The following is a 72,089-nucleotide window of genomic DNA, read 5'->3' as shown; positions in this document are numbered from 1 at the left end:
AAGATATTGGGCCACTGGGATGTGAGTAGATCAAGAGGGTTCTGACCTCATGAATGGGATTAGGGCCTCATAAAAGAGGTCCTGAAAACACTTGTTTTTTCCATCCACTAAGTGTGGACACAGTAAAAGATGTCATGTATGAGGAAGAGGGCTTCTCCAGACACTGAAACTGCCAGCACCTTGACTGTGGTCCTTCCCACCTTCAGAAGAGTGAGTAATCCATCTCTGTTACTTATAAGCTACCCAATCTAAGGCATTTTGTTACAGCAACCTAAACTAAAACACAGCTGATAGCAGATGACAGGAAAGGCATAGATATGTAACCTTCCCAAAGAACTTTAGCTCCTCAAGTTTGAGTTATTTCTGTATAAATTACTGCAAATATGTGTGGAGATCACACACACACACACATACACACTTTACTAAACATAACATAGATGTTGAAATTAAATGGAAGTACTGACAAATATTTCTATGTCAAGCCCATGAATAGAGGCTTAGAATAGAATATGGGTATCCCAATTACCAAAACCTAAACAACCCAAGAAAAGTATTTACGACAGAATAAGGTAACAAATGGAATCTCAAAAACCAAGGCCCTGACCCTCAGGAAGGCAAAGGAGGCATGGGGAGCTTTGGAGTGTGCTGCGTGAGGGCTCCTATGAGATGGAAACTGACCTGAGCTTGGCACACAGGAGAGAGAGAGCATCCCAGGCACACCAGCTTCTGCTTCTTCCATTCCTCTGTAAGCTTTCAGACTCTCTTACAAGTAGTTATTTTCCCCCAAATTTTTTGAAATGTTGCTAGCTTTTACCATCTCTATACTTGTTAGTCAACTTTCATGGCTGTGACCAAAATATCTGACAAAAAAAACTTAGACAAGAAAAGACTGATTTGAGCTCATGGTTTTAGAGGTTTGAGTCCATTTCTTTGGGCCGGAGAGAAGAACATCAGGACGTGGTAGAGGAGAGCCACTCAGCTCATGGCAGCTGGAAAGCAGAGAGAGAGGGAGAGAGAGAGACAGAGAGAGAGAGAGAGAGAGAGAGAGAGAGAGAGAGAGAGAGAGGGAGAGAGAGGACAACAGAGTAGCCAGGGATGCGATAGAGTCTCTGTGGTAGGGGAGAGCCACTCAGCTCATGGCAGCTGGAAAGCAGAGAGAGAGGGAGAGAGAGAGACAGAGAGAGACAGAGAGGACAACAGAGTAGCCAGGGATGCGATAGAGTCTCCAAGGGCATGTCCCCAGTGATCTACTCCCTCCGGGCATGGCCCACGTGCTTACAGTTGCCGTCTAGTAGTTCATTGAAATGTTTAAGTGGAGCAACCCACTGATGATGCTACAGCACCCAAGAGCCAGTCGTTTTGTAAAAGCCCCATCTCTGTCCATTCCTGCAGTGCCCATAACACTTGAGCTTTTCCACATCCACATTAAAATACCGCCTTCCCCAGACCCATGCTCCGGATATCATCAGTTCGATGCTTCAAAACCAGAAAGGCTTCCCTCTGGCTGACTTTGAATACCCTAACATCTGCTGGGAGAGTTCTTAATCACATGCCATCTTGTCATCCGTACCCCCTCTTTCTGTTCTCTTTAGATACACATTTACTATTAATGTGTTCCCATAGTTTGATGCTGAATATATTATAAATGGCAGTGATTTTCAAATCATTAAACAAGAAAAGGCTAAAAGGGCAGAAGAAAGTCAACTCTTTCAAAACGTGACACTCTTTTTTTGATTAAATTAAAAGAACTGCCGCCTGTTTAGAGCTCACTGGGAACCACTGGCTTAAATATTTTGCACACTTTATCTCAATTGATCTTTACCAACATATCCTATAAAGCAACTATCACCCTTGTGCTTATTTCCTGGTTGAGAAATTGAGGCTCACAGAGGTGGATAAACTCACCCAGGACCATGAACGTAGGAAATGGTAGAGCTCCAGCTTGAATAACCATGTTCTTTATGTCACTACCTACCGTGAAAACATGCCCCTCTCTGAATCCTATGAATCATAGTGAATCTATATACATGCTCTTGAAGCTGCAGACAGCCGAGATTGATTTTCTAGATCTCAGCGGCTCTGAATCACAGGGCATCCCAGGTGAAGAAGGTGACTGAAGGTTTAGTTGAGGAAGTCAATGGAGAAGCCAGTTTGTCTTTTCAATACGAGCTTCAAAGCATCGCTCAATCACTCACCACCAAGATAAAGCACATTGGCCTTGCTCATAAATTTTCTAATGTATTCTGAAACCAGTTGGAAGATAACACCCAGAATTAAAATTACAAATAAAACCGGAGGAAGAACATTTTTTGTTCTGCGTCTGAAATCATGCTTTCAAAGGAACTGCTGTTCTAGCATTAGTCTTATTGTTATAGTAAAAGAAAAAAATAAAAAAGAATTCTAGTTATGATGGGCCCCGAAACTTTTGGATCTTGGGTCTGGCAGGCAATTTCGCTTTCTTAAGCATTTTGAAAAGTTAACATTGCTCTTCTGCCAAAAGTTCTCTGCTGAGAACACCCAGTTATTAGTACAAATCTAAAGAGCTATCACCCTGTCCTCTTTTCAATTGAGCTTGACCTTGAAGAAATATTAAACAGGACTTGTTTAGAGGGGAAGAGAAGAGAATTACTTCATATTCCTGCCTCTGTCAGCCCTTCTTAATCAGAGGAATTTCACACTGAGAGGAACCTGTGACATAATGAATTACTAAAGTGTGAAATCCTCCAGAGGTGTGCTGCTGCTCCGTGGTAAAGGGGCTGGAAATGTACCACTGTAAATAGATTTTCATAAGACATCCCCTGTCAATTTGCCTAGAGAGATGAGGTAATTTCCTCATCACTGAATCTTTAGATTGGACCTGTGCAAAAGTGAAAAAATGTTTGGATCTATTTTAAGAAAAACTTGCCATATATTTCACCTTCAACCTGATCTACAAATTACATAAAAATCCGTATTGCTTACATTTCACAATTACAAAAACAATTCACAAAAAGGTGGCAATTTTACTGGCTACAGATACATTTAAATTTTAAAAAAATATTTTCATTTAGAATCCTTCAAAGGCCATCAAAGTTTCCTTTGTGAACTAGGCGTGAAGGTACACACCAGTAATCCCCGTATTTGAGAGGCTGAGACAGGTGGATCACAGGTTTGAGCCTATTGCAGGGAAACTAGGAGAGATTCTACTTCAAAATCAAATAATAAAAAGGGCTGAGGGTGTGGCTCAGTGGCAGAACACCTCTAGATTCTATCCCCAGGAAAGAAAGTTACTTTCCTCTGTCGAAGGCTAAATGTTTCTGGTTATATTTTGGGATCCTCCACCATTTCATGTATATCAGCCTCACCCAAACTCTGTTTGGGCTTTGTAGGCAAGGGCAATGTATTCCATTCACTAACTCTGTTTTCTCCTTTATCTGGCACTCTATTGCTCAATTCTCTGATTCCTCGTGTTATTTTAGACATGGCTCATATTGTCTCAGTCCATTTGTGTTTCGATAGCAGAACACCACAGACTGGGCAATTTGTAAAGAACAGAAACTGGCTGTCTCATAGTTCTGGGGGCTAGAAAGCCCAAGATGGAGGCAGCAGCAGGTTCAATGATCTGGTAAGAGCTGCTGTCTGCTTCCAGAATGGAGCCTGGCTGTCTCCAGAGGGTCAGAGTGCCCTGCTCTCACCTGGCAAAAAGCAGAAGGGCTTCCAGGCCAACAGCTGGGAGAACGTTGCTTTATCAGCCCCTTTGTGGGAGGAGTCCTCAGAGCCTAATCATTTCTTAAGGGCCTCACCTGCTGAGACTATCATACTGGCCACCAAGTTGCAATACCTGAATGTTAGCACATCCCTATCTTTTCACTCCCATGTCTAACATCACCACTGGATGGGCGCTGCTCAATGCAATGACCTTTAGAATAGAAAAATCTGACCTTCCCAGCCTGTGTGGTTTTCCAAAAAAACCAGTGTTTTTTTTTTTTTTTCAGGGAAAACTTTTCAATGCCTGAAACCCACTTAGAAAGTGTATGGTCTGCTTTCATAACTCTGGGCATCTCCTGCGATGTTGAAATTGAGTTGGAGAGTTGTGAAAGAGGTAAACACCAGCCAGGTTATGAAAAATCCCTGCTTTAATCAAACCCCGGCGCCTTCGGGTGAGGTCTGCCGCCTGTGGGGGAAGGGACCGATGACTGAGCAGCAGAGCCACGTGGTGAAGCAGGGTCACGGACAGTCAGCAGAGTCACGTGTCGGAGAGGAAGTCAAGGTATTATATAGCCGGGTCTTGGGGTGGGTCTAAATGCTCACAACATCTGTAGTCTCACAACCTCGGGAGTCTGCCTAGTGACACCGGGAGTCTTGAGACACCTGGATTCTCGTGATATCTCCACTTCTGGCTTCCGGGGTTCTGCTTCCTGTCCTCGCTGCACGGTCCCATGGGGAAAAGGAGAGACCCAACCTATCATCTCCCAAATTCTGTCCCCATCTTCAATAATTCTGAGCTGCTAAATGATTTTAGTTACCCTTATACGAGTGGTCAATCATGTTCTCTCCCACAGATACAATCTCACTTTACCATGCCTCTTCATCCCGTGCCAGACTTCCTCAATTGTTACATCCTACAGATCTGGGATCAAGGCTGATCCTGGAGCTTCTGTGATGTATTTGTAGTAAGACACCCATGCCATCTGCAAGTTAGAAGATTTGCTTGTTTGTCCCAGTAAGGGAAAATAAACAAGGTCTCTTAATGATGTTTTTAGAGATAAAAGGAGAGGTTTATTAGGGAAAAGTATAGATACACGTTCAAGGGAGAGCATGGGCCAGCTCGAGAGTGTTAAGAGACTACAAGGGTCTATGCTTTTATCCTTATAGCCTTGCTCAGTGACAGATTTGCAGGTTAGATAGATAGATATTAAATTTATTTTTCAACATTTTCCTAAAATGCTATCACTTGTCAGTTTTCTCTCCATCTCTCTGTATGTGAGATAGCATAATAATGGCCCTCATAAACCAGCTCCAGAATTTATGAATTCTCTTGTCCTGGTTTGGATTTTGAGAAGCCCATTAAGGTCCAGGCATTGAAGTGTTTGTCCCTAATGCAGTGGTGTTTAGAGGTGAGGCTCTTGGGAAATGATTGGACCATGAGGATTCTGACCTCATCTGTGAATTAATCTACTGATAGAGTAACCATGAGATATCTTTATTTGAAAGTGGTAGACACTATAGGGTAAGGCCTAGTTGAGGAAGTAGGTCACTGGGAGGATATATCTTGTTCCCAATCTCTTTCTCCCTCTCTCTCTTTCTCTGCTTCTTGGCTGCCATAAAGTAGCAGCTTTCGTCTATGATGCCCTTTTACCATGATGTTTCTGCCTTCGAGCCCGATGACCAGAGCCTGGAACCTCTGAAACCACAGGACAAAATGAACCTTTTCTCCTTGATGTTGTTTTTCTCAGGTATTTGTTCACAGCAAAAACAAACTGATTATCATAGTACTGTAATATGGCAAAAGGGGAATTAACATGACAAAAGGAAGTAAGGTTGATTATCAGTTGTCCTTAAGATAAAAAGATTATTGGATCATCGAGATGGGCCCAATATAAACACAAGAGGGTTGAATGAGGAAGAGGAAGACAGGTTAGAACTAGAGAGAACTAATCCGGAAGAAACCTCAACCTGTCACTTCTAGCTTTTAAAATAGGTGAAGGGGACCATAATATCAGGACTGCAAAGAAGCTAGAAAAGGCAAGGAAATGAATCATCTCCTAAAATTTTTAGAAAAGAATGTGGTTCTGATGACACCTTGGACTTTAACCCAGTGAGGCCCATTTCAGACTAGTGACCTCAAGAGCCATAAGGTAATTAAGTGTGTGTTGTTTATCAGCTCTAAGGTTTGTATTAATTTGTTACAATACCAGTTGGAACCTAATTCAGCTTTCCAACAGATTTTTCATTTTGGCTTGAGTTCTTATGTGGAAATGTTTAGTAACTTTTCCAGTCTGAGGCAATGCTTCTAAATTTAGGAGTAGTATGGGGTGTGTGTGTGTGTGTGTGTGTGTGTGTGTGTGTGTGTGTGTGTACATGAAGGTAAAGGGATATCAAATGCACCCTAGAAGTTCTTTCAAAATCCACCATACTTAACCCAGACCATGTTAGAACAATGTATCAGTAAATACTGGACTTTTTCCTTTTTTTTAATTTGTTTATTGGTGCACTGTAGTTGTACATCTCAATGGAGTAGATGATAGAGGCATATATGCACACAAGGACTTTATTCAAAATACACAAATTCTGACCCTATATATACAGTAGAGGACTTTGCTATAGAATCTATGACTATTGTCCATCTAGTTCTAGAATTGAGAAGAATCCGTCCTCAGTGAAAAATGTGTCCTATAGTTTTCTGTCTTTTGAGGATACTTAAAAATGAAGCCCCTTGCCGGGCGTGGTGGCACACGCTTGTAATCCCCGCACTTGGGAGGCCGAGACAGGAGGATCGCGCAGGTTCGAAGCCAGCCGCGCTGGCTTAAGAGGCCCTGTTTCCAAAAAATAAATAAATAAATAAAATAGGTCTGGGAGTGTAGCCCGGAGGTAGAAGGGCTTCCAGGAACCCCAGTACTACCAAAAAAGAAAAAAAAAAATGAAGCCCCAAATCAGGTTGAAAAGGGAAACTGCCCTGTGTCCTGGATTAAGCGGTGGGTGAAGATCAGGAGTGGTCCTGACTGGCACACATCTCTTTGGAAAACAGTATGATTGGAAAATAATATACTTTATCTTTTGGGGTTTTCGTGTGTGTGCGTGTGTGTGTTGCTGAGGATTGGACCCAGGCATGTTCTACTTCTCAGCTACACCCCCAGCCTTATTTCATTTTTTTTTAACAGTTTTGCTAAGGTGCTGTGGCTGGTCTGCAGCAATCCTTTTGCCTCAGCCTTCTGAGTAGTGGGATTACAGGCATGAGCTACCATGCGCAGCCTCTTTTTGTTTTAATGAGTCTTGTATAACTGCTTACACGCTTAAAATCAGCTGTCAGGCTGGGTGTGGTGGTGCATGTGCTGACTGTACTCTCAGTACTATCATCTCAGTACTCAGTACTCGTGCAACTGAGACAGAAGGATCACAGGTTTGAGGCCAGCCTCAGCAACTTAGCAAGACCCTGTTTCAATAAAATGAGGCTAGGCGTGTGGCTCAGAGGTAGAACTCACTTGGGTTCAATCTCTGTTACCATACAAATACACAAAAAATAAAAAATTAAATCAGATGTCAGCATTGAAATGATTTGAGCCCTCAATCACCTGTTTTGTAGATGAGAAAATCAAGTTTGAGGGAAGAGACTTGTGCTAGTCACACGTGTTTATGACAATGATAATTTTAATTCCAGTTTTAATACCTCTGTCTCTGTTCCGCATGTATGTATATATATATGTATGTATTTTTGCAACCCTGGGAAATGAACCTGGGTGCATTTGACCTCTAAGCTACACCCTAGCCCTTTTTATTTTGAAATAGGGCATCACTAGGTTTCTGTAGCTGGACTCAAACCTGCAATCCTCGTCTCAGCCTCCCTAGTGCTGGGATCACAGGCATGCGCCACCAGGCCCTGCCCCTCACTCTCTTTACAATCAGGAGTGTGGAGCAACTCGTGCAGAACTCACCTTCAGAAGTATGTGATTTTGATCATTAAAATAGGCTCCAAACATGAAACTGGCACCTCAGGTAGTGGGCAGCCTTCAGGAAGTACACGCCTCCCAGTGCCTGCTTTAGACATGGTAGCGAATGAGAAAGCACTAATGAGGGCTTCCTCGGGGCAAAACCAGGGACTATAGAAACCAAACAATAAGGGATTCAGTCCAGGGGGAAGCACCAGAAATACCAGATGGAGCTAATTAAGAAATTAACTCCACTGCCGGGGCAGGAAAGCGTCAACATGCCTGCCAAGATGACAAATGCTGTCGCTCTGTGATGTAGTATTTTCCACGCGGCACTTTTATGAATGAAACTTTCATGGTGCTTACCCAGTTTCTACCTCCACCACTGTCTGTTGTGTGCAGTTGGGAATGAGGGGTGGTACCGGACCACAGAGCCTAGTCCCAAACCTGACGGAGATGGTTTACATCACCCATCTTCTCTGGGCTCTTATAACGCATTAGGCAGATTGCACTGGGGGTAAAGGCGGGGCCAGGTGATGGAGCGTGCTCTAAGGATGAGAAAAAGGACGCCAACAAGTATCCGGTTGGCAGAGACATGAGCAACAGCATACACTGTTCTTTGTCTCCATCCTCTCCATATCTCTTTTAATAATTAAGCCCATGTTTTAGCAATGGGAGAATATGCCTCCCCGAAAAGAAAAATAAGACTACTTCTTAATCTTTGTTGTGGTTAGATATGACCATGTGACTGTATTCTGTCAAGGGAATTCTAGGAACAAATGCTATATGGGATATCCAAATTGTATCCTTAGAAAAAAATAGGAATGACGTCTTCTCCTTCTACCCTCCTGTCTAGAATGTGGAAGTGATGGGAGGGCTGGACCGGCCATCTTGTACATTTAGACGGATGGTACACATTTGAGAATAACTGCGTGGCAATGCGGAAGGAGCCCGAGTCCCATCTGAGAGCATATAAATTTATCCTAATAGCAATAGCGCACGTAGCAGAGATACAAGCTCCCGACTTTGTCACTCTTTATCATCTCTATTTTATGTTAAGAGGGGAAGGTTGTGGAGTCAAGAGATGGCTACACCTTCAGTGCTGTGGTCTTGACATCACTCAGATTAAGCAAAATGGCAAAGCTATAGTGCGATTAAATATCCAAAATGCCATCTAAACTAGCTTTATGGACTTGATTTGGAGCTATGACTTCCTGAAACAATGTTACTATGTCTAGAAATACGAATTATTACTTAAATAGGTAGGCTAAGTTACTGAAGAAGAAAGCAGGCCAAACCCCGGAACAATGGCAAAACTAGAATGATAACTTTTCTTATTTTATCTTACTAGTCACCACTTCGTTTCTTTTAGCTTTGGTTTCAGTCTGAGGTGGCCAAGATGGCGTCATTTGTCTCAAGCTTTACCACAATCACAGCTGCACACTACCAACATTAATGCCAAATTCAATAATTAAATGCAAAAATATTAATTTAAATGTTAACTTTAAACCAGGCGTGGTGGTGGACACTTGTAATCCCATCACTTGGGAGGCTGAGTCAGGAGGATCGCGGTTTGAGGACAGTCTCAGCTACTTAGTGAGGCCCTTTGCAACTCAGTGAGACCCTGTTTCAAAATAAAGAATAAAAAAAATTAGGACAAGGAGGTTAGCTTGGAGATGGAATGCCCTGGGTTCCATCCCCAGACCCGCAAAAAAAAAAAAAAAAAAAAAAAAAAGTTAACTTTAATTTCTTATGGTATCACTGTTAAGAATATGTCCTATGAATCTCTCCTACAAATTATGTTCTTCTCATATGGGAAATTAAAGTAATGATTATAAACAACTTAAGTGTCCATCAGTTGTGAAATGGTTAAATAAACTGTATTCCTACAACTAGTAAAAATGATCAAATCAAATGAAAGATGAAGCTGAAGGTATAACCATAGACTGGTCACGACAGCAAAATATTGTTTTAGAAATGTAATATATTTCTTGAGGTACATAAAAAGTCTATAAATGAATAACAATATCCAGTTTTAAAAATTAATCCAGTAACGTTGATGGCCTTTGTATTGGGAAAATAGGCAGAAAGAAATTGAAATGGCTGAGAGACGTTTTACTCTAGATCCTATGACCTCTTTTGAAATTTAAACCATGTGAGTATATTAAATATTAAAAATAAATCACATTTAAATTATAAGGCTATTTAACCCACTTTATAGCTGCTAGTTCATTTGATTTGAAATGCCAAGGGAATAGGAGTGAATATTTTTGTCCCTTTTTTTGCAGATCATAAGGATTAGGTACAGAGGGTAAAATACCTTATTCTGAATCAAGACAGAGTTAACCCCCAAAAAATACATATTAGAAAAAAAATGTTTGTTTGATGGATGCATCGGTCTACTTTTGTTGCTGTGGCCAAAACACCCAACAAGAACAGCCTAGAGAAGGAGAGGTTTATTTGGACTCTGGGTTTCCGAGATTCAGTCCATGGTCAACAGGCAGTAGGGTGTAAGAAGAAACGTCTCTCAGTCTATGCCTGCAGCAAAGCCGAAAGAGAGGCAGGGAGGGACTAGGGACACAAATTGCCCCCAACGTTATATTCAGTGACCAACCTCCTTCATCCAAAGCCTATCTGCGCAAAGTTAGCGCCCAATGAATCATTCAAATTGTTAATGCGCCAATGGGTTCATTCACTGGCGAGGTTAGAGCCTTCCTAAGTCGGTGATCCCACCTCTGAAGATGGCTGTGTTGCCTAACACCTGAGGGTCACACACGATTTGGGGGAACATTCCAGAAACCATGGCCATGAAACGGTATGTCTCAGTGACTGACATCTCAGCTTCTGGAAGTAGATGGCTAGACCCAAACCTAGCTCGGTCACTTAGCGAACAAATTCTTAATTAACTCTCATTTTCTCATCTAGAAAATGAGTGATAAAAATAGGCATCTATTTCATACACGTACGATTATCAAGAATGGGCTTAAGTAAGCATTATAAATGTTCCAACACGTACCAGTAACTTAATACTGGCTAGCATTGTTTCTTGCCCACTATATCTAGCATATACTTAAGAAGGCTTCAACTATTATTCAGAGTCGATAATCTTCGCTGATTTCCAATGACAACAACAATAAGAACACAAACCACTTGTGACGTGTTTTCAACAAAACCATTCCGTTTTCTTCTTGGAAGACTCACATCTCCGTACCTGGCTGCAGAAGGCTGGGGCCGAACACCTCTGCGCTGCCTGTGACGGTAGGTAGAGTGATATGCGGAATGTCCTGAGGAGCATAACATACCTTCAAGCCTCCCTGGCTGCATCTCCCTTCTCATTGCCCCCTTTTGCAGCAACCTGGAAGCCCGCGCGCATGCTCAAGACTGAGATGTCTCAGAACAGAAGAAGCTTACCCTGAAAGGCTGCCCGGAGCCGAGTCCCTCTGCCCACTGACACTGGACCATCACACAAGCAAGCCATCAGCTTTTACTGTGTTAACATCAAAGTTTTTGCTTGCTTGTCTATTTGTTTGATGTTATTTGCAGCAGAGTATACTCAGTTTTTACATACCTTTATGAAAGAGTACTAATTGTCAATAGCAATATTTAAATTTCTTTAAATATGACCATCACTTCATGAGAACTTCTGTGCACCTGTGTTAATCATTTGCTCTTTTCCCCACTCATGCACACACACATACACACATTCTCTCTTTCTTCTTTCCCCCAACACTCTCTCCCATGCTTTTTGTTTCTATCTTCAATCATCATAATATAAGATTGAGATGTTTGTTGTGGTGTTGGGATTACTCTATATAATGTATGTTATTTTACCTTTCTGAAGCCTTTGTTTCAAGAGATACAGTGACCACTCTAAAAACTTACTGTCAATTGGAGAACCAGCTGTACTAACTAGAAAACGTTGCCTGGTAAGAAGGAATAGAGAGAAGATTGCAAGAGAATATTTATCGGCTGCCATCATTTTTAAAGTGTGACCTTGGGAGATTTCCTATTGCTTAGACAAGAAAATCAGTGGCATAATTCATACAGTCTGAGCTCCCTAGATAACTCCCAGTGTTGCCAAATGTTTAGAAATATTTCCCAACCAGTGAGCATTTTTACCTAAGCCTTGTGGTTTTAGAAAAATCCACACAAATCACCATTATGGGCAAATGGAGAATTACTGAATGGTGCAATTTGGCTGGTTCCTTTAGTGTAAGGTACCCTTATTTTTATTCTGTCAAAGCCTCAAATTTATTACCATTGTGCTGCTGAATCTTTAGATGTAAAATAAACAATGCCAACAAAATCAAAATGACTCAGAATGTCAGTGCAGTATATTTTCTTTATTGAAAAAGAACAGATTTGAATAACACAGCTGTGGCTTTAAAAGAAAACAGAGAGAAGTTATTTTAAATGTGTGGATAAAGAGGAACCAACAGAGATGAAAAGAACTAATCCATTTTCCCCCAGTGCAGTAGTCAAATGTGTTCCTCAATTCGACACGCAACTGGGCGAGAACTAATGAGTCAAATGCTAAAACATCTTCTGAATTTTCTCATAGAGAGTACTTACAGATGCTGTGTACATGTGGACTTGACAGATTATGCTTCTAGAAGCTTCCCAGATAATATTCAAAATTCTAACCATCTATGGGGAAAGGGACATTTTTACAATAATAGACGCATCAACTGCTCACACAATGAAGGAAGAGCTTAAGCTACACACTATGCACCTGCTGATTGCTTAGGGTGTCCTTTCCATCTCAGATCACGAGTTTTTAATCATCTACAAATACTGAAGGGTGAGCGCTTAACACACATTATACACTCATAGTTAAACTTCAATAATAGCACTGCATTTGGCATTGACCATGTAATTTTCTCAAGCTTAAAAAGTAAATACAAATAACACACACTTTTTTTTTTTTTAGCATTTCAAAACATACGTTGGAGCTTGCCATTTATTTCTGAAAGCCCTGGTGAACAGGCACGGGGTTTCTCGGCCTCGGAACATGAACATAGGTGAATGATTTTTGCCACCGTCATTACTGTAGCTCTCTCCAACCATAGCATGGCTACTGGTACATCTGGGCCTGCTCTGTCAAAAAGAACAGCAATGCTTTTGAGGTGCAACATGCCCACCCATGTGTTCATCAGGACTCCATACCTGTTCAAAGAGGCAGGACACTGTCCACGCTTTTTAACCCCCGAACCATACTCTCTGAGGCCAACCTCCTTCATCTGTTTATTTTTATTATTTACACCCACGGCAGCAGTAGGCACCCGGGTGCAGGTCGGAGGTTGTTTGGTATTTTTACAAAGCAGCAATGCTCGACTTACATGAACCCTAAAGTTGAAAGCCCAGAGGGAAGGAGAAGTTCCCAAAATTAGTGTCTGATTTCAACGGAAACTATAACCAGCACAGCCTATTGTATGACTCCCCACTAGAAATGAGTAAAAGCAGTTTACTGCTTTGTAAATAAAACCGATGACCCCAAGAAAATGTCCAATTGTCCCGTTTCAGAAAACTCCAAAATTAACACAATCGTTACTCACCACATATCTTGATTTTTTAAAAAATAAAATGTAGGTGGGAGATAGATCTATTGTATACGAGCATATACATGTGTATATAGAGATTTATATACATACATACATACATACATATGAATATAAATGGATGAAGACTGGATAGATTAGATAACTAGAGGGTAGATAGATGATAGATGGATGGCTGTGTTATTTCCTCAAATTCTCCTATGACATAGACATTGTATAGCTGTAATAGTAATTGTTGTCTTAAAATTTGGACAGCATGCTTCCTATCAAGAACCTCCCAGCCCCCCAAATAAAGACTTAAAGAAAGAGAAACCCCGGAGTAGTGGGATTCTGCCCCATTGGGTTAGACTGAAACTTCATAGCTTTCATCCCAGCCCTTCTCAGGGTGAGAGTCACCTGCAGAAATAGCAACATGTCTAGAATCAGGGCAGCTAAGTCTTCTCCAGGCTCAGTGTGTCCCCATGTGCATCTTCTCCTCCCTTCCAATCCCACAGAGTACAAAGCACACATATGGCAAATACAGCAAGTCCTTGGTTCATTCCGCTACTTACTGTATTTGTCCACCAGCCCTGAGACTTTGATTTCTCTCCCTATGCTCTGGAAGGCAGGACAATATCTCTTTGGCTTGATTTTCTGATTTTTCTACCATGTCACCATGGACACAATGAGATCTATTGAATACATTTTGGTGATAAGACCTGTCCAAAGGATACATGGTTGTCATGGATACAAAATACACCATAGTATACTTCTGTGAAACTTCATTAAAGAAATGGACGGTGCAGGTTGAGGGGAGGAGTCTGTCTAGCATCTAGAATTCTGTGCAGGACTAATATTCTGTGAATAACAGCCTCCCAGATATGCTTCTCTTGGTCCCCTTTTTTGACCTCCCCCAGATTTTTCCAAACCTCAGTCCAAATTCTTCTATCTAAGATTTAGGCCAAAGAAGGTAGTTTTAGTTGTCTCTGATTCTGCTTAAGTCTCCAGCACTTTGAGATTCTCTGGTTTTAGCTACTGTTATGTTGCCTCTTTTAATTTTTTAATTAATAAATTAAATAAGGAGTTGTACAGAAGGATGCATATCATGCTGCTAACACTGAGATAATATTGGTGTAAAAGTGATTACCTTTGCTTTTATACATCTTTATGTAATATTGTTCTAATTGTTCCAATGAGACTGTATTACTATTTCTTTCTCCTTTTTTTTCTTTTTTTCTTTTTTTTTTTTTTTGGTACTGGGGATGGAACTCAGGGGCATCCTTCTACCTTTGAGCTACACCCCAGCCCTATTTTTTTTATTCCTTATTTTGAAACAGGGTCTCACTGAGTTACGAAGGGCCTCACTAAGTAGCTGAGGCTGTCTGCGAACCACAATCATCCAGTCTCAGCCTCCCGAATGCTGAAATTACAAGCATGCGCCACCATGCCAAGTAAACCTCAAGTAAAAAACTTTTAAAAATTCTTCCTAGTATTTTTGTAGTATCTGTAGTCTCTTTAGGGTGAACTAAAATCTATCCATATTTTTTAGTTTTGACATTAAAAGAGGCACACTTAATTATGGAGAAAATAATTTTCTCTCCCCCCCAAAAAAAAAATTTAACTTGCCACTCAAAATATTTGTAATCTCCGTAAGGCTTACTCTGAAAAAATAACAGCAAATGTTACTTTGGGAGACATAGCAATGGGGATTCTCAAATGAAAATTTATCATGAATAGAATGAAGATAACAAAGGGACATTTACTAAAAATAGAACAACTCAAGCTTATTCTAAGACCAGAAAGACTTCCCACCCACTCCCTCCCACCGCAACTTAAAATGGAATTCCTCGCAGTGCCTACTACCTCACCTTTAACTGACTTACCCTTTTCAACTCCCCACCAAATTATAAAATGCCCCCTTCCACTGTGTTTCTCAAATGTCCCTACTATTTCCTGTCCTCTTTAATTTGAAAAGATTATATACCCTATCTTCACATATAAGAAATAATTACTGCAGACTTTCCATTTTTTCTCCAGATCACAAATCTCTCTGGAAGTTACCCTCAGCATATTGCAGACATAGCTACCTGCCCTCGGTACACCCTCTCCTCTTTCCTTAATATAATTGTGGGATAACAGCTATGCTCGGGATATGTTACAAAGCGCCCAAACAACTTTCAGGACATGAAGCCCCTGAGAAGCCCTGACTTCTCTCGTTCTAATAACTTTCCATGCTATGTCGTAAGTCTTTAGGTCATGGACTTTGAGCCGCGATACCTCCGGGACTGAAATGTGGATAAGATGACTGACTTCCTATGGTGAGTAAGCCCTTTAAGCATTAACTGATTTCAAAATCTGGGGTTAAGCTGGGTGTGGAGGCGTACAGTTCTAATTCTAGTACTACGGAGGCTGAGACAAGGGTTATCACAGGTTCGAGGTTAGTTTCAGCAACCTAGCGGTACCCCGTTTTAAAATAAAAATAAAATATGGCTGTGGGTATAGCTTAGAGGTAGAATGCCCCTGTGTTCAATCCCCAGCACCATAAAAAAATTTCTAAGTTAGCCAGAGTTCTTGTGAAGCATAAGATGGATATTTTTAATCTTGGATCATCACAACCTGATTTAAACCAACCAGAAAAAAAAAAAGAGGTTTACTCTTTCATATTACAATTATCAGTGACTACCATTATATATACATCAAACAAGAAACCAGGTGTCCAGAAAACCCCTCCCCTAAAAAATTACAGCTTTCTTTCTTCTTCAGTGCACAGATTCCAAAGTCAGTATCACTATGTCTCTCGGGGTGGTTTCCGCCGGCTCCCTTCTCTTGGACTGGCTAGCCTTCCCGCACCCTCACCAGTAGAGCTGGTGGCTGCTGATGTGCTCCGGCATCAGAGGAGCTAGCTTTGTGTTTGCAGGCCAGAGATGACAGCGATTAATGAAACACTTGAAGCTTGCTGCTGCATTTCTGCTCTGGCTTTCTCGCTCCCGATTTTTAAACCATTATTATTTAATCCTGTGTTTGGGACATGACGGGTCCTTATATTGCTTAATCCCCAGAAAAAAAAAATTAAGGATTTATTTTTATCCCCATTTTCAAATAAGTAAACCAAGACTCAGAGATGACTCAATTATCGTCCCAAGGTCCCATTATCAAAATAGTGAGTCCGGAACCCTCACTGTCTGATGCCAGAGCCAGCGGTCCTTTTGCTATACCGTGGTGCCTCCATAATATTAGCAGTGGAGTTTTAAGTTTATACCTTTCTTAATTATGAGAGTGTATATAATAAATGTAGAGTCATGGTGGATTACTCTCTATCTTTCCATTTTAATCTGCCCAGAGACATTTCTCTTTAAGCATCTGCACTGAATGATTGTTTATTACATAATTTTATGGTCCAGATATATACAGAACTAAAATTTACTGAATTATCCTTTATAATTATAGCATGTGGGGGGGGGGGGGCTAGCATATTTGCTTACCTTGACCTACTTTAATGAGGTGATAATGTCTGTTATTAGCAGCCGTACGTCCAAGTGTTCCCTATCTCCCCACAAGTGTATCTAAGCCAGAATAAATGCCCAGTTAATGAGAGGTGTTTAGTTTGCCTTGCCAGAGCTCTTTTAATGCGGGTGCTTAATTCTCGGTAGCTATTATGCAACTGTCCTACTTCACATGATACATTTTAAGATAATTGTATAATTATTTGTAATTTTTTGCATAATTGTGTACCCAGGGGATAAATACACCTACAATGTCATTCAGCAGGCAATACTTTGACCTTGAAAAAGGAAATGAGCCGAATGCTGAAGAGCTACTCTTCTGTGACCTCTGCGGTCCTCTACCCACCTCTGAGACTGTCCCACCACCAACAGGACATGCAGAGCTTCCAAAGCAGGCAGGGGGAGGGCAGGCATCACAGTGGGTATTCACAGATCTTCTAAAGGGATGTGGTGGTAGTTCACAGGTTGTCCTCAGAAAACTAAATCTTTAGATTTCTCCTTTATTACCCCAGAACATGCAAAGCATTATATTCATGCTAAGAAAAGTGCCACACTCTGCCACCAAAATACCTTGAGAAGAGTTGTACCACCAGGGCGCTCACCACTGTCAAGTAATTCTGGATTAGGGAGGGGCTCTTCTTTAGCCTCCCCAGTTCACAACAACTAGAGAAAGCCAGTTGAGGACACATCCTGTTTTTCAATGGATACTCATTGGGAAGTCAAAATAAAATTGCTCTGCACATAAATAAGTCTAATCCCAGCTCCATAATGAACTGGTGACCTTGGGCACGATGTGTACATTTTCTGTGTCTTACCATTTAACAGAAAATGTTTCCTCCCCTTTCTGTAAGCATTGGAAAGTTTATCAAAGACAACAGAGATAAAAATAATCTAAAAAGTACAAAGCACCATGGAAATGGAAAATATATTACTGAACAAAATCTAGAAACTTGGACCGAATGTGTCTGTTGTAGCTCTGTTTCCCTGTCATGATAAGAAAACAGAACGGTCACCACTGCCTGTGCGGTCCGGGACAGTTAACGCCCCTTCTAAATACCACCATAGTGTGGCGGTAGAGAACTCAGGTGCTCAGGTAACATGGACTGAGGAAAATCCTGAGCCTGACCCTTATGTGACCTGTGTCAAGTTATTTTCTATTTCTGAGCTTCAATGTTCTCTTCTGAAAATGGGATGATATGTTCTTATGTAAATCCCACTTCCTAGGATTATTATAGGGATTAATGAGGGAATTCGTATATAGAAGATATTTAACAGTAAACTTGGCACATAGCAAGTTCCTGATCAATGTTATAAATATTGTCTCCACCACGTCAAACAAAATCTCCTAGAAACAGCTTCAAACTCTAAGTGTGGAAGGTACTGGTTTAAATAAGTTCCTATGTGCAGACCTCTCAGAATCATGAATGTACTCATATACAAGACAACTCTTCAGAGCAGAGATGTGGTCTCCATCTTCTGCCCAAAGTCTTTGAAGATTAGAATTCTTTATTTTTGTAATGACTTTAAAAGACTGGATTGCTGGGGGGGGGGGCAGACAATGCTTTTAAAAATCTTGTTCTCACAGATCAGATTTTCATGCTATCATACTATGATAAAATGTCAGGATGTTATTGTCCTTAAATATTGGAGGGAGACAGAGAGGAAAGGAAGCAGGTGCGTGTAAATATGAAGAAGATAGGCTGTGTGTCCTCACTGTTAAAGCTGCGGACAGATACCTAGAAGTTTATTATATTCATTTGCGGATTGGCCATTTGTGTATTTTGTTTGAACCTACTAAATAAGTTACTGTAAATTATAGTAAATAAAAAGAGGTCATCTCAAAAAAAAGTTTATTATACTATTCTTCTATGGGTGTAGCTGTTTGAAAAATTCTGTAAAAGTTTTTGAAAATATTAAACCAGAAAAATGCATGAATACATACTACATACAGGGTATCTCTTAATATATATGAAAAAATTTTAAAGAAATGGCAAATTTTGTGAGGTCTAAGGATTCTTTCAGGCAAAGACATATCAGCTGCTTCTTCCACTAACTTGGGAATTAAATTCGCCCCACACTTCAGAACCAACAGCAATCGGTCACTCATGGTGATAGCAGTCCAGGAAAATACCACTGGGACTCCCAGGGGCAAATATCATCTCTATTCATAACTTCAACCTTTTCCACGCCATCCTTTGCATTAAAAATAAAATGTAAATTGTATTTTAACTTATTTTTCTTTCATATGCCTGCCAGATACGCTATAAAGTCAAAATAAAATTGAATTCTGACAGGAAGAAAAAGAGACTCAGCTTCTGAGTACCAGAGAACTGAAAGTGTCAAACACTCAGTGGACCTGGTGGAAGAGGGAACTCGACTTGCAGACTTGTGCTCACTTTCCGTCTTAACTTTAAGTGTCTTTTGGGAGTGTCAAGGTCTCTCACCACCAGGGAAACCTAAAGGAATTACAATTTGGTCTCGAATTCCTTTCACTGCCATAGGGCCTGATTTATTATATTAAAAGAATTAGCTCTCCTGATAACAATGAGATCATCAAACATCTATTGCTTTCAGCCTTTTAGATAAATTCTCCATAACTGCTCCTTTGTTCTAAATGTCATTATTTTAAACAGTCCTCATTATTTTTAATTATGCCCAATTCAAAGTACTTGCATATTTGAATCACGTATTTTATGCATTAAATTCACTTTGGTGCATTAACGAAATCCTATTATTGTTCATTTAACCTTTAGAAAGTTCACAGATTGCTAACCTGCCTGTCGCCGAGATTTGTGTTCATGAATTAGTTATTTCCCCAATGGACTATTTCCCGCTCTCTTGGCATGCCCTTCTCATTCATCTACTTTGTGTTTACAGGCCACTCAAAATTTACAAGGTTTGTTTTCATTCTCTGAAGTTTCTATTCCCACTCTCCCGTCAGCCGGGCATAATGACTTTCTTCTTTACCTCAGTGTTACCTTTAAAAATCAAGGTAAATTGCTTTTGTTTTGTTTCTGTTTTATAATTCCAAACAAAGGAAAAAGAAAGAAAAGCAAAAGTGATCCTACTGAATTATGGAGATGATTCTCCAATCTCCTCTTTATACAAAATAGATTCAAGTTTGCCTGCTCTGACTTCATATTTTACAAAGACTTCCAAAGGGCACATTCCTGGGAATCTTAGACCATTTCTGCCTACTGGGACATCACGTCTAGGAACCTGCTGCTGGGCTTGGGCAAAAATTTACACACAAACTGTAAGGAATGAGAATATTTGGGGCATAGAAAGTTCAAGCTATTCTACCGAAGCTGAGGCTGGTCTAAGGAAATCCCTGAGAAGTGCTCAGATACCGTAGCAAAGGAATCAGGGTCAACCATGCCCCGCTGAACCGATGGCCTTCCTAGCAGAAGACCCCTTTGCACATCTCTTCCAGTGGCACAAATATATTTATAAACTATATAAATACAATGCACTTCTGCCCACTACCTCATCTATAATAGGACAAGTCAAATTACAGATGTGGAGTGAAGCCGCCCCAGGTGCAGACCCAGCCTGATCTCCTTTAATCAGCCATTCTAAACCAGTTTTCACAACACAGTTCAGTAGAACATGAGGTCCGTATTCACTCAACCGAGGGGTGCATTGTAGAATGCAGGGACCATGAGACTCTAGCACTTTCTAGGTGATAGCTCTACCATGATTGTAAATTGGAATGATTCAGCCAAGATCATTGACTTCAGTCTTGCTAGGCTGTACCAGTGTTTTGCTATTCCTTGTTAGTTATTTTTTCCCAACAGGATAAATATAGTGGAAGTGGGGAATCAGAAAATGAACATTATACCTAACTCCTCTGGGGCCCCAGGAACAGTAAGCATGTTAGCTGTACTCTTTACAATCATCAAGTTTGTTTTTCCCTTTGTAGAGAAGAAAAGAATGAGGTTTCAAGGGGAGACACGCAGCCAGTAAGTAGACAGGCTTCAACTCAGACCCTCAACACACAGAACATGCACAGAAAAGCCCAGGAATCTGAGCTGACGGGGCCTCCGAGGACAGCTTCTTCCAGAACTGCTCCTCGTCCCATATGCAGTTAGTACTGCGTTCCAGGTACATCTCATCCTATCCCCTGTCTGGACATTCCAATGCCCAGAAAGTTCTAGTTGAGGCAGTTCTAGTTCAGCCCCTTTCCTATCAACATGACCTACACAAGGCCCCAACACACCTTTTTGATGTAGACTCTTATTCCCAAGAATGAAATAAACCCTCCAAAGAATAACCTGTGAGGCCCTCCAGGATTCTCTGCATATTCACCTGCTCCACTTAATTTTCTCCTACATACACGTGGATCCATCCGGTACTAATTTTCCTCTGCCTTATGGTCATGCCTCTGCTGGGGACCAACTTCTCCGCCTTCTTCTATGCTGGAAACCCTAATTTGTTCTTTAGGATTACACTCAAACAGTACTTGGTCCTTGCAGCCAAACTCTCCATTTTCTGTCTGGCTTTCTTGCTAGAAAATAAACTCCCTAAGAGCTAAATCCATGTCTTTTTCAACATTATAACCTGGTTACTTACTGAGCCAAAGGCCAGTGACTCTTCAGAGGGAGACCCCAATTCTGATAACTCCCTTCGTAACAACCTTTCCAATATGCCTGTTGCTTGGAGCTTTGCTGGAATCACAAAAGAACTTTGTGCTGCTCAGAATAGGCAAAGCAAACTGCATCCTTGAATGTGTGTCCTTCAAATACATAGAAGGAAGCCAGGTGTGGTGGCGCACGCTTGTAATCCCCACACTTGGGAGGCTTAGACAGGAGGATCACACAGGTTCAAAGCCAGCCTCAGCTACTTGGTGAAGCTCTTAGCAACTTAGTGAGACCCTGTTTCCAAATAAAGTATAAAAATAGGTCTAGGAGTATATCCCAGAGGTAGAAAAGCCTCTGGGTTCCACCCCTAATACCAAAAAAAAAAAAAAAAACCCCAAAAACCAAATACATCAAAGGGACCTCTTATGGCACTTTAGGATTTTCTGTTACAGATCGGCTCACGAGATAGTGAAATCTGAAGGTTTCATTGACAGGACTCAATCAACAGAGTGCAGGGGGGGGGGGGTGGGGGGGTAAAGAATAACAAATAACATTTTGCACAGAAAAAAAATTGTGTTTTATAAACAGACCATCGTAAACTCTCTGGTGAGCAATCTGCCCACAAAACAGACTTCTTAATTGAATGAATTTTTTTTCTTCTTAGGCTTCGCATCACATTTGGCAAGTCAATTAAAAAAAAAAATACCATCTTCTGTATCAGGCTTTTCATTGCAAGTATGTAAAACTCCACATTCCAACCAACTATTCAGGACGTAGTTGTGAATTTCTGGGGAAGTAAACTGGGCACTCGTTTCCAAACTTAACTGTCATGTTTCATTTCAGATTAAAATAATAATAATAATGTTACTGAACAGGTATGTGAATTGATCCTAGGAGGAAAGGCAGGAAGTTTGGGATGAGAGAAAAATATTCTTGATCTCATTTTAATAACCTAAACCAAGCTGGGCATGGTGCTGCACGCCTGTGATCCCAGTACTTGGGAGGCTGAGACAGCAAGAGCGTAGGTTCAAGGTCAGCCTCAGAAACTTAGAAAGACCTTATTTCAAAATAAAAATAAAATAGGGACGGGGGTGTAGCTCAGGGGTATAATGCTCCTGGATTCAATCCCCAGCACCCAAAATAAAAAGAAACTAAACCAAAGCTTGTTAAATAAAGGACATTTTCTTTTTCCTTTGCTACCCAAAGCTCACATTTAATTAATCACTAAACCTTGTCCCTTATTATTTCCAAAACACTTTTAACATCCAGTGGTCTTTCCTCTGCAGCTTAGGCGCCACTCCCTCATCACCTCTCACCTGGATAATGCCTTCTTAAAACCATCCTTTAATGCCTCTCAAATGTGGCGTGTATAAGAATCACCTGGGACGTTCGTCTGAATGCAAATCCTTAGGCACCATGCCACGGAGAGTCTGGTGTCTAGCGGAGGAGGTGTGAAGCTGGGCCAGATGATTTACAGTCTAAACCATCGTCCCAGGCAGCTCTAACACAGGTGCTCCAAATGCCACATTTTGACAAAAAATGAGGGCTCTGTTGGCCTCAAAGTAGATGGTCTAAGGTGGAAATCTGGGAAACAGTTTATATAACGAAAAATACGTATATACTTCCCCGCAATCAAATGAAAACAATGGAAGCTATTGTTCAATATAACATGGCACCCAAAGACCTCTCTGACCCTTTTCTCGTCTCTGACCCAACTTAGAGCTTCTGGAGATATTTTTGCTGAAATATATGGCGTGATCTTCCTCACAAAACTCTCTCTGATTTTGAATAGCCTCTGAGAAACTTTTTCTGACCAACTCATATTGGGATTCTCTCTTCCAGGAATATCCCCAACCCCCTTTCCACTCATCCCCAAGTGGTTTAGGATAGCAGTCCCATGCTCCTGCAACTCCTCACAGCCTCTCTCTCCACAGTGTGTTGAAACCATCTATTTCCTCTCTGTTTCTTCCACAGTGCCATGACCTCTTTTCATATGAGAAGCATGTCTTATTTTTGTCTCAGCCTCCTCTATAGGAAGCACCCATTAAATAACAAATAAAGACCACTCAAACTGAGCCTCACTGTGATCATATCCCATTTAACTGGTTCCTTACCCCTTAAAATACTGGGATTTGATACAACTTCTGATCCCCCTAAAAGGAATAAAAATCAGTTCTTAACTCTGTTCATTTGTGGATCAAGCAAGAAAATAGAAGTATTATAAGAGACATAGACTAGGAATTTAAAGCAAGCATGAAGAGAGATGATAATATAAAATAAATATCTGTCAACCCATATAGCGGAGCAGTAAGAGGCCCAGGCTATGGAGAGCAGCTGAGAGAGATGGGAATCCAGCTCTTCTGACAGCCTGTGAGACTTTGAGAAGGCTTTGTTAATTCTGTATGCCTCGATATGTCCCTTAATAGGGGACAAAGAATAGTCCTTAGTGTTAAGACATGTAAAATAGAAGATCAAATTTTGGCAATTTGGTTTGAAAGATAATGTCTGTCTGTCTGTCTGTCTGTCTGTCTGTCTCTCTCTCTCTCTCTGCCCTGCCCACCCTCAAAATGGCACTGGGCTGTACACACTTTGAAAACAAATGGGGATGGTTATATTCCAGAAAAACTTTATTTACAAAAATGGGCAGTAGACGAGAGCTGGCCCAAGGTTTGGAGATTGTTGACTTCTCCCCAAGATCAATGCCTGGCACATTTGAAACTTAAAAATTGTATAGCTTATAGCTATTATTATTATTCTCCTTAGAGAAATTCTCTTCTTGGGGAATTTTATACAATCATTAATTATTTTCTTAATAAAATGAGATCACATTGTATCTATTTATATTCATTGGAACTGATATAAAATGGGCTGTCATCTGAGATTCATCACCTTGGAAGATTTCTAACTATTCTTCATTTTTTTTTATCAGAAATAAAACCAGAAGGGCATTTCCTGGGAAAGCATATCCACTTCCTATGTGCCCTGTAATTTCGACCATTTGAAAGCACAGAGATTAATTTGAAACCCCCTACAAGTATAATGGGAAATGTACCAATAGCAGAGGCCTGATTGGTGTGAACTGCTTTGTTCACTTGAAAATCATTTATACTAAATGATAAACTGTCTATTAATAATTGTGTTAAGTTAAATCCAAACAATGATGAATAAGACCAAGGCTAAATGTGGACTAGCTAAATCACTTCCTTTCTTTCCTCTAGTGTTGTATTTCTGCCTAAATACCATAAAAGAAAATTCCTAAGCACGCCTATAATCCTAGCTACCCAGGAGGCTGCGGGAGGAGGATCACAAGATTGTGATCAGCCTCAAAAACTTAGAGAGACCTAGTTTTAAAAATAAAAAGTACGCCGGGCATGGTGGCGCACGCTTATAATCCCCGTGCTTGGGAGGCTGAGACAGGAGGATCGCGCAGGTTCGAAGCCAGCCTCAGCTACTTAGTGAGGCTCTCGGCAACTTAGTGAGACCCTGTTTCCAAATAAAAGTAGAAAATAGGTCTGGGAGTATAGCCCAGAGATAGAAGGCCTCTGGGTTCCACCCCCAGTACCACCAAAATAAATAAATAAATAAATAAATAAATAAATAAATAAATAAATAAATAAAGTACTGGCTGGGTGTGGTGGTGCACGCTTGTAATCCCAGCATTCAGGAGGCTGAAACAGAAGGATCGTGGTTCGCGGCCAGCCTCAGCTACTTAGGCCCTTTGCAACTCAGTGAGATCCTGTTTCAAAATAAAGAATAATTTTAAAAAATAGGACTGGGGGTCTGTAGCTCGGAGGTAGCATGCCCCTGGGTTCTATCCTCAGTGCCACAAAAAAAAATAAAAAATAAAAATAATGAAAAGTGCTGGGAGAGTAGCTCAGTAGTAGAGTGCCGCTGAGTTCAATCCCCAGTGCTGCAAAATATAAATCCTAACCTTGATAATTATTTAGCTGTTTCTCCCAACAATAATGTCACCGCCCAGGATATTGAGAGAGGCCTGGGACTTAGTGCAATGACTACATATTCCACTTGTGGTTTATATTGTGCTACCAAGTGCTGAATTTTTTTCCCCGGGAAGTAAAAATAAGTATTTTTCAAATAAATTGAAAGAACTCCACACTTACCTCCTTTTTAATGTCAACTTTTACAAACTAACTTTTTTGGGGGGCAAATTTGTTTAAAACAAGTTGCTCTCCTCTGCCCAGATAGTCCTAAGCTTCTTGAGTCCTTTAATTGTCTGTCTTATCTGCAGGGTCTGGACCACCCAGAATGAGACAGGAAGAGCTCCGGCCTGTAGCTCCCTGGTGCTCAGCTGCACTGCACCTCCTCTCTCTCTCTCTCTCTCTCTCTCTCTCTCTCTCTCTCTCTCTCTCTCTCTCTCTCTCTCTCTTCCTCTCTCTCATTTCTGCCCCATCTGCTCAACCCCATGCAATTCAGTTGCTCTAACTCTTATCACAGACAGCTCTGAATGGTCAGCTCTGAGTGAGCTGCTTCTTGCAGTAATGCCAACCTGATCTCAGGCTGACCTGACCATTGGTTTCTAGACCTGTCCATGCACTCCATCCAACAGCGACAGGAAATAGGGCAAAATTAGTGGATGGGTCCTTCTAGCACTTTGGAGCAGCGTCCCTTCCTTAGAGAGGTGTTCTGTTTCATAGAGTGCCTAGTTTCATCCTCATCCCGAGCAAAGAGCCTCATCTATGCTCCACATTTAGACTCAACTGCAAAATAAGACTACTCTTTGGATGGACACCCTGCTAATTCCCCGCTGGCAGCAAGTGCCTGCAAAAACATTATCTTGGGAGCATTTGTACAATTAGAAAAAGGTGCCAACTTATCCACTCTTGGGGAGCACTGAGAGCTACTTGCTGCTGTAAAGCTATTATTCTTCGCTTCCAACCCTTTAAAACATCTCATCAGCCTGCACTCACACATGGATTTACTTCTATGTGGAGGGAGTGTCAGAGTGTGTAGGTTCTGATCTAATTCTGGGTGGTTTGGATAAATCCCACATGCTTGCTGGCAAGCTTGGCTCATTTTTCAATAGGACCAGACGTTAACTTTTCCGCTAACAAGTTAGATTTTGTTCATTTGGGTGTGTATGTATGTGGGGCAGGTGGGTGTTGGAAGCGGATGCCACTTTTAAAGTAAAAAATGTTTAAAAGAGGATAACTTTGGATAAAAAGGGAAAATGTCCTTTTTTGAATGAGTTAGCTTTAAGCTGTCAATTCCTGCTAATACAGTTGTATGTGAAAAAATGCTAACTCACACCCTCTGCCTCCAGTACTCCACAGGAGACTATGGTCTCAGAGGTTTCTACCTTTCCCCAAGATACCCAGTGCCACACTGACCCTTTGTCCTGAAGGTGGAACCATTGAAGATATCCCCAGTATCAGGGGTACTTTCAAGATTCCAAGTCCTTGTTCTGAGATAGCTGTCCATTGGCCAGGGTGTCATTGCTTAGACAAGTTTCGACTGTTACCACATTTAGTGGGAAAAGATGTGTAACCACACTGAGCCTGCCAAAACCACTGACTTAGCCAGCTTTAATAAGCATGCGAGTCACTCTGCTAAATCAAAGTCTGGTTCAGTAGGTGAGGAATGGGAGACTAGTTCTGCCCTTCATCAAGCTCTTAGGAAACACCTAATCCCTGGGCCTGTAGACTACATTTTGAATAACAATGATTTAAATCATCTAATATCAACATCACACATAGTTAGTAGGGGGTTAAAGGATTCAGGATAAACCTTCAAAATGCAATTGTCTCTGTCTTAACTACACTCTCCAGCTAGAAACCAAAGGTCCAAGTAACTGAGAGTTTCTGTAACTGACTTGAACCTTAGGTAGAATTTCTGACTCTGCCCCTACATGAAAATTTACAGTAGGGAACTCTTAGATCCTGATCTCACCCAAAAATCCACTGAAAGACCAGTCATCTTGACCCTTCCATCAGAGCTCAACAGACAAAGTTTTCTGGCTCCCTTCTTCTTCCAGAACAGCTTCCACCAGAATGCAGCAAACCTACTCTCCCTCTGATACACTACCTGCCACCCCAGGCCAGCAAGCATCTTCCCACAGTACTAGTCTCTAACACTAGTGATTTCCTGTGTCGTAGCTACAAATGGCTATTTCCACGGAATTACACTGAATTTCTCACTCTCAGTTTGAATATTTAAGTCTAGATTTGTGGTGACCATCAGTTGGCTGTTGTTGTTGTTGTTGTTGTTGTTGTTGTTGTTGTTGTTGTTATTGTTTTGGTGCTGAGAATTGAACCCAGGGGCATTCTACTTCTGAGTCATTCCTCCTGGCTCTATTTATTTATTTTTTATTCACTTATTTATTTTTGAAGCAGGCTCACGTGAAAGTTGCCAAGGCTGACCTTGAAACTGTGATCCTCCTGTCTCGGCCTCCCAAGTACTGGGATTACAGGTCTGGGCCAGTGCACCCAGTTGTGGCCAGACATCTTGAAGAACATCCTCCTACCACCTTTAGTAAAGTTCACAGCCGTCACTACAAAATCTATGATCTGGGGATTACTACGTGGTTCTTCTCATAATGACAATAATAATAGCTTTCATTTATTTTATGCTTTCAACGGGCCAGAACATTCCTAAGAACCTTACAGACTTTACATGAATTATTCACAACAAATCCCATGAGCTAAGACTGCCTCTATTTCAGAGCTCAACAACTAAAGTTTCTGAGAGATTAAGCGATTCTCCCACACAGCTGCTAAATGACAAAACCTGAATTTGAGAGCAGGTCTGCCTTATTTCAACCATTCCTCGGAACACCGATGCTGTATCTCCAATGCTATAGTATTGTTTGGGAGAAAAATGTGTCATCCACAGAGCCCCAATTCACCTGACAAGCCCCCGTGTGATGTGTCCTGGGCCATAACTCATAAAATTCCCTGCCTCAAACCAAGCACTCAGACATCAGGAGATCACAGGTCATTGCCCCGGCAACGGATGAATTCTGCATTAGAGGACCTTGCAGAAGCCCACATTTCTCTCCCCATATGAATAAGAGCACGTACGCAAATCAGCTCCCAGAACCCCTTTTGATAGTTTTCAGTTTCCCAAAGTAAACTTTGATGGTGCCCATAGAATCTCATCTAAAAACAATCCTAATTATTGGATGCTTTCCCTAATATGTGAAAGCTAGGGAGAAATGGGTAACAGGAGGAACTCTAGATGAAGAAAATCCTATAAAGGAGCAAATAAGACAACCTAACTGAGGGGATGGGAGGGGGAAGAGGGAAACTCTCTAAAGCTCATGATGTAATTAAATAAACATATCAAAGTCAATCACTAAGCCAAGCATGGGAAGGAGGGATGGGGAGGGAAGGGATCAGGTAAGGGCTAACTGGGTGATGTGTGCATGTATGTCTCCACCATCTTTTATCCCAATAAGATGTAGGACTACGATGCACCAATAAAAATTTTAAAAAATTTTGTAAGACATATGCATTTGGCAATTTTTTTCCCCAAAATCTCCAGTTCTTAAAGAACTGATAGCACAGCCTCCCCTTTGGGGTCTCCCAAAACATCAGGACACTGTAACTGTGTTCTGCGGGTACTTAATGAACACTCCTGAGGGTAAAGCTGAATGGATGAGTGCAATCTGCGTGGGAAGATTGGGCCAATGTTAAAATGAAAATCAAACAAAATCAAACGAAGTGCATGCGCGATTCCGAATTATTATTTTTTTCACTAAGTAGGTTTATGTGCAGCAGAGTCTGTGGAGCACGTGAGGACTCACTCGGCATGGCAAAGGAACACCGATTCAAAGTAATTGAGAAGCTTAAATGCCGGTGTTTTCTGTTTTGATGTGTGTGTGTGTGTGTGTGTGTGTGTGTGTGTGTGTGTGTGTTACTGGGGGTGGAGCCCAGGGGTATTCTCCTTTTGAGCTACACCCCCAGCCCTATTTTTTTTATTCTTCATTTTTTGAAACACGGTCTCACTGAGTTGCAAAGGGCCTCACTAAGTAGCTGAGGCTGTCCTCAAACTGCAATCCTCCTGTCTCAGCCTCCCGAATGAATGCTGGGGTTACAAGCCTGCGCCACCACACCCAATTCCAATGCTTGTTTTGATTTAAATTTTTGGATAGCCGGGCGTGGTGGCCCACTCTTGTAATCCCCGTGATTGGGAGACAGAGACAGGAGGATCGCACATGATCGAAGCCGGCCGTGCTGGCTTAGGAGACCCTGTTTCCAAATAAAAAAGCATAAAAATAGGTCTGGGAGTGTAGCCCGGAGATTGAAGGGTTTCCAGGAACCCCAGTAACACCAAAAAAAAAAAAAAAAAAAAAATTCTGAATAAAATTACCTTTAGAGTATATTCTACACCGTCGCATAGCCTGAGGAACATGTATGTTGAAAGTTATACAATCTTAAAATAAAAAACTTAAACCGGGCGTGGTGGTGCACGCTGGTAATCCCCACACTTGGGAGGCGGAGACAGGAGGATCGTGCAGGTTCGAAGCCAGCCGCGCTGGCTTAAGAGACCCTGTTTCCAAATAAAAAAAGTATAAAAATAGGTCTGGGAGTGTAGCCCGAAGGTAGAATGGTTTCCAGGAACCCCAGTACCACCAAAAAAAAAAAAAAATTTTTTTTCTGGATAAATTACCTTTAGAGTATTATTCTACACAGTTACGTAGCCTGAGGAACATGTATGTTGAAAGTTATACAATCTTAAAATAAAAAACTCAAGGTCACACTGATGACCAAGGGCTTTCTATGTGGCTTATACTAATTGCTGAGGCTCTAGGCTAAGTTGGGCTGAGTGAGCGTGCTTTGGACTGTGTTTTCCTACCAAATCCCCAAATTCCCTAAAAGTGCTTATATGCAAGCCTTTGTCATTTTTTTCAGACTAACCACATAGCCAAATACAGAGCCCACCCAGGTGCTCATCGGCGGATAAATGGACAAAGAGAACAGGAACGTGGTATAGATACCCCTCCTGCCATTTGCAACCAAATGGGTGGGACTGAAGGACATTAAGTGAAATAGCCAGACACAGAGAGATAAGGACCGTATGTTCTCTCTCAAATGTAGAAGTAAAAAAAAAAAATTGACCTGAATGTAGAAGAGTGATATCTAGAGACTGCAAATGTGGAGAGAGAAGGCAGATAAAGGGAGGCTGGATTTGACCTGTGCATCCAGCCCCAGTTCCATTAATAGGTATAATTAATATGCATTAATCAAAAATTATGCAGAATGCAGAATGATCATCATGTTGGCCTTCTGAATGATGAGGCCTGGCTCCTTTTCAGCAAAATTCATTATTGAATCAAAGTTAGAGGCTAGCTTCATTGACTTCTTTTCTATAAGAAGATGCGTCTTCACTCTCCACAGGATGCCATTGGATGCCTTGGTACCCTTAAGACCATTCATCCATCATGTGGGCACCACCACGCCCTTCAGTACCCTGCTCAGAAGCACTCTCAGACTCTGTGCTCTCTCCCTCTCCTCTGGGGTGTGTGTGTGTGTGTGTGTGTGTGTGTGTGTGTGTGTGTGTTTTGGGGGGGGATCCTGGAGATTGAACCCAGAGGCATTCTATCTCGGAGCTACACCCCCTCCAGTCCTCTTCTAATTTTTATTTTGAAACTTTGAAACAGGGTCTCACTAAGTTGCTGAGGCCGATCTCGAACCTGCAATCCTTTGGTCTCAGCCTTCCAAGTACTGAGATTTACTTCCAAGTACAGGCTGGTACTATCACACCTGATTTCCATTCAGGGATTTGTGAGTTGTACTGCTAGAGACTACCAAGGCAGTAGTATGTTTTTTGAGGAACTTAGGACAGCACTTTTAGACACCATTTCAGTTATAAATAAGAATAATGTTTGATTCTTAAGAAAACTGCTTTTTTGGGTTTTTTTGGTGGTACTGGGGTTCCTGGAAACCCTTCTACCTCCGGGCTACACTTCCAGACCTATTTTTTATATTTTATTTGGAAACAGGGTCTCTTAAGCCAGCGCGGCTGGCTTCGAACCTGCGCGATCCTCCTGTCTCCGCCTCCCAAGCGCAGAGATTACAAGCGTGCGCCACCACGCCAAGCAGAAAACTGCATTTTAAGAAGCAAATAGTTGGGTTTTACTGTGAAATACATTCTTCTTGTCATTCTATTTGGGAAAAAAATTTTTGGATTTTATTATGATTCTTGAAATTCTTAAAATCCAACTTTTCAAATTAATAACATAATTCTGTTCTCAATCCCATGTCATACATTCATTTATTAAGGGGAGAGGCCATGTATAAATGGAGGTCCATGGAAACAATTAAAATAAGAAGTCAGGGATCTAGGCTGTTTCGTTATCTATTTAAGAGTCTATCCCGTTTCCAAAGCTGCCTGTTTGATTCCAATCACTTAATTTCCAAAAGCCTTTTGCATGTCAGGCAGTTGCAAGGGTTCAAAGGAGGAGACCTTATAATACCTGCTCAAGATTTTGCAGTCTTTCTCACGCACAACCCCACCACCACACAAAAATGCAATGCATATGTTTTAGAGCTGAAGTAGGTTTAAATGGGAAATTGCAGAAGTGGTTGGTGATGACAAAGGGTTTTCTTAAATCATTGGATGGCCCTGGAGAAACTCAGGAATTCACTTACTGGCATCCTGGTGTATGCAGTCAACCCTCAATGACTCCACCTACTCATTTTCCTCCCTTCTACCCCCAAGGATCAAAACTGCAAACTGTACCAATACTGGCAACAATTCTGGTGCCTCCAGGTCTCAGGGTATCATCCAAAATATGCGGAACCAGAGCATGCAGGATTTAAATCATATATGTCAAAGTGGTAGCAGAAATTGATTCTAGGTCTCCTCCCAAAGTTCCTAGCATTTGGAGTTTCTTTTCCCTCCTTGTTATGCTAATTCCTTTCCAACCATGCTTTAAAAAAAAAAAAAAAAAAAAACTTTGGCAAACTGTTATGTGAGATTATCATTGTTAATTTTGGATAAATTGCTATAATACTAGATGTCAACCACTAAGCCAAGCATGGGAAGGAGGGATGGGGAGGGAACGGGGTGGGGATCGGGTAGGGGCTGACTGGGCGATGTGTGCATGTATGTCTACAAAAGTTGTTTTTATCCCAATATGATGTATGAATACAGTGCACCAATAAAAAAAAATTTTAAAAAGCTTTGGCAAAGGCCACATTTTAATTAAACAGTTAATAAATGAGAGGGTAAGGTCTATCTTCAGGGACTTCTGTACAAAGTCAGTGTGAAATTCACTTTCTCTAGAAAAATCTACACTAACTCGAATGTTCTTTCCTTCATCTCCTCCATAATCTCCCCAACATCCACTTCCACAATCATCCTTTTAAAACAAGTTTAAAAAAAAAAAAAGCAACAAAAACAAAAACAAAAAAAGCCCTCCATTTTATTTCCTTCAAATCTTTTGAAACTTGCAATTTTCCTTTAACTTTCTTTTTCCTCCATGCCTCCCCAAGTCTACAATATGCATATCACAGAGCATGACTTGAGATGATCTTAAGCTACGTATTTTGAACACGTTCACCTACGTTTCCAATGCCCTTTGGCCAATGCATCCCAAACATAAATATTCCTCCTCACTCTCTTGGATTTTTTTTCTTCTGTAGACACTATTGGTCCATACAATTTCTTTCTTTTTTTTTTTCTTCAAAAATTTCTGCATAAATTCTTCTTTAATAAAGCTCTTTTTCGTGGTACTGGGTGCAGAACCCCGGGGCATTCTACCTCCGAGCTAAATGCTCACTCAGCCCTATTTTTTAATTCTTTATTTTGAAACAGGGTCTCACTGAGTTGCAAAGGGCCTCACTAAGTAGTAGCTGAAACTGTCCTCGAACCATGATCCTCCTGTCTCAGCCTCCCAAATGCTGGGATTACAAGTGTGAGCCACCACACACAGCTTAATAAAGTTCTTTTCAAAAACAACCATATTTCCATGAGAGTTTTGGAAAGGCTGATTATTGCAAGAGGATTGTACCGTTTGTTGCTCTGGGGATTGAACCCAGAGGTGCTCTAACTCCAAACTATACCTCCGGCCATTTTTATTTTATTTTATTACTTTTTATTGGTGCCCTGTAGTCATACATCTTAATGGAATACAAGATGGTAGAGGCACACATGCACACATCACTTTTTTAGCCTTTCCCAAATTCCCAGCCCATTCCCTCCCCCTCCCTCCTTCTCATGTCTGGCTTAGTGATTGTCTTTGGTATGTTTGTGAATGTACATCATGTACATTAGGAAATTTCCCTCTTCTCCCTCCCATCTCACTCAGTTAGATCGCCTTATTTGCTCCTCTGTGGTTTCTCCTCCTCCCTCTAAAGTTCTTCTATGACCTTTTATAAGCTCCTGCAAGGCCTCTTTGAGTTTTTACCTTTATGAAATAAATTGCTAAAAACACCTGCTTCTTAAAGCACTTTTAAACTCCATATCCATTGTCATTTCTTCATCCGTGCCCTAGTAAATTTTTATTTTTTTATAAGGCCCCCTAACTGACCTGATGGCCTCTTATTCTGATCCTTCATTCTTAGCCTAGCCACCCTCTGCAATGCGCCAGACTGGCCTTTCTAAACATCATAAGTCTCATCACTTCCTGACCTGGCTTTTGCAGGACTATCATTGCCACCCCCACTGACCATCACCACCTAATTCAAAGCCAGTAAGAGCAAATCGCCAATAGGTGGGGAGCTCTTCCTTTGTTATAGGCGTTTATGTGTATGGTCTCATCTACGTCTCACAGTGATACTGCCAAGTTGTTGTTAACATCCTTATTTTATAAGCTTTCCAAAGGGCACAGAGATGGAGTGCCAACCGGGGCCATCTGAGAGCCACACTCTTCCAGACTTCTATGATCTAAATGTCTACCTATAAGTCCCTTGCCTCTCCAACCTAAAAACAATTATGTCTCTTTTCTCCTGAGTTTAATAAGCAATCCCAAGTCCCATACAGAGTTTTGATTTTTGGTTTAATCATACAGCCTATTTTATAGCATCTGTTCAATACTTGTAGAGTATTTTTTGGGGTTTTTTGTTGTTGTTGTTGTTGTTGTTGTTGTTGTTTATTTGTTCTTTATTGTGGGTTTGTTGGTTGGTTGGTTGGTTGATTGGTTTGGGGTTTTCTTAGGGGTTTGGTTTTGTGTGTGTGTGTGTGTGTGTGTGTGTGTGTGTGTGTATGTGTGTGTGTGTGTGTTGCTGGGGATTGAATCCAGAGGCATTCTACCCCTGAGCTATACCCCCAAAACTATTTTCTATTTGGAAACAAGGTCTAACTAAGTTGATAAGATCCTTGCTAAATTGCAGAGGCTGGCTTCCAACCTATAATCCTTCTGTCTCAGCCTCCCAAGTACTGGGATTATAGTGTACCTTTTTTTTTTTTTTTAACAGAATCTTGCTAGGTTGCTGATAACCTCACTAAGTTGCTGAGGCTGGTCTCAAACCTGCAATCCTCCTGTCTCAGTACCGGGATCCAGGTATATACTACCACAACTGGCAACATTTATCTTACACCATGACCTACATCAACCCATCCCACATCCTCTACCTTAACTCGGAAGAAAATGGAATGACAAAGGAACTGAAGTGCTTTCTACACAGGGCTGAGCCTTGGAGGAGGGCCTGGTTCTCTATAAACTTTCAAATGGAAGGAATAAAGAATTGCCAATGGCAGCTTGCTTTTCTCCACAGCAGCTACTGGAACGGCCACGTCAGAACTGATGAGCAAGATTAAGTTCACAAGAGAAGGTGGAGACGGGTGGAGTGGAGGAGCGTGGTGGCTGCCTGCTGAACCCTGAATCAAAGGGGCGAGCCTGCTCTTCACATCAGAAGAAAGGAACAGATTGATACCTAACGTAAAGCCTACTTGGACCTAGAACTCACATGCCTTCCTCTTCCTCTAGTCCTGAGTGTGTATGTTGGGGGACACTCCTGGGGACTGAACCCAAACACACTCTACCTGCAAGCTAGAGCGCACCTCAAGGCCTTCATTTTTTGTTTTGAAACAGAGTCTTGCTAGGTTCCTGAGAGTCTTCCTACATTGCTGAGGCTGTCCTTAAGCCTAAATCCTCCTGTCTCCGCCTTCCAATGCCTGCTGGGAGGTGTGCCCCACCGTGCCTGGCCTCCTTTTATGAGCTTCTAAAGGGCAAGTATCTGACTTTTAAAGTACTCCACCTCATTCATAACTGCATCTCTTTAACTTCAAAAGGCATTTGTTGAGCAAAGGTCACAAAGAACAAACAACAATTGCAAAAAGCTATTTTCACTAAATTCATTTTGTAAGCAATTACAGCTATCAAGGCCCTGTTATATCCACTCTATCAGTAACTAGAACTTAATGAGAAAAACCCATGCGGGTAACATTGCCATCGTGGGAATTATTTGTGTCCTCAAATTCAGAAAAGCAAGAGAATTCTCCAGTTAGGGATTTGAGGCAAAGCTAATTTCCCTGGAGGACTCCTTTGCAGATTCACTGTCATTAGAATGTGGTCCTCTGTCGTCATGAGAAGTGAAGAGCTGTAAGAACCAGAAGCATCTACCAGTCAGAGGGCCATGGCCCCACACACTGTCCCCCAAATGAACCCCAGAAACTGCATCCCTGACCACTCATTAAGAAACAATGATGGTGATGATGATGATGATGATATATTACAAGGAAATAACACCCTAATAAATAAAGCTTTTAAACATTTTCTCTTAACATCTCAGACTTAATACTGTTTGACATGACTATAGGTTGTAAAGAAAAGCAAAAAAAAAAAGAAAAAACAAAGTTCTAATAACACTCCTTCAAAGAGTATCCTATAGCCTCGTTTTACTTTACCATGGGAATTTCCCAACAAATCCTGACTTGAGGAAAAAGAGAAATAGTGTATAAAATATAAAAATATAATATGAAGAAAAAAGTGTAGCCACAATCAGAGCAGTAAAGAGGCAAATAAGTGAGTAAGTGTGTCCGTGAGTGAGGCTGTGTCCGTCTTCATACCTCTTGATGGACTTCCAGCACAGCAGAAGATTTCCTGACTGTGGTCACCGTGTGCAGCCTAGACACAAAAGAAACACGCAAATAAATACACACGCACTCGTACATATGTGTTCGCATGCATATATCATGTCAGCTGGTCTGCCACGAAGACCACGTCCACAAGACTAGAACTAGCAAGAAATGAAATATTGCAGTTCAATTTAGAGTGTTTAAAATCAAGGAATCCCTCGGGCACAGCTTCCCCAAACCAAGCCACTTGTTTAGAGCAGGTTTCCTACGCCCTGGGAATTCTCTAGAACAAAATTCATAGCAAATTTCCCTGCCACTCAACTGGGCCCTGTGACTGGCCATCTGGAAGAGCAATCTTTGGGCCGTCAGGAGAGGTTTGATGACAATGGCAAAGTCCGTGTGTGAGGCTTTGGTATTCATCTTATACTAAGAATAGGAAATGCCTCTTTCCTTTTCTGTGTTGACCCAGTGCATCTTTGGGGCATTTCTTTTCCATCTGGCCCGGCATCTGGAGTCTCCTCCCCTGTCACAGGCTTAGGTGGCCTCACTGGTTTTGTGGCGAGAGTCAAAGATCTAGAACAATGAGCTGCAGACAGTGCCTCCTTGCACAGCCTCTGCTTCGCTGACTTTCAACACGGGCTGTGTATGAGAGTCATCTGGGAGAATTAATCAAATAGCTGAAGTTCAGAGCCAATCAGGACCCACACCAGTTGAATCTCTGCAGGTAGGGTCCACGAAGCCCCAGCTTGCCAAAGGTTCCCAGGTGTAGCGAATGCACAGCCAAGGCAGAGACGCACTGTTTACAGGACACATCTAGTGTCCAAGTGTAGGGATAACAACATTTCAAATAGAGTTTGAGGCCAACTTTTGGTTTTTTTCCTTTATTTTTCGGATTTGAATTTTTTAAATTTAAACCATTGCCCAATAGACAGTGAGTGCAAAAATATGCTAACAAATAATTAAGATAACTTGTAGTGAAAAAAATGTTATCTTCTGAAAGCCAGGGGATGGGGGTATAATTTGTACAAGTAGTTGCATTGAAGAATGCTTCTAAGCTTGTTAGAAGCTTTTTTGTGAGCAGCTTAGATGTTGTAAGTTCTTAATGAATCCATGGGGTGATGGGTGGGGATGCCAATTAGTATAAGTTTTTTTTTTTTTTGTTGTTGTTGTTGTTGTTGTTTGTTTGTTTTGTTTTATTTTTCTTTCATTTTTTATTTATTTTTTGTTACAATCACATTTTATTTATTTTTTAATTGGTGCATTGTAATCATATATCACATTGGAGTATAAGACTTGAGAGGATATACAAGCACACATCATCCAATTAGCCCTCATCCAGCCCCCATCCCATTCCCTCCCCCTCCCTCGATCCCATGCTTGTTTGGTGATTAACTTTTGACCCATCAGCTTCCATTGGAATCTCAGGGAACACAATTCAGGGGCGAGGGTTGGAGAGGACATGAGTTTAACTTCTTGAGAACTATAAAAATTAGACAGCGCATTTCAACCCATCTCATATTTCATACGTTAGCCTTTGCATTTGAATGCAAAATATTTCCCAAGAAGTGGGAGGATCTCGAAGGTTCGAAGCCAGCCTCAGCTATTTAGTGAGGCTCTTGGCAATTTAGTAAGACTCTGTTTCCAAATAAAATATAAAAATAGGTCTGGGAGTATAGCCCGGAGGTAGAAGGACCCCTGGATTTCATCCCCAGCACTATATATATATATATATATATATATATATTTCCCAAGAAGTTCTCCCCTGTAAGCAGATATCTAGATATCTCTCAGACCTCAGACCTAGAAAGAACAAGGATATCAGTGAATCCAGTTTACCTCAACTTAATAATGCTGGTAGTATGTTCCCACCCTTTATCATTTCATCTCACTCCCTTAATCTCTGTAGTACTCACTTGCTCAGCTTCTCAATAACAACAAAGAGAAACAAGATTTTGTCTTACTCCTTATAAAGATAAAAAAAAAAAAATACATCTCTGCTGGCCACCGTGCATGCTTCTGCTCCACATTTAAAGCCTACACCTCATCACCTCTTGGGCCTTGTTGCCCTGGAGACGCCTTGGCCTCCGGAACCCCAAGTCTCCTGGGTGCTCCAGCACCATCGCCTGCTTTTCCACACAAAGTTCAAACGAGAGGGAGGAGACAGCCCTCGCCCTGCTCAGCACTGCTGTGCTTCCCATCCGTGGCTAATGAGAACAAGTGAACTGAGCTGTCTCTCGTCTGGTTGAGTTTTTCCAAAGGTTGGTGGCCCGCAGTCATTTCCATCCACGTAGACTTCCCACTTTCCCTTGTCAAGTATTGAAAATTCATGTGCTGCTCACCCTGTGAGCAAACCTACAGAGCACAGAGCCAGTCACAGGCAAAAGGATGCGGTGAGTGGAATTGCTTCCAGCCATGCCTGTCAAGTTCTCCTCTCCTCGGGATGAAGAAGTGCCCCGCTATTTTCTCTCCAAACTGCTCTATTCAAATTATTCTCTTTACCTGCGTTTATAATAAGTATCGATCGCTGATCAGGGCAGGGCCGTTATTGCTTCCTGGAGAAATGCATTTGTACATTTGAAAGAAACTCTTCAGGTGAGGAGGGAAGGCATTAGTCAGTGAGATGAGAGTGCCAATATGAGGGTTCTTGGCCAAACCCCTTTCACATACCCAGTTTGCTGAATTTTTATAGCTGCCCCTACTGTTATCAGCTCGTTCCAATCCTAGACTCTCCGAAGTTCATTTGCCTCAGAATACAGAGCTCCTGCAATCAGCTACTTTGAACATTGGTCTTCGATCTTCTTGTAGTTCTCTCCTGCTATGTCACAGCAACAGTGACAATACTGTATTTTATTTCTATATTTTATCATATTTTATCATATTTTTATCATATTTTTTGCAGCACTAGGGATGGAACCCAGGGGCATTCTACCTCCGAGCTACACTCCCAGCCCTGTTTTTTATTCTTTATTTTGTAACAGGGTCTCACTGAGTTGCAGAGGGTCTCACTAAGTAGCTGAGGCTGTCTGCGAACCGCGATCCTCCTGTCTCGGTCTCCCGAATGCTGGGATTAAAAGCGTGCTTCACCACACCCAGCTTATCATATCATTTTTACTTGATCATGTACCTGCCTCAGAAGGCAACTGAAGTCCAAGAGATTTGTCACCTGCTCAAGCACAGTGACAGAAGAGAACAAAAACCTATACCTCCTTGAAGCTAATTCTACCTTTTTTGTCTCCATTGTCCACTACTTTTCCAAGAAAAAAAAAATTGAATTGAAAAATACCTGGACACCAAGCCAAAATTAAGAGAAGCTCAAAGGACCTACCTGGGACCTTTTCTATACCCTTTTACTTCAGACAGCGAATTCTAGTGCCTGTTTCATTTTTTACTTTAAGCTGGCACTGACTACACACAGAATCATCCCCAACTCTCTACTGACTCAGAGCCTTCTGGGTCTTTAGGAAAAATGGTGCTGGATTCCGAAGCCCTCTTGTTCACTGTAGAGCAGAAACAGTGTAAATGTCAGAGCATACATTGTGTGTGTGTGTGGGGGGGGGGTACTGGGGTTCCTGGAAGCCCTTCTACCCCCGGGCTGCACTCCCAGACCCATTTTATATTTTATTTGGAAACAGGGTCTCTTAAGCCAGCTCGGCTGGCTTCGAACCAGCACGATCCTCCTTTCTCCACCTCCCAAGTGTGGGGATTACAAGCGTGCACCACCACACCCGGCCCAGAGCATACATTTTAAATTAAAGCCCTAAATTTAAATTCCTACCCTGCTGCTTCCTGGCCTGCAGTTACTTTAACTTTGACCCTACTCAAATCTCAGTTTCCTCATCCAACAAAGAGAAAGAACAACTTTGGACAGGGCATGGGGGCCCACACCTTTAATCCCTGACTCTGGGAGGAAGAAACAGGAGGATGAAGGTTCAAAGTCAGCCTCAGCAATGTGGCATGACTCTTAGCAACATATATAAAGAGACCCTGTTTCAAAACAGAAAATCGAAAATACTGGGGTGTAGCTCAGACAGAGGTAGAGCACCCCTGGGTTCAATCATCACCATCACGAGAACAACTTTGGGCTCTGGTGAACAAAAATAAAAGAATCTGGCAGAGAGCAAAAATGTCGTCTCCCTTCTCCTGTGTCTTAGCCTGCCCAACTCCTATGTTCTTAGCTTAGTGGTTCTGATGTCATGAACTAATGAATCATTCTGTTGTGTGAATTTAATTTTGAATCAGTGTCATGCGAAAGGGTACTCATGGGATAAAGTGAACTGGGCCTCAGAAAAGAAAGTTAAGAGCCATTATAGCAGTTGTTCTAACAGACACCACACTATCTTGGTTGCTCCAGGATCAAAAACAGAATCTCTGACTTTATGCCCACATTATCTCACCCTGATATATCTCATAGCTTGGTTTCGGGAATTTTGAGAAACAGAAAATAAAGTTCTCTTTATAGTACCCTAGTGGGTGAGCTTCAACGCTGAGAAGATAACACATACATCCAAGTGGCTTGAACCCCACAGGATTTTCAAACAAACAATATATATTGCTCTGAAAATTATACATATAATATATATATATGATTCATATATATGAATATATGAATATATATATGATTCATTTCCAGCTCCTGCAACTTTACCTAAAGTCTTCCAAAGACTTCTTCTTGGTGGCTTTCAAACCACCTGTCTGGCAACAGGCGAATCTGTAATCGATGACCTGATATATGATCGGATTATACATGGCTGCAGATTTTGCAAGGAGCGTCGGCACCACAGAGAGCTGGATGGGGATGGAGTCTGGCCTTCCAAAAGCGGACCACACAGAGACCACTGCGTAAGGGATCCAGGCGATCAGGAAGCCAGCACAGATCAACATCGCCACCTGACGAGAGAGGGCAGTGGAGAAAGCCCGTGAGTGATCAGAGTTTGAAATGGCAGGTGTGGAGAAGCGAGTCACCTCTTTCCACCCAGGAAAACCCGTCTGCTCGCTTTCCATTTACAGTGTCCACAGGAATCGTTTCATATGGACTGCTCAGACACTCAGCCGGAAGGTTTTTGTTTGTTGTTTTTGTTTGTTTGTTTGTTTGTTTTTGCAATTCTTTTTCCCACTTCCCACCTCTCATTCATTCTTGGCTGCAGAATTTGAATGCACATCCACAGAATAACCCTTTAATGACTGTCAGACTTCGCCTGCATGTTGGGACAAGAAATCACAATAAAAAGACATCAGTTCTCCTGAGCTTTCCAGACTTTTCAACCCACATTCACTTAAAAACCTGCCAGAAACTACATTCACCTTGATGAAATTTTAAATCACTCATGCTGTCCTCAGGACACTGAGAAACTCTGAAATTCTAATATGCATTTTCTTCAGAGGTTTCTATTAAATGTTATTTCTTTGGGCTCAAGTTTTTCTGATGTTTGAGGCTCTGTTTCTGGAAATTCACTAAGTATAAAGGAGAGTCACTGAGCTTTAGCCAAAGTAGTGCCGTTATATAAGATGAGACTTACAGAAAGCACTTTTCTCTCACACACAAAATTATAATTACCTTGGGGCCTCTTAATTTTCAGAGCAAAGAATAATTAGAGATACAATGATACAATCAAAAACACCCTCACAAGTTTCTCACCATCTGCGGTGCAGTCCCTTTAATAAAGTAGCCCTAATTAGTGCCCTAAACCCACTTGCCTGACTGTCACGAGTTCTTCCTGTTCAGTCCAACACACCCTTTTTAGCAAGTGTTTGGGACAAGAAAGGAGCCAGGTGCTGTGGGGTGCACCAGTATGCCTTAGTGCCGAGCTACCTCCCTCGTGGACACGAATTGCTCCCGCCCCATACAAATGACTGAAGTGCCAGCTCAGAGGAGAAGGAAAGGGCATCCTATCTGGGAAAATTAAGAAAAGTTTCAGACAGGATGTGGCAGATAACCTATAAGTGGAAATAAAAGAATAGAAATGAAACCAGCATGCGTCAAGGCGTGGAAAAGAAGAGGTGAGGTTTGCATAGGAATTGCTAGTAAGTGATTCACTTTGATAGGAGAAAAGGGAAAGGAGGCCAGGAAGAAAGATGGCATCCATGTGCTTGGGGCTTTGTGTAACGTATCACTGAGCTTGCACCTAATTCTATATGCTTTGAGGTAGTAGGGTTTTTGAGCTGAGACCATGAGGAACTCTCTGCTTAGGAACATTCAGCTACAGAATGCAATAAAGCAGGGTGAAATAGAAGGCAGACAGATTTTTAATGCATTCAGTTAGCAAGTATTGCTAAGCATTGCCTATGTTTTACTGGACGATACAGCAGTGAACACAGCAGTCACATCCCTGAACATGTAGGATTTCCACTCTTACCAGTTTTCTCTAGGCCTCTGTCTAGCCAAGAAGGAGACTTCAGTAGAGTACAATCACTGGTCAGTGAAGTCCAAGTTTTGTGTTTTGTTTTGTTTTTTGAGACAGGGTCAGGCTCTCCTACAACTTGCAATCCTCCTGCCTCAGCCTCTCGTAGCTGGGATTACAGGTGTGTGCCACCTTGCCAGGCTTTGGGTCTGGGGAGGCAGCATTCTACCTCTGAGCTAAACCCCCAGCTCAATTTTATTTCTTATTTTGAAACAGGGTGTCACTAAGTTGCTGAGGGACTCACTAATTTTCTGAGGCTAGTCTCAAGTCTCTGATCCTCCTGTCTCAGCCTCCCAAATCCTGGGATTGGAGGAATAGGCCACCATACCCGACCTAGAGTTTATTTTAAATGAGCCATTTCAGGTTCTACTTGACAGAGAGTACACTGGATTTGATGTATTCATGGTATCTCCCAGTATTCTTTCTATAAGATAAATAATATGCAAATGAGTCCTCCATGTAATGAATATTCATTTATATTTGTTCATTTGCATTTATTTTTATCCTCCCAGTGTATCTTCCACTTTAGCCTTCTCAGCAACCCTCTAACCCCTAGAAGTGGGATAAGGTTGACCCAGAAGGCGTTCCATGACCCAGGTCTAGCCAGCCAGTGGACTACATGCCCACCTACAATATCAGAAACAAGGTTCTAGGTCAGATTCATCCTTGGGTCTTAAAAGTGAACCTTCCTTTTCTCTCTGAGTTCCCTAAAACCTTGGGAAGATGTGAAAATAGACCTAGCTGAGGCTGTATCGCCCTCTCTTTCTCTTTCCCCTAATTTAAGAAAAGCCACAGAATATCTTCTCAGTAACTGGTAAACCAGTAATATTCGTGAGCGCCTTTTTGTTGTAGAAGTTTGACTGGCTGTGTTTTTCTTACAACAAAGCCATGTGTGTGTACGTGTGCATTTTAACATGCTTTAGTAGGAGCAGAGCAATTGGACCCAGAGAATAATCCAAAGACTCAGCCTGTCTGTCTGGAAATCCACCTTTATGGGGTGTATCAGAATGATGCGTGAAAAATCTGCTCTAAGGTTTCAGGTTTGAAAAATTCCACCCGAGAATCTGAAAGCTCTCATCTCCAAAAATTAACCTCAGCAAAGGATAACCCTAATAATATCCATTTAGATCCACTTTGCACGCAGAGAATCTGAATCCCCAAGAAATGAATCGAATGAACCCAGAATTCCTACACAGCCTGCAACCCTGCTTTGGGGTCTTAGAGGCTCACTTTAGTGGCCTGAGGCAAAAAAAAAAATTCTCACCTGTGCTTAATGGCTAAAGACTGTTAATACCTGGTGCACAGGGCTCTCCCAACAAGCTTGTTTATCCATCTTTTGGAAGAAGCTTACCCAGGAGAAATTTTTATTTGGTTTGGTCTGTCTGACTTTTGTTTGTAAATGGAATAGCCTCAAGGCTCCCAGAAAGGGCCTTTTTCTTTCTACATCCCCAAATAAACACTAACTATATAAATAAAGCTTGCTTCGGCAGATGTCTAGGGACTTAACATAGCCTCGTCTTTGTTTCTTTGGTGAGTCACACAATGTTTCCCAGTATCTCAAAAACTATTTTCTATGTTGCTGCCAAAGTCATTGACCAAAAAATAGATTAGCACTTCATCCATAATATTTTCTATATTTTACCTATTTTCCACTTTTATGGGAGTGCGCAACAGGGGAAAATGATTGGCAACACTTGTATTGTGTTATCCTTTTTCAAAGGACACAGGCGAATTAGATATACGTTGGTTTAAAAACACATAGAAGATGAATCATTTTGGGTTTTTCTGGGCTTAGGATAAAACTGAATGAGTAGAAATCAAATTTAAAGTAGAAAGAAGAACAAAAGCTAAACTTAAAAGTATTAGGCAGTGTTATTTGTGTTTTTTAATCAATACAACGTTAATACGAGGCACATTTATTGTCTACAGCATTCTAATTTCAAAATATTTTTCACAAAATATTAATCATCTAAATATTAAAACTGTGCTAAGATATACTCCACTAAAGCTTCCAAAACTTTTCTATTATACTGTTTTTCCAGAACTTTCGACTCAGCTTCTAATGGGCTGAATCTTTCCGTCAGTTTGCTCCTTACCTGCCTCAATTCTAGATGCCTTCGTACTTCTATTTTTCCCAAATTTACCTCTGAGATACCCTTACATCCATTCTAACAAAGGCACCTGTACAGATCCGCTTTCTCCAAATTGTTTATGTTTTAAACACTTCACTTATAGCACTGCCTTGTTATTCACTGGCAAAGCAGCGAAACTTCACATTCCTAAATTAGACCACTTTTTGTGGGAGGAAATTCACAGGAGACACGTTTAGCTTGTACAGAAGAATCACACATCTGCAGCCCAGTTTGTTTTAAATACGTCTTGCTGCAGAGGACCAAGGGACCTCAGGGCTTTCCAGCTCACGCTGGCAAGCAGTGTCACAAGAGTAAAGTTGTCCGCCATCACTTGATTCCAGCAAATTAACCAACTAAAACAATAATCGAAGAACATGGCTGAAAGTAAATCTCCTAATTACACCTGACTCTGCCTCTAGGTCCTATACCTCTGAACCTTTCCACAAACACAGTTTCAAGGGAAGGCAGTCCTGTCCTCTCTGGGTGGGTGAGGCGGTATAAAAGAATTAAGTCACTGGCTATGAGAACCGAGGGTCAATCTGTGATCTCAATCTGTGATCCCCATCCTGTGATCTCCGTCCCCTGGCCAGGGTGAGAGGGATGAAGTTTCTGATGCGCAGCCAGGTGTGAAGGGGGACCCTTTTCCTCCAACCAGGCTCTTTCACCCAGATGTGAGGAAGACCTCAGCTGCTACAGCTGCACACAAGCAGGACTAATGAAGCAGACCAGAAGAAGACGGGATTGGTGTGAAAGAAAAGGCACCCAAGAAGGGCCAAAGAGACTAAAGAAATCCCTAGTGCCAGCAAGTGTGGATTCCTTTATAGAATCAGTTAGATAAGTGATAACAAAGATCTTTCAGTGGCTGAGTAAGATAAGGCATCAGAAGACAAATCACAATATCTGTGCACTGGGAATAGGGAACTTCGGGTCTGGGGGCTCCTGATGACTTCAGTAGAGCCTGTAATTGACATAAAGAAAGGGACAAAGGACTTGGGTTTTCTACCATTGGTCTAGAGAATAAGTGCATGAATTTTCTTTCAACCAGTAGGAAAATGATATTATGAGATGGAGACAGTAATGGGGCCAGGCATTGTGGCCCATGCCTATAATCCCAGTACTCGGGAGATCACAGGTTCAAGGTCAAAATTTAGCAAGGCCTCCAATTCTGAGACTACTACCTCCTACTACATATGAGATTTTCTGTCATTAAGTGATAGTACCAACAACAAGAAGATAGTTAGGAACTTGACAACTGTGACCTACTTCTTGGCCCTCAATGTTCTCATGTATGTAACAATAAAGTTAGCTTTTGCATTACTTTTTTTGTGTATGCATGTTACCAGGGATTGAATTCAGCAGCATCCTACCTCCAAGCTATACCCCCAGCCCTTTTGTTGTTTTGTTTTGTTTTGTTTTGTTTTGTTTTGAAACATGATCTTGGTAAGTTGCTAAGAGTCTCACTATATTGCTGAGGCTGTCTTCAAACCTGCAATCCTCCTACTTCTGCCTCCCAAGTATTGAAATTACAGGTGAGCACCACCACACCCGGCGCACATTACATTTTTTAAGAAATTAAATAACCAACAATCTAAGCATGTTTAGTTTTGAGTTTCTTTCTTATTTCTATTTTATCCACAAATGACAACTAAGGTCAAATATCCCAGACTCTCCCCCATAAGTTGAGAGAATGCTGTTCTGAGATCTTTGGTGCACCTGCCATATGTTAACCTTGATTGCAATCCAAGCAGAAAGTATAAATTCATGCTTCAGAAAAAAAAAAGAATTCCACACTTTCCAATTGCAATTTTCTCAAATCTTAAAATATCACTACTCTAAAAAACAAGCAAAAGCTGCAACTGAAAAGAGAGGCGGCGAATTAGGTCATGTCACTGCGCAGCCATGTCTTGGGGTTGGGGTAGAAACCAAAGACAACGTACCCTAATCAGGCAACAGGAGGCTAAAGAAGAGGAGCTATAGTCATTTGCGGGGAAACAGATGAAACTGGCAGAGTGAGATTAGTCAGTCACAAAATGTAAAAATATCGTATTTCTCCCTAATATGCAACAGCTAGGGAGAAAAGGGTCATAGGAAAAACTCTAGATAAAGAAAAAAACCATAGATGAGTAAATAAGGAGGGAGGGAAGAAGAGGGAAATTCCTTAATGTACATGATGTACATCCACATACATATCAAAGTCAATCACTAAGCCTAACATGAGAAGGAGGGAGGGGGAGGGAATGGGGCAGGAATCGGGGAAGGGCTAAATGAATGATGTGTGCATGTATGCCCCCACCATCTTGTAACACATTAAGATGTATGACTACAATGCACCAATTTAAAAAAGGAAGTATATTTACAAGTGTCCAGTTCAACAAAACAGAGGTGCCTTCCCTGTTCATTCAAGGTGATCCAGGTCCCTGAGGTGAGCACCATGCTTGTGTGGGGACAGGTACTCAGCTTGAAAAGCCAGCCTGGTTTCTGCAATAAAAGCTATCATCCTGGACCCTTAAATAATTGAATGCATGTATCCATTTTTAGAGCACCTCAGAATTTTGGAGGGAATTAAAATCCCATTCAATTTCCCTCCCCCATCCCCTTTCACAAAAGAGAAGACTAAGGCCCAGAGTATATGGTTTGCCCAAGGTAAATCAGTCACGGTTAAGAGTTGCAAGTAACAGAAATTGGCTTTGGCTGAATGAAGCAGAGCAACACTGGTTAATACAGAGTATTACTGCAAATGCTGAACCCAGTAAACAACAGATACCCAGTAAACAACAGCAATAATACTCAAAATTGTAACTCTGAGCTGGTTTTGATTCAGAAACCTCTGCTGTCATAGCCAGAGTCTCGGGAGAGAGCTCCCTGTTCCTTGATCAGGTGTCACTGGGCCCTGAGACAGGATGATGGCGGGAGCTGGGGACCCAGATCTGTGTTCCAGCTGTGGAGGAATCCTAAAAATGAATGATTGGTCTTTTCATCTTTTATTAAAGTGAGTTGTATGTCTCCTCCTCTAGCTCCCCAGCAAGACAATATTGGAAATCCCCAGACACAAGAGGGGTTTAACCACTGGTAGCCCAAATAAATAACAAATATTGACTTTATAAGACCTTTTATGGAGCTAGTGTTGAAATTGGAATTCACCACTAGTTTGAAATTCTTTTCATGACTGTCACTCAGACCTAATCCCTCTTTCCTTGAACAAATACACATTAAGTGCTTTTGATGCTCGTGACATTCTGTTAGGTCCTGGGGACACAAAATGATCAAAATTACATGGTTTCTCCTGAGGGCTTTATTGACTGGTGATAAAGACAGGCATTGAACAAAAAACATTGCAAAAATGACTATGTAATTGTAAGTTAGTTAAAAACTTGACAGGTTTCAAGAAGGAAACACAGAGGTCATAATGAAACATCTTCAGAGGAAGACTTGAGTTCAGTTTTGAAAATGTTTCTCTGGGAAGACATCTAAGCTATGAGCAACTAAGAACAAAAGGAAATGATTAGCTGGCATTTTTTTAAGAGTAATACATTTCAGCTTTCCCACATTACCCTTAGAGTTCACATAAGAAGTCCCTTGAACTTGAACCTTCATTGATAAATAACAATAAAAGACAGAGGTCATCTGAGAGAAGCAGAGCTTTATAATTGTAGAGGTTTTTTTAAGGTTTCACAGTCAATGGGAAATAACAAAGGAAAACAAAATGTCCCATCAGGTACAAGAGGAACAGAAGCACTCAAGCCAAGGGTCAAGGGATCGCTGAACAGTCATCAAGCTAATTAGATGATCTTAGTTTCTTCAGTTATGTATTCATTCAAGCAATCTTGACTAAATGTCCATCAGGTGCAGGAAAAAAATTGAACATGGAGCCTTCGCCTCACATCCTGCCTTGCATGACAGAGCGACATGCAGGTGATTCAGTGACAGATATCATTAAAAGAACGTGTCAAGTGCTCTGATGGCCCCTAGCAAGGAGACTCGAACTAGCCAGAGGCATTCAGGGAGGCTTTCTGGTAGGATTTAGAATGTTGCCCTAGACTCCACAGAAACCAGGCAGCCATGTTGGAGGTGGGTTTTGGTTGCCAAGGAGAGGACCCTAGGGGTGTGGCCTTGGGGATTCTATCAATCCTTCTGCCTTTGTTGTTTCTAGGCTCCATGATATAAGAGCAGAGCCTCTCTCTCTATCTCCCTATCTCTCTTTCTCTCTCTGCTTATTACCACATGGCCTGAGCTCCACAGACCCTGCCTGACATGCACTGAACCTCTGAAATCTCCAGAAACTCTGAGCAAATAAATTTTCCTTCCTCTAAGTGTAATGTCAGATGTTCTGAATTATTGCAGTAAGAATGTTGGCTGAAACAGACGTAAAGAGTAATTCAGGCACCCGCAGTATCTGGATATTAACTGTAGGTCTGGCTATTATCCGTCATCAATATATTTTCAATGAATAAATATGAAATAATCACATGTCTAGCATAATAATATTTGTAAGAATTCATCTGTATTTTGGTATTGCCTTCCTATCACTGCACCATTCCTCTCATTAAATCAATGCCAAAAGTGTTCACTGCATTGTTTGACTATATTTACAAGCCAGAATACCCAGAGAAATAAAATATTCATTTCTCAGTTTCAAAATAGAAATTTGAAACTTACAAGGGAAATAATGGTTGAGAGTGAAGGGTTTTGAGTTTGGGAGGGAAATGACTTTTGAGCATGTGCAGCAACAGGCTTAAAGGACCCAGCGCTTAATACTATGTAACCCCAGTACTTGGGAGGCTGAGACAGGAGGATTGTACAGGGGCTGGAATGTAGCCCAGAGGTAGAATGCCTCTGAGTTCAGTACCCAGTACCACAAAATAAATAGATAAATAAAAAGATTGATCTGTGAATAACTTAAAGAATGTGCTTTTAAATAACAGCTAGTTTTTACTCCAAGACAAAGAAGGACATCAGAGGAGCTGATAACTTACCTTAAGATGATATCCTGAAACTTTCTTGCTGAGCCAAGCACCAGGGGCCAGGGATACAGATGTGGAAAGCAACAAAACCCTCAATACATTTGGAGATAGAAGAGAAAAAAACTGTGCCTGGCTTGCCAGGGTCCTAGCCAAGGTCCCAGTATCTGCCAAGTGGTCTGTAGTAGAAGACTGGGGACACAGCTTACAGTGCTAATGAGCCTGAGAAGACCTTGCAATCAGAACAAGAACAATGCTGTGTGTGCCCCATGACAATTACTAAAACCAGAGAAAATTAAATATCCTGACACTGCCCCGTCAATAAATAACAACAACCAGGCCGGCAGCCCTAAGCCATCAGCACCCCGACATTGTGAAAATCTTGGAAGTTAGAGAAAGAATTTTTGGTAGAGGAAGAAAATCCCGATTAGACTGAATTTATCCTGATTTTTCAATATTAAACTCATTTTACAACATCAAATGCAGGTACAGCTATGCCAAGTTATAGAAATATAAAAGCAGAATATATCAATATATAAATATACCACCCTCTGTTTATAGTTTGTCAAATTTTAGATTGCTACATAGATCAATCTTTTTATTTATCTATTTATTTTGTGGTACTGGGTACTGAACTCAGAGGCATTCTACCTCTGGGCTACATTCCAGCCCCTGTACAATCCTCCTGTCTCAGCCTCCCAAGTACTGGGGTTACATAGTAATTGTCAGTGACTTTTCTTTTGGAACTGGGGATTAAATCCAGTGTGTTCTACCTCTGAGCTACACCCCCAGCTCTTTTTATTTTGAAACAAGTTCATGCTAAGTTGTTGAGACTAACCTAAAACCTGCCAAGTACTGAGATTACAGGTGTGCACCATCATGCCCAGCTAATACTATTTTTTTTTTTTGGTGGTGGTACTGGGGCTCCTGGAAGCCCTTATACCTCCAGGCTACCCTCCCAGACCAATTTTATATTTTTTTAATTTGGAAACAGGGTCTCTTAAGCCAGTGCGGCTGGCTTTGAACCTGCGCATCCTCCTGTCTCCGCCTCCCAAGCACAGGGAATACAAGCGTGCGCCACCACGCCCGGCTAATACTATTATTTTAAAAAATCAACTAGAAGGGCAATGCACAGTGGCCCATACCTGTAATCTGAGCTACTCAAAAGGCTGAGGTAAGAAGATCACAAGTCTGGAGAAGTTATCAAGAGCCTATCTTAAGTAAAAAAGCAAAACATGAAAAAGGAGCGGGAATTGAGCTCAGTGATACGGCACCACTGGGTTCAATTCCTAGTAATAACAATGGTAACAACAACAACAACAACAACAACAACAAAACGGAGAAAGTTTTGTAGAAAAATAACAATTTTTAGCTTGGTGAAATCAGACCAGCAGAAGAGTCCCAGATAATAACCCGGCTAGAAATAGTTAAAATACACAGAGAACTACGTGGTTTTTATACCCAAACCCAGGAAGGAAGCCTTTAAGTAATAAGCTTTTAGATGAAGCTCTTCCAAAGATCAGAAACACCAAGTGAACAGGCAAATCGTCAATCCTGAGCAGTAGCTAATGGAGGGAAAGGCTTTTAAGACTATAAAAGACCTCATGTGAGGTTATTTCTTCTTACTTGTACTCACTGAAAGAAAAATAGGGCAAAATTGAGTCATAATTGAAAATAGCTAAAATTTAGGACAAATGTTATCCCAGAAAGTTGTGTTTTTAATACGGTCGAATTTTTTCACAAATATCAATAATTAGAAATGTACTTAGATTCCATTGTAGAGATGTGCCACATTTTTGTTATTTATTCACCTGTTGATGAATACCTAGTTAGTTCCAAAATTAGCTATGTGAATTGTGCTGCTCTAACCATAGGTATGCATGTATTACTGTGGTATTCCAACTTTGAAGAGATACCAAGGAATGGTATGGCCGGGCCATATGATGGTTCCCTTCCTAGTCTTTTGAGAAATCTCCATACTGATTTCCAGAGTGGTTGTACTAATACATAATCCCACCAACAGTGTATAAGGGCTCCTATTTTCCCAAGTCCTTGCAAACATTTATCATTGTTTGTGTTCCTGATGACTAACTGAAACTAGATAGAATCTCAGAGTAGTTTCAATTTGCATTTCCCTACTAAAGATTAAAATTTTTTCATATATTTATTGGTCATTTGTATTTCTTCCATTGAGAAGTCTATTCATTTCAGTAGCCTGCCTTTATTGGTTTATTTTTTTTCTCACGTTAAGTGTTTTTAGTTTTTTATATATTCTAGATATTAGTCTTTTGTTGGAGGAGTAGATAACAAAATACACATGATGGAATTTTACTCAGCCATAAAGAAAAGAATTATGTTGTTTGTAAGAAAATGGAGGCAACTAGGATATTAAACTAAGTGAGATCAGTCTGTCTCAGAAAGGCAAGGGCCATATATTTTCTCTCATATGTAAGAGCTAAACCAAAACATAAGAGGCAAAATGGCGTTGGGGCAAATGGGATGACAAAACTGTAAAATAGTAGGAGGAGATTGAGAAAGGAAATGTATAGGGGGAAAAATAAAAACGAGAGCTGATGCCGGGCGTGGTGGCGCACGCTTGTAATCACCGCGCTTGGGAGGCGGAGACAGGAGGATCGCGCAGGTTCGAAGCCAGCCGGGCGCGCTGGCTTAGGAGACCCTGTTTCCAAACAAAAATGTAAAAGTAGGTCTGGGAGTGTAGCCCGGAGGTAGAAGGGCTTCCAGGAACCCCAGTACCACCAAAAACAAAACAAAACAAAACAAAACAAACAAAAAAAAAAAAAGAGGGCTGAGGAGTTTCAGATAAGGCCACATCCATATGGCTGATTAGAATACAGTAGGGAATAATTAAAACTTTAATCCGTTTGTTTTTCATTCTTAAACTATAAAATAGTAATTAGGGCATATCAATATTTCTAATACAGAATTTGATGATGTTATCTATATTAAAGGTATATATGATATTATAACAAATGGCCCAATCCTGCAGAAATTTCTCTATTATTAAGACAACTTTCTCTTTAGAAAATATATATATATATGGAGAGCCGGGCATGGTGGCGCACGCTTGTAATCCCAGCATTCAGGAGGCTGAGACAGGAGGATCACAGTTCACGGACAGCCTCAGCTACTTAGTGAGGCCCTTTGCAACTCAGTGAGACCCTGTTTCAAAATAAAGAATAAAAAATAGGGCTGGGGGTGTAGCTCGGAGGTAGAATGCCCCTGAGTTCCATCCCTAGTACCACCCACAACAATCTGAGAATAAAATAATATTTTAAATGTGTGGAGGATTGGAAGGGTATGAGAGAGAGAGGAGGGAGGGAGGGAGGGAGAGAGAGAGGGGGGGGGAGAATGGGAGGCAGGCAGAGGCAAGGTTGCTACAAAGGCTTAGATACGACATAATAAAGTCCAGGGGCCTACGAGCAGGGAGCACTCTGAGTTTTACCAGGGGCCTACGAGCAGGGAGCACTTTGAGTTTTACCAGGGGCCTACGAGCAGGGAGCACTTTGAGTTTTACCAGGGGCCTACGAGCAGGGAGCACACTGAGTTTTACCAGGGGCCTACGAGCAGGGAGCACTCTGAGTTTTACCAGGGGCCTACGAGCAGGGAGCACTCTGAGTTTTACCAGGGGCCTACGAGCAGGGAGCACTCTGAGTTTTACCAGGGGCCTACGAGCAGGGAGCACTCTGAGTTTTACCAGGGGCCTACGAGCAGGGAGCACTCTGAGTTTTACCAGGGGCCTACGAGCAGGGAGCACTCTGAGTTTTACCAGGGGCCTACGAGCAGGGAGCACTCTGAGTTTTACCAGGGGCCTACGAGCAGGGAGCACTCTGAGTTTTACCAGGGGCCTACGAGCAGGGAGCACTCTGAGTTTTACCAGGGGCCTACGAGCAGGGAGCACACTGAGTTTTACCAGGGGCCTACGAGCAGGGAGCACACTGAGTTTTACCAGGGGCCTACGAGCAGGGAGCACTCTGAGTTTTACCAGGGGCCTACGAGCAGGGAGCACTCTGAGTTTTACCAGGGGCCTACGAGCAGGGAGCACTCTGAGTTTTACCAGTGCCAGCTTTCCCTAACCTCTCTGCCCTTCAAGGTTCCGATCCACCAGGAAACGCCTCCGTAACTCTCGAGTGCGGTTACCTTGGTCAGTTTCATTTCCAGCACGTGGCTGCCGTGAACCCGGCTGTCAAAATGAGCCACCTCTTTCGAAGAGGACTTCACCTTGGCGATGATCTTCACGTAGGAGAAGACGATCACGGCCGTTGGGAGCAAGAGGCAGAAGAAGAGGATGTTCAGGATGAAGATTTGACCCCCGACCGAGGCCTGGGCCAGCCACCAGTCCAGGGTGCACGAGGTTCCGAAGGGCTCAGGCACATAGTCCCCCAGGCCCACCAGGGGCATGGTGGTCCAGAAGGAAGCATAGGCCCAGATGGCTGCCAGGCAGATGTAGGCGTGCTTTCTCTTCAGCCAAACCCCTGGAGGCGGAAGGAGAGCATTACCCCGATGCAATCTGCCCTGCACCCAAGTACCTCCCCTCGAAACGTCAAATTCCACCTCCAAAGACAGTCTGCGGAATTCTGGGAGCCGTGGGCGGAGAGCCGAAGCCTGGGGGAGACTGAAGCGAAGAGGGGGAGTTCCGGAGCTTGGCCCTTTCTCCAGGAGAATGAAATTGGAAGAGGCTTCAAGGGGAAGGTTTTCTCTAGGCACCTGGGCGCTTTGGGAGGGAGAAGCGACAACGTTTGGGCGAGGGGAGAATAAACACACAAGAAGCTGCTAAAGACACGGAGGATCTTGAGAAAACATCTCAAAAGCAGGTGTCAGTGGGTCATCCAGGGATCCGAGGGAGACGCCTTCAGGGGAGGTGAGAAGTCACAAAACATTGACTGCGTCTTTAAAGTACCTAAGAGTTTGAACTCCTAAGAGTTTGCTGTGCCTGGAGCCTCTGCCTCCTTGAGAACTGGCTGAGCGGGGCGTGGTGGATCGTGAATCTGCCTGGGGACAGCGCGCTCCTTTGTGGAGCAGATTTTGACTCTTCACATGGCAATATCCACCTCGGCGCGCTCAGAGCCGCGGAGGGAAAGGCAGAGCATCTAAAGAGGTGGCATCGTGCTCTGCAAAAGTCATTTTGTAAAAATATTTTCAGGAGGACCAGAACTGAGTTCTGCTTTTCAGTACTACCTTCTTAAAAAAAAAAAAAAAAAGAAGAAGAAGAAGAAGGAAGAAAAGAAAGAGAATTCCAAGACGAAGAAATAGTACAGTCATATCCAAAAAATGTAAAATAAAATAAAAGCTGTGAAATACTAGTGACCATTTCCTGAAGCCCAGCAGGATGACCAGAGACCAGCCAGCCTCTTGTTCCAACCGCCCAGGAAAAGGCCTCCACTCCTCTCTTGACCTCGACCAGCGAGGTCGGAAGGAGGAGCGCCTTACTGTTTTAGCTTGGGAGTGGTGGAGAAGGAACGTCAAAATATATTCAAGAAAAAGCTAAAGGATTACAAGTGTGTGTGTGTACCACCAAAAATAAAAAAAATTTAAAAGAGAAAGAAAAGAAAGCTAAAGGATGCTTTCATCCCCATGGACTCAGGTTCTGTCTCTGCTCAGGGTCATGTAAGATTCACAAAGTCTCTAAGACCCTAGTTCTTCTATTTCTAGCATTTGACTTGCTTCTGTAACCTTTCTCGATATCCAGTGTTTTTAACAGTAAAATGGAGGCGATAAGAATATACTGCTACAGGTTTTGATGAGGATTAAGTGAAATAATGCATAGGACCCACTTTTCAAACTGCGAAGCACTACATTGATGCAATTTTTTATTTCAGTGTCAGCACATCTCACTTGCCACTAACAAGAACTGCTAACAGGCTGCTCTTGGACTCTGATGTCTCCATGTATCCAAATCCGTGGCATTTTGCACTGTGATGCTCCAGTTTCTCAAGCCCAACCAGATCAAAGAAGCCATCGTGTAGCCACAAAACATGTCAGCTCTTGGTTATCCATTGGAAGAGGTGAAAGTCACATATATTTACGGTAATGTGCAAAGGGATACGTACAAGCACTTAGGATTACGGTTACTTAGTGAGGTGTTTCATACTTACATTTGAGTGTGGTGAAAGGCTGTCAAGTACAGGAAGGAGTAGATTAGTAGGTTGGTTCTGTGTTGCTCCAGAAGTCAGAACTAGGACCAATGGGTGGAGGTTACTGGGAGGCAGGTTTGTCTTAATATAAGGAATAACATTGTAACAACGAGGGCAGGCCAATCAGAGAATGGGCTGCCTGGTGCAGTAGTAATCTCCCCGTCACTGGTCACTGGAATTACTCAAGAAGAGGCCAAGTGGTCATTGCTCAGCGATGCCTTAAAACACTTTACCACATTTCACGGGACAGAGGTCTACATGTCCCCAAGCGACCTTCTATTTTCAACATTCTAGGACACTGTGTGGAGGGGTTAATAGTGCATTAGATTACGTGACGAAATCATACGATGGAGGTTCAACATTAAAGAAGCTGGAAAATAGAGTTCCCATAAAGAGTTATGGCCTACAGTGATCCTGGCAGTGGATAACGTCATCTCTCTACCTGACACAAAGCTTAAACTCAAGAAAATATTTTAAAATAGATGGCAAGGTTTAGTATTTCTCAAATACTCCCAGGAAGGTCAACGTTTTGCTGTCTGGTTTATAAAGTTTCTAATCAAATTTGAACTCTGTTTGGAATGGCTAAAAAGAAGCTTATGAAAAATGGGCTATTTTTTCTTTTTCTTTTTTCTTTGTGTGGAACCAACAATTGAACCCAGGGATATTCCATCTCTGAACAACATCCCCAGCCTTTTTCTAGTGTGTGTGCATGTGAGTATGTGGTAGGAGGGTTTGAACCCAGGAGTGTTCGACCTCTGAGCTATAACCCCAGCCCTATTTTATTTTTTTTTTATTTTGAGACAGGGGCTTTCTCAGTTTCTGAGGGCCTCACTAAGTTGCTAAGGCTGGCCTCAAACCTGAGATCCTCCTGTCTCAGCCTCCCAAATACTGAGATCATAGGCATGTGCCACCACGCCTAGTTCCTTTTCAATTTTTATTCTGAAAGAAGAGCTCACTAAATTACCACATGCTAGCCTTGAACCTGCAATCCTCCTGTCTCCTTATGTCATCCTGAATATGTATAATTGTATGTTTTTATCTTACTGGAAATTTTGATTTGAGCTATTTCTAGTGGAAGCTGGAAATGTTCAGAAAAGGAAATGCAAATTTTAAAAAAGTAAATGCTTTGTCATGAAGATGGTGGTTCACAACCCCCTAGTCCCCACTCGTGGTCTCCTTGGAGTTTGGGGACTCTAAACCCTTAAACCATAAGGGAAATTCTGCCCTATTGAGAGTTCCAGGTCCACCTGCCAAGTCCTGACCCCACGGTCACAACTGTCCTGACAGATGGACAGTCACCGCAGCTTTATATAGACACTGAGTTGCTAAGGCTGGCCTCATACCTGAGATCCTCCTCCTATCTCAGCACCCCAAGTCACCAGGACTCTTCCCTGGTGAAGCCTGGCTCTCAGTACTAAATGTATATGCCCCAAAGCCTCTCGTTCAGGCTCACTATATTCTCAGAACCCCGAGAAGCAAATATATTAAAAATATTTTTAACCAGTAAATAGTCTTATTAAAAACATTTAGCCTCTGAAAAGATGCTTATTGCTAGCTCTGCCTTCACCAATTCTATTAGTGAGTCAGCATTCTACCTAACAATACCAAATGAATGAATGGATGAATGCATAAATGAATGAATGAATGAATGAATGAGAATGCAATCCCTGCTGCGTGCCATTTCTGTCCCTTTGTGCAGGAAGAGCTGCATGGCCTTCTAAACCTGGAGGTGAACCTTTGGGAATCAGTCATCTCTGACATCATAGGGAACCTTCATCCCTATGTCTTGGCAGGTTTTCTTAAAATCACACTTAATATGTGGGGAAGCAGCTCGGCAACTCAGACCTAACATCCCTTTCAGTGCATCTTTGTTTATCTGTTTGCACGACAAAATACAGTAGAGTCTTCCATAGTTTTTAATACAAGAAAGTGATACGTTTTAAAGCATTGAAGCCAACACCAGACATTATTATAAAGGCAGTATGAAAGGGAATCTACACCGACACAGGTCAAGTCCTCAGGTGTATGTCAGAACAAGATAGGCTACAAATAGAAATACTCTGGGTCTCTGAGGTTATTAGTAATCTTTATTAACTGGATGACGTAGGTACGGCTCTACCACTCAATCCGTCTAACTTGGACTATCTTGGAATGAGAAACCTTCCAACTTACCATAAGATAAATAGCAGATCTTCAGGTATCGATCCAGGCTAACGGCAGTCATGGTGATGAGGCTCCCACAGCCAAAGAAAAATCCAGCCCATCCGTACCAGCGGCAGCCGATCCAGCCAAACACCCAGCGGTGGCAGAAGCAGGAGATGATGGTGAACGGCTTGCCTACAACTAGAGCACCAAGCAGGGTGTCATGAGCAGGCTCCTGCTAGTACAATTCCCCACCTACTCAGCTCGCCTGCAGTTCAAAGGACGTCCTCCCTGGAACTCCAGAGATATGAAGCAACACACACACTCATGCACTTCATGTTGCAGGACTTCTATTTTCCTAAAAATCCTGGCAGTTATGTTTGAAGAAACTGAGTTTCAAGCTGCCTAGAGAGGTGTTCAGTCATTCCAATAGCCAAGAGTAGTAAACGATCTAGAAGAGAAATTTTAATTATTATGATATAGAATTGTGTCAGAGGCCCAGCTTCAGGAGGTATGATATCTGTGGGCATTGGTAGCAATCCGGTTGCTTGAAATGTTTTGTTTTGTTTTGTGTTGGTGGTACTAGGGAATTTAACCCAGAGGCATTCTACCTCTGAGCTATAGCCTCAGCCCAGTGCCATTTTATTTTTATTTTTTAAACAGGGTCCTCACTTTGTTGCTAAGAGTCTCGCTACATTGCTAAGGCTGTCCTCAAACCTGTGATTCTCCTGTCTCAGCCTCCCAAATACTGGGATTACAAGCATGCACCACCATGCCCAGCTAAGAGACCCAGCTTCAGGAAGTGCAAGAGATGTGATGTCAGTGGCCACTTTTGATGCTTTTTTAAATTGTTTTATTGGTACATTGTAGTCATACATCTTAATGGGGTACAAGATGGTGGAGGCATACATACACACATCGTTCATTTAGCCCTTCCCCAGTTCCCACCCCATTCCCTCCCCCTCCCTCCTTCTCATGTTTGGCTTAGTGCTTGACTTTGATATGTTTGGAATGCACATCCTGTACATTAGGGAATTTTCCTCTTCTGCTCTTCCATCTCCGTCAGGTCACCTTATTTGCTCATCTATGGTTTCTCCTTTCTTGTCTAGATTTTCTCCTATAACCCTTTCCCCCCCTGGCTTCTGCATATTAGGAAGAGCATTCTACTTTTACTTTTAATATTTTATTGAAACAGTGCATTTGAAAGCTAAAGGAAAAGGTATTATATCCACAGTGAGATATCTGAGAGATATTTTCTCTTCGAAAGCAAATGTTCTGCACTGATTTCCCCCTGGCGGGCTCAAGACTCCATTACTTTTCTTCCCTCCGTGATTAGACATTCAAGCTCCAGTGAGCAAGCGGTATTTGTAGGAACGAGGCTTTGTACAATGCATGCCAGCATTTATTTAACCAGGAAACTCATCCAGAGATGGAAGTTCTGCAAAACCATGATCCCAGGAGTTGTTCTCCAAAACAAACTAATAAACAAACCTACCTACATAATCAAATAATACCGGGCAAGGTTACCTACTAAACACTCTTCTTGGCAGTCCAGAGTCAAGACTAAAAATTTCCCAAAGTCTGAAAGTTAACCAACAGCATTCACTACAGAAGTTTCCAAATGTATTCACTCCAGAACCCTGCCTGCACTGCACTAATTGTTCCTTGGGAGATGCTCTCTCACAGATTACAAAGTATGGCCTCATTCAAATAGGAAGAATTCTTAAAATAAGACATCATTCCTGGACTGAGAAGTAATGTCATGCAAAGAATCCTTAACCGTGTGTGTGTGACACACACACATCCAACCAGAAAAGCTGTTCCAGTCTGATCATTCAGACTGACTACAGAATAATCAGTGGGAGAATAAAGGCTATAAAGTTCATCACAGGAAGAAGGTGTGCATTCCACACATGTTGTGAAGAATAATGCTGATAATTTTCTCAGAAATTTGATTTTGTCTTTGTATTTATTAAAATGTACATAGCATATTTTTATTTGACTATAACCTCATGTTGATTATCAGTGGATAAAAGGTACTTGAACCCCCAGAAAGTTGAGTATTTACAGAGAAACAATAGGATTGGGGTGGTGAAAAAGGGAGACAGAATCTAGAAATGGAAAGAACTTTGATCTTTATAGAGTTCAGTGATTCTGGAATATTGGAGCTCCAATGAGCTCCTGAGAGAGCTCAATGTGTGTGTGTGTGTGTGTGTGTGTGTGTGTGTGTGTGTGTGTTCCCATGTATCATGTGGGTTTTTATGTGTGTTGAAAGGAAAGTAGGCAAATATCAAACAACTCGAGTTCAACCTTCCACCTTCTTTCAATCAGGAAAAAAATTGCTTCCTTTATTTATGCAGCTTTGAAGTCATATTCTTTCTCAAAGAATTTTTATGTTTAAAAATTGCTTAAACGCCAGGCGTGGTGGCGCACACTTGTAATCCCCACGCTTGGGAGGGGGAGACAGGAGGATCGCGCTGGTTCAAAGCCACCCTCGCTGGCTTAAGAGACCCTGTTTCCCAAAAAATATATAAAATAGGTCTGGGAGTATATAGTCTAGAAGTAGAAGGGTTTCCAGGAACCCCAGTACCACCATAAAAAATTGCTTAAGGAATGTTTATTAAATTCTTTCATTTTAAGGGTAAAACCATATTTTCATGATTTTTTTCTTCTTTTGTTTATTCCTTTCTTTCCTCTCCTTTTTCTTCTCTTGGCTTACATCTTATTCAAACACCGGATGGCTATATCAGTAAATATAACATTTGTTACAATCTGTTTACATGGAGGCCCAGAGTTCCCGGATTTAAACTACTTGTTCAAGCCAGGCATGGTGGTGCACGCTTGTAATCCCAGCATTTGGGAGGCTGAGACAGGCGGATTGTGGTTCATAGACAGGACAGCCTCAGCTACTTAGTGAGGCCCTCCAAAACTTAGTGAGACCCTGTTTCAAAATAAAGAATAAAAAATAGGTCAGGGGGTGTTGCTTGGAGACCGAATGCCCCTGCATTTCATCTCCAGACCCCCACACACAAAAAAGTTAAACTACATGTTCCTTGGTCCTAGTGTTTCCTTTGCACTTTTCCTGAAAGAGATGTGCTGAGAATGAGTTCTTCAAAGCCTGTATCTAACCTATATATTTAAAAAGATCCCAATCTCATTGCCTTGGGACAACCAAGCAGCGGATGCTCCCAGCCTGCAGATGCTAGCTCCCATCTTCCAGGCATGCCCTTCCTTTTCCTCCTCGATATGCAAAGGTAGGCAAGAGTATTCAAAGCTATGCAAGACTTCAGTGGTCCACTGATGCTTCTACTCAGAGTCTTCTGTAAACCAACACCTACCCTCTCTGGGTGTCCAAGCAGCACCGCAGTCCCGCTTGGTTGACTGGGTGCCCTTAGGACAGTCTTTCTTTTCCTGATTAATCTAACCCCATGGTCTGTGCGGAATTGAGGTATAAAAGGGCTGTTCTTGTATTCGACCAATAGTTAGAAAATACCTACAATGTAAAAAGCACAAAGCAAGGTGTTGGAGGACCAAACAGAAATTTATTTCCTAACAGGGAGAACAAACAGAAAGTCAAATTTCACAATAAGTGGTGATTAATGGTGTAAAGAAAAATAGGGTGAGGAAACTGAGATCTTTGTTATACATGAGCAGGAACATGGAGGTAGATGCCAAAATCAGTGGGAGAGAAGTCCAGTAGAGGCATAGAGGGGAAAGATGTGGGTAGAAGAGGACAGCAGACTCCAAGGCTTGATGTAGGTCCCAGCTGGGCTGTGCCAGAGGCCGCAATAAAACAAGCAAACATGGCCCAAGTGGGGTAAAATTAGTACCTGAGACCCCGATTAAAGCTTCGTTCTGGAGTGCGCTTTGGATGCACTGCTGGGGTGCCCTCCAGAGAGCCTCTCCCTCTCCTCGGTGGGATGCTTCCGAATCTGACCCATGTTAGAATCACTGGAGACGTTGTTTTGTTTTGCTTTATTGGAAGTATCAGTGCCTAGGGCTCCAACCCCTGGATTTTGGACCCAATGTATCTGGAGTGATCCAGGCATCAATACACTTTTTTTTTTTTTTGGTAACTCCTCAGGTTATTCTAATATATATATTCATGCCGGAGAGCCACTGATACTTAAACAATGGGCGTGCGGCTTCACGGTGCTTGTAATGGAATTTAATTGAGCGAGAAAATAAGACAAAATCATTTTAAGATGTATTGGAAGAGAACATATACGGTAGATGCTCATAATGGCGTAGGTTAATCATGGAAAACTGTCACAGGCAGGAAGATGCCTTCTGATGAATTACTCTAAAGATACAGGCAGAGTAATGAGGCAGTCGGTGAAATTTTGGAGCAGAATTGCTTGGCTGGAAGCATTTTCGGTGTATCAGACCAATTAAGGACATTTTTATGCAAGCCTAGTCTAACTCGGCCTTAAGCATGAGTCTGGTAAAGAATGTAACTGAAATGACAGATTTCATTCCGTTGTTTCGCGTTCAGCACCAGGGAGAGCGACGCGGCGCCCGCAGGACGCGCTAACCCGGAAAACTACCATTGCTGCTGCGGCACCGCCATCGCGTGGCCGCATCCGGAACTGCAGCCGGTTTGCAGCTTCGCCAGTTCCCTGGGAGCTCCGGCCATTTTCACAGAAAGAGGCCTGTCTCAGAACACATGTGGTACTAACTCTAAGAGCTCATAATATTTATGCTAGCCTTCACTGACTGGAGGCTTTCCAAATAACAAAGACCGAACAATCTTTCTAAGAGATCAACACATCTTCTGCTGAGTGATAGTAATTTACTTTTTTTTTTTTTTTTTTTTTTTTGGTGGGTCTGGGATTGGAACCCAGGGGCATTCGACCTCCGAGCTACACCCCCTGCCCTATTTTTTATTCTTTATTTTGAAACCGGGTCTCACTGAGTTGCAGAGGGCCTCGCTAAGTAGATGAGGCTGTCCGCGAACCGCCATCCTCCTGTCTCGGCCTCCCGAATGCTGGGATTACAAGCGTGTGCCACCACGCCCGGCGAGTGATAGTAATTTAAAAGACAGAGCTTGATCGTTGAGCCTTGTTTCTAGAAACTAGCAGCTGTGCAGGGGAAAAAAACTCCACTTATGAAGGTAGAAACGGTATCAGAAAACATGTTAAGGGAGGCAGAGGGTGAGAAACTGGTCGATGGTTTCCAACAGTAACAAAGAGTTGATGCATGCCATTGAAACCTGGGATTTTATAAAAGGAAGCCACATTTTTTTTAAAAAGTTATGGTTTAAAAAGGGGGTTTTGGCCGAGAGTGGTGGCGCATGCTTGTAATCCCCACGCTTGGGAGGCAGAGACAGGAGGATCACGCTGGTTCGAAGCCAGCTGTGCCGTCTTAAGAGACCCTGTTTCCAAATAAAAAATATAAAAATAGGTCTGGGAGTGTAGCTCGGAGGTAGAAGGGCTTCCAGAAACCCCAGTACCACCAAAAAATAAAAATAAATAAAAGGGGGTTTTGTCTTTTTTTTTTTTTCTTCTTTTTTGGCACTGGAGGTTAAGCCCAAGGGCATTCTACCTCTGAGCAATACCCTCAGCCCTTTTTAAATTTTTTTTTCTTATCTTGAAACAGGGTCTCGATAAGTTGCTGAGGCTGGCCTCAAACCTGCCATCCTCATGTCTCAACCTCCCAAGTACTGGGATTACAGACATGCACCACCGCTTCCAGACAAATTTTATTCCAACTCCCCCTTGCTGGACTACTGTAGACGCAAAAGAAGCAAGAAAGGAACCAGTGGTTCTCAGTTTTGTACCACCCATTAAATGACCTGGAGGTTCTAATTTTATGCTTTAAGTTTTTAACTTTTATAGGTTTATGGTATTTATGCAACATTGTAAGATTCAGAGTGATGTGTTCATAGATGTACACATCTCTCAGTGTGTTTCCTTCCACTAGAGATTTTAATTTTAAGTATCCTGAGGCCCAGGTAACATGCTTGACTACTTCAATAAAAAGCTTCTGGGTATCGATTCCATGCATGCCTATTTTTAATGCCCCCAAGACAGTTTTGCGCAGCCAACTTTGAGAACATGGAGCCAGAAGCCACAATTAAAATTCTTTTCACAGAGCAACTCTTCCCTCTTCCACAGTCACCTCTCAACCAACTTTGGGTGTCCTTAAAAGATGCCACCCTCTCCCCCAGTTATCTTAACCAGACTTAAATAAGGGTTGGGGGGGGTAATAGAGCTCTATACAGTGCCCTGCAGCCTTCTTTTAGTTTCTGATGTCTGAAACATGGAGCCCACAACTCCGAGATACATCCAGTAGTGTGCATTCTTGTGAATTTTATCTTCCACATCGAACATGTCTGGTACATAGAAAATACTCAATAAGTGTTAAATGGAGTATTTCTTTAACCAGACAGCATTCCATTGAGAAATCACAAATACTGTAGATATGATTTTTGAAGGAAAGAGAAGAGAAAAATGGGGAGTGATCTCTAAGCCAGAGGGGGGGGGGGGGCTCCAAGATACAACCTCAGCTCTATTTTACAAATTTATTTTTTGGTGGTACTGGAGGTGGAACCCAGGGGCTTTCTACCTCCAGGCTATATTCCCAGACTTATTTTATATTTTGTTTTGAAATAGGGTCTCACTAAGTAGCTGAGGCTGGCTTCAAACCTGCGCGATCCTCCTGTCTCAGCCTCCCGAGCGCAGGGATTACAAGCGAGCGCCACCACGCCCGGCTGTTTTTATTTTGAAACAGAGTCTCACTAGGTTGATGAGAGTTTCGCTACTTGCTGAGGCTGTTCTAGGACCCTCGGTTCTCCTGTTCTCGGCCTCCCAAGTACTGGGATGGCAGGTGTGTACGATCACATTCAGCCCAATGAATGATTGAGAATGGAGACTAGTCGAAAGCCACAAAGAAAAGCCAGTATGGCTGGATTACCTGAAATCCCCAGATCACAGACTGCTAAGTTGATTGTCATTATTTCAGCAGGTCTCAGTTTCTTCTTCCGTCTAGAAGACATATAAAGGACATACCCATTTCCAAACGTGGACAGAATCCCTACAGAGAAAAACAGAAAAATCCCATCGTTAAAACAAAGATTTGGAGTTCATGGGGATATGAAACACTTCTCAATATCAAAAATGGACACCACAGATTTAGAAGGTAAGGAGAGGACTCTAAATAAAAATCTAAATTAAGAAGACGAAATTAAAAAACAAGCATGAAGTGTTAGTGACAGGCAAGGTATGGTTTGCCTCCGCATGGATAGGAGTCAGGGATGGCAGGTCTGAACTTACCCAGAAAAAGGAACCACTAAACTTCCCAGGTAGCCTCAGGAGGGTGTGGGAATCCCAATGGTCAGCTCTTGTACCGGCCCCCAAGGGTGGAGTATTTTCCTCAGCCATTTTGATAGATTATTGGCTTTATAGAACTCCTTCCCTCTGGTAAGTAGGGTTAACCCCTTGGCTCTTGATAAATCTTGAAGGTGAAGCCAACCATCAGAGGTGACTTCAGAGTGCCCGCATGCATGAGGGGCCGGGCCAGGGGAGGCCGGCGTGACCCCCTGCAAGGAGAGGATCATCTCCTGGAGACAGATCCCAGGGTTAGACTCCTGGGGAGACATGGACGCTGGGTCCCTGGCGGAGGGAACAGCTCGCAGCTGCTCCCGGACGAGGTGTCAAGGGAAAGTGGTTGACAATTGATAACACGGCACTTCCCTCCCACCAAGGGGAGAGACAGTGACCCTCGACCCACCACGCCTACCAACAACAGAATAAATGTGTTCCCACTTTTTATAGCCTTTTATCCGTAACTAATCAACTTTGCCATTACAATGACACTATTCAAAAGTTCTTACAAACCCAGTTTAAATGCAAAAAAGACCCAATCCCTACTGACTTTATTTAAGAAAAGAATACACCTACTTCCATAGCTTAACATGTAGAGTAGATTTCCTCAGGAATTCTTGCTTCATAGTGTAGCTGTGTATAAATGAGAATCTGGTACAGCTGCCTTTAGTAGTAAGGAATAAGGAGAGTATTAACAGGAGAAACCCAGAGTTTTCTATTTTAATTTCCATTTTAATTTCTCCACCACAGTTCATTTGGGAGGTAAGGAAAGAAATAGGTGTCTCAGCTGGAGGTGTGAAACCGCCAGGGGCTGACTGCATTGTGCGGGTGGGAAGTCCTGACTCCCTGGAGTCAGGGATGCTCATTGGTCCTTCAAGACCTCTTGAGCTTTCTTAAAGCAGAAGAGAAGAAAGTAGAAGAGATTACGGAGTCCTACAGCAAAGCAAGTTAAAGGAAACTCGCGTCTCTTTCAAGGAAACCCTCTGGCAAAGAACACTGGGAAAGTGTAAAAATATGGCTTGAAAAGTAATGAGGCAAGTTCTACCTCAGTCGTATCCAAAAAGAGGAGATTGACAGTCGAGAGCACTAAGCATGCAGACGCATCCAGTACACAAGGCTCCCTTAAACACCCTTTGTCTGTCCATAGCTTTTTGAAGAATACTTGTTTTATTTTACTTCCTTAACTTTTCTTTCTTAACCCTACGTTCATAGGGTTTGACCCAGTGCCCAAAGCATGATCAAAAACTAGTCAAATCTCTATTCGATGAATGTTAGATATTTTCACAGGCAATCTTATCTGTAGATGAGTGTTAAGAAAAAGCTTTTTTTGATAATTAAAGTAAAACAAGAGAACAAGATGAGAAGATAAAGACAATGGCATGGACCTTTTCAGATTATCAAAATCCTGGATCTTTTTATGAATACAAGAAAATTTTTATCTAAGCAAGTAATAAACTCGGTATGTAGTTGGAAAAGTGGAGAGTGGGAAATGGGTCTTATTTTGTTTCTCCTGCATTCCAAACTCATATTTATGTTTTGACTCATTAGTCACCCTAAGGCCCGTAGAATTCTACCAAGAGCACCAAGAACGATGTACATTCCACTGTCGGCAAGCCCACACAAACCCAGCCTACGAGAAAGTGACAACCAGACATCGGGCCATGGCCAAGATCTGGGTGTAGAATGTGTCCAAAACCTTCCGGATGCCTCTTGTCTCGCCCTGAATGACTGTCCTGTAGCACAGGTGTGTCTCTGCCCCCAGGCCCCTGATTGAACTGATGCTTCCTTTGGCTGGAGCTGGAATTCTTTTTGGACCTGGCTCTCTGGCTCCATCCCAGCTTGTCCATTTGAATGTCATTGTGGGAAATTCTGAATTCTCCACCTACATGCCTGTTTGCCTCTCTTCCTGAAATTCTTCATATTATGACGGAAAACGGACTAATATTTCTTCCTCTTTGTGTTGTCTGGAGAGATCTGTCAGATTAAAGATGTTACTTTTGAAGTCACTTTCTGCAATTGATGGTGATAAACTCATTTTTGAAGATGTTTACTTGTCTGCCTTTTCTGATCGTTGAAAATACTTATTAATAGAAATTCAGTGTGGGTATTACTACAAGACAGTCTCTGTCCCAACAGAAGGCTTCGTGTTTGATCGACTGCTCTATTCCCCGTGATTTAACAGTGGCAAAGCATGGCCGCTCGATATATATTTGTGTTCGAAAGGATGTGGGAGTCCATTTACAAGAAATAGAATTTACATGGTCGGAACCCTAACTAACAATAAAGAGAAGGACCCAGGGTATCACTTTGCAGCAGAATTTCTGATCCAGTCTCATAGATTATTTTTGCCTCGAGCACTGACCATACAGGGATCTCAAGAACTGTCTAATGAGTTTTTCAAACTTCAGGAATTAAATGAAATTCTTTGCCAGTAATAAATAGATGAGAGAGGGAAAGAGAGAGGGAGAGAGGAAAAAGGGAAGGAGGGAGAAAAAAGAAAAAGAAAGAAAGAAAAGAGAGAGAGAGAGAGAGAGAGAGAGAGAGAGAGAGAGAGAGAGAGAGAGATTGCATAAGCAGGTTTGACCCAACATCTGAAAAGATCAAAGGCAGAAAAACCCAAAGACACAACCCACCTGCACTCTGGTCACCCACATTTAAGTTAGCAATTTCAAATCTAAGAAACATATTGTGGTTAAATCCTAATTGTCTAGATCAGTGCAGTTCCATAGAAACTTAATGTAAACCAGAACTGTGAGCCACTGGGGCATTTTAAGATTTTCTGGTAGCCACGGTAAACAAAGTAAAAATGTATAGGTCAATTAATTTAAGTAATTTCACATTTAACTTCATCTAATCTATCCAAAAACATTGTGGATTCAACATGCGCTCCATTTTTCAGAATCATTAGTGAGATAGTCTTTATGATTTCTTCCAGTTCTGAGACATCAGCCTGTGGTGTGTGTTTACGCTACAGCACAAGTCTTTGGGAAGTGAACAATGTGTGTGCCCCAGAGACACCTGTGGCTACCGCTTAGACTATTTCCTTCTAGAAGCACATGGGCCCCTGCGTGAATTATGCACAAAAGTCTTTTGGCCCCACACTACCTTCCACTTCTCCCTCGAGCCTTTTCTCACCTCTCATCACAGTGAATTAGCTATGCTGAGGTGACATGACTTTACTTTTCATGACACAAATGTGAGCCATCTACTGTCACTGTCACACTGGGCCAGAGTTTCCTCAATCGTTAGATGAGGAAGCTGCACTCGATGATTCCTAAGGTCCATTTGGAATCTAAAAATCGTATGATTATAGCAAAAAGTTTTTTTTTTAAAGTAAACAGACTGTGTTTAAATAGCATATCATCGTTACTGTTTTTTGGTATTCAGAAGATAACCCCTCTAGCAAAGTATCCAAAAAGTAATAGTCTCAAGAAAAATACTTGTGCTTCAAAAGTTCTCTGGATTATCAGTGGAATACTTCTCCCTAACAATGACAATAAGAAGTTATTTTTGTGAAACACTTATTGGATGCCATCACGCCCACCTCACTCTCCCCCTCCACTAAAGTACCCAGGGATGTGTTGGAATCGTTTATTGCCAAAATCAACATATCAGCCTGTGATTTTTTCTAAAAACAGCCTTTGCACAGAGGAATGAAGGAAACTTACCTATGATTGTTAGATAAAAGCCAGCCACTAAATCCGCTTCCCAGGAAAGTTTAGAAACAAAGGGATCCTCTTCTCGCAGGTAGTGCGGCAGGCGCTCATCCTGGGGCAGGGTAGTGTGATTTAATGCCATGCTGCTCTTAAGCCACCAGGGGTCTGGAAAGCAAATTGGTAAAGAGCTCAGTGAGTCTGCATAAGTCAGCTTGAATCCGTCCATGATCGGGGCCTCCTGTTTTAAAACAAATGGCAAGTTCCCGGGATCCTGCACGGATCTGTAATCAGCGACGGGTGAAAGGTTAGCATTTTTCTTCAGCGATCTAAACGTGTCTGTACTTGGTTATTTGGCTTGCAGATTGTCCGCAGCTGTTTATTTTCCCCAGCTCCCTTTCCACACCACCAAGGGGCAACTAAGAGGTTGAAGGCCAAACAGTCCCTTGGGTTCTTTCCTAAGAACACTTATACTTTTATTGGTCCATTGTAATTACACATTGTACTGAAGGATATAGTGATAGGAATGAACATATATATACTCCTCTTGAGCATTTTCCTTTGGGTTCACCCCCCTCTGGGTCTGCGATCCTCCCTCCGCTCCCTCGCATGTGCCTTTGAGATTGACATTGGTGATTTAATAAACTTACATAACATTACCATTGTCTTTATGGCTCCATCTGCCCCACTCTTTTCGCTAACTTCCCTTTAACACTCCATTGGATCGCTGCTCTCCTATCTGAGGCTGCCCTCGTTTCCAAATTTCTATCTAATGTCCACGTAACTACATCTATTTTTTTAACCTCTCATGGTTTTTTGTTTGTTTGGTTTGGTTTGGGTTTTGGTACTAGACATTGAACCCAGGGATGTTCTACCCCTGTCTTATTTTCTGTTTTCAATCAAGGTCTCACTAAGCCTCCAAACTGCCATCCTTCTGCTCAGCCTCTCAAATTCTGGGATAACAGGCAATGTAACACCATACTCTGCTTTGTAATATTTTTTTATTTATTTAAGTTGCCCAGAAAGGCATTTCCATTCATTACATGCTCAGTGAGTTTTAGATATTTTTTCACACATGGGTGTGCGGCTGATGTCATGACTTCCTTTAGAGTCATTGTTACTCGTTTTGAAAGGAAGAGAAGAAATATTAGTGCAGATGTTTCAGCTACTTTTGAACTTGCTTTTCCCAAAAGAAACCAGTAGATGTCACTGTTCCGCACTCTGGTAGAACAGGGGACTGTGCACCCAGGTGGTGACAGGCAATCAGCAGATACCAAACGATGTCCTTCAACTTCTCCAAAGACAGGCTTAATCCCTTCCTGGCTGCCAATTTACAACCCACAGAGGAGTCTTAAACAGATTGTGGCCAGTGCACCGACATTACTGTCTACTTCAGGCAGACTTGGAGGGCAGTCATCTTCCTCCTGGTCCTTCACACCTCTTCTTCCTGGGAGCTATAGAAAGCTCTAGGATAATCCCCCAGCTGCCAACCCTACAGGATCTCAGGTCCTATCCCAAGCAAAAGTTTATCATTCAAACTCCTGACACCCCACCCCAGTAAATACTGTGCCAAGCTCTCTGGCTGTGTAGCCTGTCCTCCTAGTTTTGACATTTCCCAAATGTTCTCATTCAAGAAGAAATCATTATTGTGTGACAAGTTTCTTCATGGTCCCGGGGTGGACAAAGGTATATGTGTGCTTTGATTCAAGTATTTATGAAATATCTACTATAGCTGGTCGTGGTGGCGCACGCTTGTAATCCCGGTGCTTGGGAAGCAGAGACAGGAGGATCGGGCAGGTTCAAGCCAGCCTTGCTGGCTTAAGAGACCCTGTTCCCAAATAAAAAAGATAAAATAGGTCTTGGAGTTTAGCCAGGGTTCCATCCCCAGTACCACAATATATATATAATCCAGGGCCATGAGATAGAGAGAAGGAGGTATGTTGTCTCAACTAAACATAAAGAGCATAACTATTCATTTTGGACAGACAAAAAGTATGACCACCAGTCAGGAAAAAAAAAACACAAAGGTAATTATACAAGAATTGAAAAAGTAAAATGTTATTTCATTTGGTTTTAGTCAACAATTTTCTTAAGCAAGAAATAACTATGCGGATAGGCATGATGGCGCACGCTTGTAATCCCAGGACTTGGGAGGCTGAGACAGGAGGATCGCAGGTTTGCAGTCAACCTCAGCTACTTAGTGAGGCCTCTGCAAGTTAGTAAGACCCTGTTTCAAAATAAAGAATATAATAGGGCTAGGGGTGTAGCTCAAAGGTAGAATGCCCCTGGGTTCAATCCCCAGTACCGCAAAAAAAAGAAGAAGAAGAAGAAGAAGAAGAAGAAGAAGAAGAAGAAGAAGAAGAAGAAGAAGAAGAAGAAGAAGAAGAAAAAAAAAAAAAAAAAGTTATGTTATCTGAGAAATTATCCAGGTGTGTGTGTGGGTGGGTGCGTGCATGTGCAGTTTCAGGAACTGTTCTCCTTCTATCTGAGAGTCCCCAAGATGTAAAAACTCAGCTGCACAACAAGGGGCTTTAGCAGACAATGAGAGCTTGTCTCTGCGTGGAGGTTACTTTAAGTGAGGGAATGACATGCGCTGATTTGAAAGCAGAGAGGAACCTGAAGCTTGTGAGGCGGGTAGAAGGGAGACTGGCTCCGTTGTAGAAAGTCCAGACGGTGACTGTGGCACTAGCCATCTCGAGTAGGTGAATGAGACCTCGTCCTTTACAGCCGAGTTTCCCTGGCAGAAGAGATGCTTTTAACGTATATTATGTGAGCTTCTTTGTTCTAGGTCCACAGGCTAAATCTGCACGATTGTTTAGGTTTGTCAATACAATATTTTGGGGTTCTTTTCTAAATTGAGGCTTAAAAGATTTCTTGAGACAGACTGAATGAAAAATGTGGAGAATCTTGAACGCACTGGCCTTTGGGACCTCTGCACTCAGCCTCGCACACCACGAGCTCATTTTCAGCCCTGCGCTGGTCACGTATTTCCCCTCAAAATGTAACGTCTATTCTCTTTCCTCCTGATGTACCCAGATTCCACTTGGCCTCCGGGCCCCACCCTAAGTCTGCACCCCTTAGAAGATACATCGGCTCTTTAAC

General features: G+C 42.0%; 1 protein-coding gene across 1 annotated transcript; it reads right to left on the bottom strand.

The window, feature by feature from the left end:
* Window positions 1-35,653: 35,653 nt before the first annotated feature.
* OPN5 (opsin 5) lies at window positions 35,654-69,132 on the bottom strand (the record flags this gene model as incomplete). Its single annotated transcript, XM_080700054.1, has 7 exons — window positions 35,654-35,749; window positions 36,219-36,276; window positions 40,873-41,114; window positions 53,874-54,208; window positions 58,040-58,210; window positions 64,925-65,044; window positions 69,003-69,132. 7 exons carry the CDS (start codon window positions 69,130-69,132, stop codon window positions 35,654-35,656), a joined length of 1,152 nt encoding a protein of 383 aa, XP_080556180.1.
* Window positions 69,133-72,089: the final 2,957 nt, after the last annotated feature.

Source organism: Muscardinus avellanarius (genome assembly GCF_963383645.1).
Source record: "Muscardinus avellanarius genome assembly, chromosome: 8".
NCBI classification, from domain to species: Eukaryota; Metazoa; Chordata; class Mammalia; order Rodentia; family Gliridae; genus Muscardinus; species Muscardinus avellanarius.
Note: the sequence above shows the minus strand (reverse complement) of the source record. Positions and strands in the feature narration are given on the sequence as shown.